Source organism: Marmota flaviventris, chromosome 6 (genome assembly GCF_047511675.1).
Source record: "Marmota flaviventris isolate mMarFla1 chromosome 6, mMarFla1.hap1, whole genome shotgun sequence".
Lineage (NCBI taxonomy): Eukaryota > Metazoa > Chordata > Mammalia > Rodentia > Sciuridae > Marmota > Marmota flaviventris.
Window position 1 is genome coordinate 125883715 of NC_092503.1, and position 72089 is coordinate 125955803.

The 72089-nt window shown below is 37.0% G+C and overlaps 1 protein-coding gene and 5 pseudogenes across 1 annotated transcript; 4 read left to right on the forward strand and 2 right to left on the reverse strand.

The window, feature by feature from the left end:
- Positions 1–18996: 18996 nt before the first annotated feature.
- On the reverse strand, positions 18997–23638 carry LOC139706060 (uncharacterized). The gene is given in 2 exon segments (XM_071613605.1): positions 18997–19376; positions 19379–23638. Coding segments are annotated over 2 exon segments (3987 nt in total). The 5' UTR covers positions 23310–23638; the 3' UTR covers positions 18997–19320.
- Positions 23639–24322: 684 nt separating this feature from the next.
- Positions 24323–26612, forward strand: LOC114082682 (popy Class I histocompatibility antigen, A-1 alpha chain-like; annotated as a pseudogene).
- Positions 26613–29540: 2928 nt separating this feature from the next.
- LOC139706151 (olfactory receptor 2G6-like) lies at positions 29541–35497 on the reverse strand (annotated as a pseudogene).
- An 11038-nt stretch (positions 35498–46535) lies between these two features.
- On the forward strand, positions 46536–47466 carry LOC139706257 (olfactory receptor 2G6-like; annotated as a pseudogene).
- A 7145-nt stretch (positions 47467–54611) lies between these two features.
- LOC139706152 (olfactory receptor 2G3-like) lies at positions 54612–55546 on the forward strand (annotated as a pseudogene).
- A 14102-nt stretch (positions 55547–69648) lies between these two features.
- On the forward strand, positions 69649–70517 carry LOC139706153 (olfactory receptor 11A1-like; annotated as a pseudogene).
- Positions 70518–72089: the final 1572 nt, after the last annotated feature.

Consider the following 72089-nt stretch of genomic DNA (forward strand, 5'->3'; position numbering starts at 1 on the left):
TTTTTTAATCTTTTAAAATTTTGCTATTGAGTTTTTGGAATTCCTTACATATTCTGCATATCAACCCTTTGTCAGGTATATAGTTTCAAACATTTTTCCCATTGTATAGGTTGTCTCTTTACTCTGTTGTTTCCTTTGTCATGAAGAAAATTTTTGGATTTAATAATCCCATTTGCTTATTTTCACTTTTGTTTCCTGTGGTTTGGGGATTTTATCCAAAAGATTTTCAACATCCCTGTTTCCTTCTTGTAGTTTCATGTCTTATATGTAAGTCTTTAATCTACTTTGAGTTGACTGTTGTACCAGGTAAGACAGAGGGATTTAATTTCATTTTCTTCAATTGAAGATACAGTTTTCCCAGAACCATTTATTGAAAAACTACCCTCTAGCACATGTTCTTAACACCTTTATCAAAAACCAGTTGACTAGAGATGAATGGGTTTATTTCCATGCATAGAATTTATTCTCTAGCCCAGTTAAACAGTGGAATGAAGAGGCTGTTTCCTAATGGAACTTTTTATCAATACAAGAATAATCTGAGCCAGGCACAGTGGCATCCACTTGTAATCCCAGCAGCTCAGGAGACTGAGGAAGGAGGATCACAAATTCAAGGCCAGCCTCAACAATTTAGTAACATCCTAAGCACTTCAGCAAGATCTCCTATTAAAATTTAAAAATAATAAAGGGGCAAGGGACTGGAATGTAGCTTAGTGAAAAAGTGCCTCTGGGCTCAATCCCCAGTATGGGGGTGGGGTGGGAATAATCTGACAGGACAGATCAAACTCAATGTATAAATTATAAATAAGTCAATGTGTGCTATAATGATTATCAGCGTGATATGGAGCTTTTATGTTCTGATACATAATATACCCCTAGGAGGGTTTTGAAAACCCTATTTTCCTTTTCAACAGTTAACTTTGTCAATTGTAAAACGTGTGAATCATCTGCAAGTCATGAGCTTGCTTCCCTCTGGGACATCTTATTATGAACAATTCTTTAAAAGCTGCTTGTTATCTAGCCTGCCTTGCAGAGGCAGAGTTTTCTTTATTTGCTAGAGTTTTGTTAATTACATCAGGGAATTCTTAGAAGAGTTATAACTTCTGGGAACTATTTTAATAAGAAATTTGGTGTGGGTTGCAGCATTATTGATCTCTTCAAAGGAAATAATCCCAACAGTGAAAACAATTAAGTATTACAGCCTTGTAGATGTAAATGTGGACCCATTTAACTTGTAGCACATAATTGTCTAATACACAGTTGCCTACTTACTTTCTTAATGAGGTCCCATGCCATGTACCATAATGTACTATAATGTTCCACTTTCCAATAGACAGTTTCCAATGTAACTACTTGCACAGACACTGCTAGGCTCTGGCTCTCCACACAAAATACATAACCATTGTCAGTGCATCACAGTGCACTAATGTTTCAGGAAACAAAAGCTTTTGATGTAATTGGTCCCTGCTGTGGTCTGTGGCTGCTGAGAACAGGTCTTATAAGTACCTTCAGATTTAAACAAATTCGTTTTTCTCCTGTCCCAGAGACAACTTCCAATCTCACAAATTTAAAATTATATTTTTCACTACTGTTAAATAATCTAGGTTAAACTTCTGAATTTTAAAATTACTTGATTTCATACTCAATTTTTCTCTATAATCTTCATATTTAAAGTTAAAGCTTAGAGAGCAGCATTTATAATCAGAATGTTGAGGTTTGTAATCAAAGCCCATCCTCACTGACAAGATAACTTTATGATAGATGCTTCATATCTCCAGTTTCTCATTTTTCACTATGACTCACATCCTGAGTGGTGATGAATCAGGATCACTCTGTGTGGTTTGGGCAGAGAAAATGGTCTAGATAGATAAAGCACTACTATTAATATAATAAGCACAAATAGTATCTATTTATATTATCATAAGCTATGGATTGAATGTATGTTCCCCCACCCCGAAATTCACCTTAGAACCTAAGACTCAGTGTTAAACTATTAAGAGATGTGGTCTTTTGGGGGGTTCATAAAGTAATGAGGGTGGAGTCCTCATGAATGACCTTAGTGGCCACAATCCTAAGACCTTTTGCCTTTCCATCTTTCTGCCATGTGATGACACACATTTGTCTCCTCTGGAGTGACATTTTGCAAGCAGAGGGTAGCCCTCATCCACATCAAACTTTCCAGTGTTTTGATCTTGGACTTCCCATCCTTCAGAAACAGAAGGAGGAAAAAAAAAATGCTTTTGTTTTCAATTACCCAGTCTCAAATATATTATTATAGAATCACAAATGAACTGAAAAGGAAATCAGTGCCAAGAGTGGGGTATTGCTATAGCAGACAGCTAAAATTGTGGAATAGCTTTGAAACAGTGTACAGGGTTAAGGCTGGAAAGGTTTTGAGGTACATGTAGCGAAAGGTGAGATCGACAGTAATAGCATTAAAGGCAATTCCAGTGAGGACTCAGGCTCAGAAGAGAAGAGTTGTAGGGAAATCCTCTCTTCTCAGAAACTACTTAAGTGGTCATGAACAGAATGGTGTTAGAAATATGAACAATAAAGCCCATCCTGATGATGTGTCTGGCAGAAATGAGAAATATATTACCGGAAACTGGAGTAAAGTCAATCCTTGTTAGAATCTAACAAAGAGCTTGACTAAATTTTGTCCTTGTCATAGCCTTTTGTGAAAGAATTAAGAGACACCGATATCATGTAAACCTTAATAGTATTTTAATAAAATATTATTAGGAATTTAACAAAAATATTTATGTGAACAATGCAGAGCACTTTGTGTTTTATAAAATACTTTTATCTTAGTATTTCCAGAAATCTTGTGAGAAAAGATTCTCCCCATTTATTTAAAAAAGAAAAATAAAGTCCAGAAAACAAGGAGCTTATCTGAGATTATGCAGGTAGTTATTAGTAGAATCGGATTACAAACCCAATTAATTTTTTTAAACATTGTATTTATATATTTAAGGTACACAAAATTGTCATGAGTAAATGGGGACAAGAAGCTTCAAGTCTCATCTCTTGTGTTCCAACAAAAGAAAATGTAAAGTAAGGCACAAGAAGCCAAGCAAGAGACTTTTATTTTAAGTGAAGTAATTTTCAGGCAACAAAAACACTCACAAGAGAGAGTGAATTGTATCCAAGTGGAGGAAACATAATGCTTCTTCCAAATTTATGACTGTTTGATGTTTGGCAGGAAAATAGGAGTACACCTTCTGCGTGGGCTGCGTTCTTGGGGACAAAGGAAGCGTGGCGCCGCTGATCAGAGTGGCACGAAGGAGCCCATGGTGGAGAGGCTGGGAGCCCTGTGAGGGCCCAGGCCCTTGAGTGGGGACAAAGGCCCCACCTTTGGGGAACTGTTAACAATGTCCCAGAAGCTTGGAAAACCCGGTTCTGCAGCCTTCGCCTGGAATTCTGGTGCAGGGAGCAAGCATTTTAGTTCAGCACCTGGATAGATCTATTGCACGTTTTGATAAAGTAATAAAATATCACTGAAATGTAAAAAAGACACTGACTTCGCTGAAATTCCTCCCAGGGAGACCGCTGCATTTTGCTGGAAGCCACTTCTTCCAAGCGCTGAGTAGAAGTGGAAACCACCTGCCTCGAGGGAAAATTGGCTCGATTTGGAACGCCTACCTGACCAGAGCCAAACTGCTGATGAAAGAATGATGAAAGGCTGAGCTCTGCCTGCAATAAATGCCCTTCCTCGCCTTAATCCTTGGCTTTTTCTCTAAATGAAGAAATACTTAAGAAATTTCAGATTAGAAGGGCCACACATTAAAGTTGTCTGATTAGAAGCAAAGAAGTCTTCCAACCTCACTGTTTAAACAATATGCAGATGACTCAGTGAAAACTGATTCAAGAATGCTAATATTTTCATCTGTGTTAGTGGAAGAACTGGCAAACCCCTTCCCTTGATCATCATGAATCAGAATAAGGATTAAAATAAAAATAATGAAATGGAGTCTTTCGAAAAGCAAGCAAGCAAAAAAAAAAAAAAAAAAAGCTTGAAAAGATTATACCATTCAAACAATGTTCTTTGACTACGATGGAATTAGAAAATAATAATAAAAAGATATACATTTGATATATATCTTTTTAATATGGATGCTAACAGACAACAAGAGGAGAGAATAGAAGTTTAGTGCATTAGATAAAGCGGAATGAAGGGAAGGCAGTAGAATGAATCTGACATAACATTCCTATATACAAATATGAATACAGTCAGTGAATCTCCCCATTATGTGCATACACAAGAATGGAATCCTAATTAAAATATGATATACTCCGTGTTTGTATAAATATATCAAAATATACTGTATTGTATACTTTGAGCAAATAAAGTTTATAAAAATATCAGATTAAAAAATATATATATTTGAGGTGAATGATATGCTAATTATTCTGATTTGATTATTATACAATGTATACATATATCAAAATATCAGAGTGTACTCCATAAACACACACAATTATCATGCACTAATTAAAAATGAAATAAAATTTAAAAATCTATATTTTATTTCAAGAAGCTAAATAAATGAATGAGTGAATACTAAAAATAAACATAAAAGTGCAATAGAAAAAATTCAACACATCTAAAACAGTTATTTGAAAGTGATAAACTCAGTAAGATGAACATTGCCAAATTAAAAAGTAATATTATACACACTATCAGTGTCAAAAATTAAAAGGTGTAATTACAAGAAATTTTTACCAATGAATTTAACAGTTTAGGTGAAATTTGTGCAAAATAATTTACAAAAAAAACTCTAGGTAAAAGAAAAATTTGAATATTTTGATAACGTGTATGGAAAGCTGAAGTTGTTATTTAAAATCTTTCCAAAAAGGAAACACCAAGTCCAGATTTTGCTGGTGAATTCTAATAAATAAGGAAGAAACTATCACAATCTATACAAATTCCTGCAAAGAAAGAAAAAGGGAGCCTTTCTCCATTTCCTCTATAAGGAAAGAATAAGTTTGACTTATACTTGAGAAAGAATGTACTAGGAAGGAAAATTCCAGACTATTCTGATTCATGAATATAAATGCAAAAATCTTGAAATACATATATAATATGCAAATGAACAAATCCAATTCTGAAATATATATACATATGAACATTTATATAAATGTATGTATGAATATATACACAATATACATATTAATAAAACAGAAACTATATCACAACCAAATAAAATATATTTCAGGATGCAAGACTAAATTAATATTCAAATATTAATAAATACAATATCCATATTAGAGAAAAAAAAGAACATCATAATTGCTACTACACTTCATAGGTTCAATTCCCAATCATGATTTAAAAAAAAAAATAATTCCTTGCAAACTAGTAATACAAGAGGAATTACTTTACTTAATAAAGAGGAACTATAAAGCCACTAAAATAAAAGATCATATTCAATGTGTAAATATGAAAAGTTTTATATCAGGAATGAGACAAAAATTTATGTTACCATCACTTCAAATACTGTACCAGAAGTTCCAGCCAATGCTAAAAAAGCAAGAACAAAATAATAATAAAAGACCTTAAATTATAAAAGAAGAAATAAAACTATCATTTTTACTCATGATATTCCCATATAATTGGAATTTTGCTATAATATGAACATATTAAGCACCAATCAGTAATGTTTTATATGCTAGCAACAAAATAAAAATAAAATTTAAATGATATTTTAATAGCATTAAAAACAACACATGCATGGGATTTAATCTACTGAAAGCTGTATAAGACCATTATATAGAAAACCATAAAACATCACTATGAAAAAATAAAGAGTATTTAAAAAATAAGGATTATGTAAAAGCAAGGAATGGGCTGGGGATGTGGCTCAAGCGGTAGCGCGCTCGCCTGGCATGCGTGCGGCCCGGGTTCGATCCTCAGCACCACATACAAACAAAGATGTTGTGTCTGCCGAAAACTAAAAAATAAATATTAAAAAACTCTCTGTCTCTCTCTCTCTCTGTCTCTCTCTCTCTCTTTAAAAAAAAAAGATCCCTATTTAAAAAAAAAAGCAAGGAATAATTTTATATATTCATGAACAGATTGAAAGACACAATATAATGACAACTTCAACTCTTCTAAAACTAATTTAGCCAGTCAATGTAATTTCAATAAAAATTCCAGAACATTTAAAAAAATTTTAAATGTTGATGGGCCTCTATTTTATTCATTTATTTATATGCAGTGCTAACCATCAAACCAAGTGCTTCACACATGCTAGGCAAGCGGTCGGTCCATCAGCTTTCCATACAGGTTTTCAAAATATTCAAATGTTTCTTTTACCTAGAGTTTTTTTGTTGTTGTTGTTTATTATTTTTGGATTGAGAGCATAATACCAGCCCCTGGAATATTATTTAAAAAAAAAAACAAAATTGGCAAGTAAATTCTAAAATTTACATGGAAATTTAAAGGATAGAGAAGATCCAAAACAACCTTGTAGTAACAAAATAAAGCTGGGGACTCACACAGATATCAATATCAACATCTAAAATAGAGTTATATTAAGTAGGACATTGTGGACCTTGTGCAATGATTGACAAAAAACAAATGACAATTAATAGGAAGTCCAAAAGCAAACACACACACACACACAAATATTCATACAATTTGTTACAAAAACACTGCAGTGACAAAAAGATGTTCTTTTTCATAAACAGTGCTGGGTCAATCAGAGAGTCTTATTGAAACAATAGCTCTAATGAATATAATAAAAAATGATCAGTGAAATATTAGTAAACAATGCAATGTATAAAATGAATAGCTGGGCACATTGACACATACCTGTAATCACAGAATTTAAGATACTGAAGCAGAAGAATTGGTTGGGCCCAGCAGTTTTCAGATCAACCTATGCAGCAAAGCGAAACCCTGTCTCAAAAGTGTAAAAAGAAACACACACACACACACACACACACACACACCCCCCAACTGGAATTTATTTCATGTACACAGTGCTGGTTAAACATCAGAAAGTCAGTCATTGAAAACCATTATATTAGAAGAGAGTTAAAATTATATCAGTTGAGACAGAAAATCTTTTGACAAAATCCAATACCCACTCATGATACAAAAATTAAAAAAATAACCTCTCAGCAAACTAGAAATAGAAGAAAATTATGTGAACTTGGCAAAAATCATCTATTAAAAATCCTCCAACTAAATGCCTTCTTCTAACATCAGGAATGAGGACAGAATATGTTCTCTCACCATTCATTTTTAACATAGATCTCAAAGTTTTAGCCAATGTAGCAAGGCAAGAAAATATATATACTGAAAATGAAGAAATAAAAAGGCACTTATTTTCAGATTAGATGTTTCTCTATATAGAAAACCTGAAGGAATTTACATTGAAATTCTTTTAACTAGTAAGTGTGTTCAGAAACATAACAGGATCTGAGAGAAATACACAAAACTCAATCTCATTTTATATACTATGAACATGAAGAAATTGACTTTTTAAATACAACTTAATTTAAAATCACTCAAAAAATTGAAATATTGGTATAAATCTAATGACACAAGTACACAAGTTGTACACTAAAACTTCAAAGCATCAATGAAAGAATTCAAAGATTTATGTCAAAAAAGAAAATGCTGTGTTCATGGATTGAAAGATTCAACATGGATTGAAGATGTCAATTCTTTCCAAACTGGGGTCCAGGTTTAATATAATTTCTATCAAAATTCCAGAAATATTTTTGTAAAGCTAGATAAGATTATGCTAAAATTCATGTGAAAAGAGAAAAGAACTAAAGTAATTCTGAAAAAGAATAAATTGAAAGAAATATTTTTACTCATTGTCAAAGCTTATTATTTAGCTACAGTTATCAAGATTCTATGGTATTGACAAAGGGATGATCAATGGAGCAAACCAAAGTACCCATAAGTAGGTACACACAAATACACTCAGGTTTTGAAAAACCTACAAAATAATTCAACATTTGTCTTTTGAACAAATGGTGCCAAGGCAATTGGATATCAATAGAAAAAGAAAAAATTAAACACAACTTAAATTTTACTTCATAAATAAAATGAATAAACGTTAATCTTGGAATTATATTTAAATGTAAAAAAATAAATTTCTTAAATAAGACAGAAGAAAATATTCAGGATCTAGAGCTTGGTGAAGAATTCTTAAACTTTAAGCCAAAAGCATGACCCATAAAGAGGAAATTTTAAACAATGATCTTACCAACCCCCTAAAATAATATTGCTTTGTAAAACACTCCACTAAAAGATTGGAAAGAGATAAGTTACAGACTGGGAGAAAATATTTCCAAACCACATACTCAATAGAATTCTCACAATTCAACAGTATAAAAACAAAAAAGTCCAATAAACAATCAGTAAAACACAAAAATAGATATGAACAGAAAATGATATGCATATAGCAAACTATCACATGTAAAGATGTTCAACATCATTTTTCATTAGCACAGTGCAAATTAAAATAATGGAAAGATATCACCACACATTTGTCAGAAAGACTAGAATAAAAAAATAGTGACAACACCAAATGCTAGTAAGGATACAGAGAAAGTGGATCAAAAATTTAACATTAGCCAAGATGTAACATGGTTCAGCCATTTTGAAAAGTGTGTCACTTTCTTACTAAATTAAATATGAACCTATCATGTAAACGAACAGATGCACATCTGGGCATTTTTCCCAGAAAAAAAATGAAATCACATATTCCCACAAAAACCTGTGTTTATAGAAACTTTATTCATAATATTCAAAAGTTGGAATTTGTCCAAATGTTATAACATAACATCTCTATTTGGAACACTTTAATATCTTCTAATTGCATATGTTTACAAACCCTCCAGGATCTATCTGTGGCTTAGTTCTGCAGTCTGAACTTTACTATTCCTCAGATCTGATCATCCTGGGTAGTTCTCAATTCCACAAATGTGCCACAGTGTTTTCCAACAGGCACTATGCTTGCCCCTTTTTTTGAACATCTTTTACTTCCCCTACCCTCTTCCATAAGATTCATTTGTCTGGTAATCATTTCATTCCTACCTGAGCCACTTTCTCCTACTGTAACACTAGATTTTGTCATTATTAATAATTCCAACCCTCCATCATCTCAATGTCAAGCATCCTACACTCTAACTGCCATTGACTGATTTCATTGATTACTCTTTCTAATATCTTAAGTTCTACAGTCTTCAGCCCCTAAAATCCAGTAATCTCTTTTTTTCTCCTGCAGTCACATTCCTCCTTTCTCACCTTACATTCCATGAATCATCTTTGTAGTCACTCCCTTGAATACATCCTTACATTCCTTGACCAACCTGTTTCATGTCCTCATCTGGAAAGTTCTAAACTACTCTCAACATATTGTGCATCTATACCTTGCAGATGAGCATATTGGAGGAAAACACACGTATGTTCTTTTGGCCCAGATCCAAATTCATTAAAAGTCAACTGCACAGAAATCTTGGAGATACTATGAATTCAGGGGCCAGGCCTATCCCATGCTACCCCTGGCACCTAGCCATCCTGTCCTTGCACCTACAACAGTGTCCAGGACATTTCAGGTGCTTTGTATATATTTAATGAATTAACTAATGTTTTGTTACCCTTTTAATGTTTGTCAATTTTATGAGGTCAGATTAGCATTTGTTAAGCATTCCAATGTGTAATCTACACATAACATTGTCTTGAATGTGATGCATAACTCAAAAAAAGGTTTCCCCACTTTACCAGAGCACATGACTATGTTAAACTGAACTATATACATTGATTTTAGCCATATAGGGATAGCATTTCAAAATTCATTTTTGGTATGTCCTCCTCTTGATGACGTGAAAGATTATTTTTAAAAAATATTTATTTTACTTATAGGTGGACACAATATCTTTTATTTTATGTTTATGTGGAGCTGAGGATTGAACCCAGTGCCTCATGCATGGTAGGCCAGCACTCTACCTCTGAGCCACAACCCCAGCCCCATGAAAGGTTATTAATAATTCATCAGCACTGGAAATAGTATTTAAAATTTAATTATATGATGGTGAATCAACACAAAAGGCAAGAAGCTACATTCCATGGACATGGATATAGGAAAATATTCTAAATGGAACTGGGGTTTTTCAATATTTTTTTATCAGTGCATTTTAGTTACACATAATAATGGGGTTCATTCTGACATAATCATACCAGATTATAACTTGCTCCATTTCAGTCTTCAGTACATATTTTTTCCTTCCCTTCCTCCTTTTCCCTGTTACCCTTCTTCTATTCTACTGGTCTTCCTTTTATTTGTTTATGTTTTTTTTAGTTGGTGCTTTACAGATATGCAGAAAGTCAGAATTTGGTCAATTTCATTTCACAATTTCTCCCTTTTCCCATTCCTCATCCTTCCACTAAATCTTCCTTCTACTAAATGAAATGGTTTTAGAGGAAGTAAGAGGTTTAATTTCAGGAAACATATACATAGTGGAAAGACATTCTAACTGATACATATAATCAGGGATTTGGAATGTATGCATGCGAAACTACATAACCAAATTAATTACACTTCAGTTTACAAATCTTTTTTCCTGGATAATAACACAATCCCCGCTCCACTAAAAATAATACTACAAAGTTATGTAATTATTTAAAACTAACTGCAATCTGGCTTATTATTAACACTGGTAATCTGCTACTTTGATGAGTATTGGTCTTGACATGTACTTAAAGATTACTCACCTAATTATTTTCTCTCTCCCTTGGTTCCTTCTTCTCTTTATCTCCTGTCTTTGTAATATATGAGCCCACCTATCATACCACTCTGTAATTTTTCACCACTTAAAATCAAAGAGGCTCACCAGTTACTCTCACTCACCCATTCCTGTGACCTCAACTCCCTTCTGTAAAAAAAATTTTAACTAACATCATTCTTTCTCTTTAGTCTACACCATTTTGGCCTGCACTTCCCTCTGTATGTGTCTTAGAATGAATATAACTTTCTGTTCAGAGGAGATATCCAAAACTCAGAGATAAGATGTTTCCTTGCATAAAATGATCAGAAAGAGATCTGGATACTCAAAGCCTCTTATATTCATCTTTATTGCTAACAGCTGTATCTAAGTGTAATATTGAATCTCAATAAATCTCATCTTATTCTGAACAGAAGAAAAATAAGCTGAATCCTGTTAAACCTCCCTGCTGGCATCTTGGGCATTAACATCTGGGGATTTTCTCCCAAAGGATTTATTCTTTCCATATTCCTCTTCTCATAAATATCTCATTCTTCCCTTCTGTTTATTCATGTGAAACCACTACAATGATGATGATGATGATGATGATGATGATAAAAAATAAAATTCTTGCTCAGAGCCCTTTGTCAGTGAAAACAGCCCCTATCCTTGATACATCAAATATCTAGTGAATTAAGAAAATTAATATTTATTTTGTATTTATTTATTTATTTATTTATTTGCAGTGCTTGGGATTGAACCCAGGGCCTTGTGCATGTGAGGCAAGCACTCTACCAACTGAACTGTATCCCCAGCCCCACAAAAAGAAATATAACTTCAAAAACTGAAAACTGAATGTGATAAATTATAAACTGAATTTTACAGACATAGAAATGAGAAAGTTTTGGGAAGTTTATAATCAAACAGAAGAATAAACATGAGATTAATTTGGTGAACTTATATGTAGGGATTGGTGTTTATAAACTCTGCTAAGTTTATCATAGACTCTTAGAAGAAGCAACCTTACATATGAAGTCTATTGAAGTAATACAAAGCCTCAAACTAAAGTCATTATTTGTATTATTATGATTATTTGTGCAGAGAAAGTGATGCATTTCTGAGAACTATGTCAATTCATCAATCCCCAATAAAACCCATTCACTGTCAAAGTTTTCATTTTAATATTATCCTTGTTTTCTAGCTCCAAAAGATATTTTTTCTTGCCTTTTGAAGTTTTCAAGTTGTCTTCTTTTCCAGCCAGTTTCTAAAACTGTGACATATCTTTGTATGAGTGTTTTCACCTATAATAAGACTTGGTTGAAGCACCATGTAAAGTATAAATTTTTGGTAGTAAATTCAGAAATTTTGTTGTGATTAAGGAATTACATTTTACTCTCAGTTCTTTCAGAACTTGTATGAAGTTATTGGAAATCCTCAACTCATAGCCTAGTGTTCTTCTATCTAGCTTGCCATTATTTTTTTTTCATTTGTACAACTTTGTGGTAGTATGACTTTAATCTTCTAATTGATATATTGAATCATTTACTTACACAGTTATTTTTAATTTCCAAAAGCTCTTTTTTGTTTTCTGTGTATAATTTTATATAATTTTGTTCCTGTTTCATAAATGCCATGTCTTTCTTACACATTTTAGATATTATTGAGAATATTGGTAGTGGATATCTTAGGTCTTCTGATTCTCTGCTTTCATGATCCCCTGAATTTGTCCTCAAAGTCCTTAGCTCAGTACTAATTTTATACTTGTATGTGTAATTTCTTCTAAATGTGCAGCTCCCTCAGTATTGAGCATTTACCAGGATCTTACTTTTTTTCTTCATTGTATCTTGAGTGATCACATAATTCACCATAAATCTTAAAACATATGCTGCATGATGAACTATAAGTTTGGTTTGGGAAGTGAAGTTACACTGCCCCATATCCTCCTGAGCTCTGATGCTAGCAACATTCTGGGTTATGGAAACAAGTCATTTTCCTGGGGTTCAGAGTCACACCAACCATCTGAGGAACAGAAAATCAGCAGAATATTAGTCAACAAGACCCTGGGAGAAAATCCCTGGTTCCATCACAACTTCACTCCCTCCTTAACTTCTTTTAGTCTTCCTTTCCCTGTCTGCACAAAGGAATAAACAATCTAATCTGTTCTTGATGGGTTTGCTTGAGGATTACATTTTACCCTCTCAGTACAATATATTGCATCATTACTGGAGACATACTAAGTGTTTGCTATTCATAGCTACCACCATACTGATTGTAGCACTTTAGATTGTCCCTATTCTTCTGCTTGTTTAGTCACAATTCATAAAAACATCCTTGAATATACTATATGTATGATTATCTTCCTAGGATAAATTCCTAAAAGAAATTTCTACATCAAAAATGGAAACACATTTAAATTGTTGAGATGTTTTGCAAAAATTTCTTGTTTGTATGTCTACCCATCTATCAATATAGTTCTGACTTCTTTTAAGTGAAGTACTATGTGAGCTTCTATTTGTTAAGAGCTTTGAGTTGGATGAATATCTAGATAATGATATTTTAATTCAATGTCTGACCTCTGCTAATCCCAATACCAGCTACATTTTAAGAGATACCAGAGCCACCTTAACTGTAATCACTTCTGTACTTTACAACCTTGTAAGGATAAAAACTTGTTGCAATTCTTCTTTGCAGTTTCTCAAATTTAAGTATAAACCAATAATAAAGTCCTGGAACAGCTTAAAAAACTAATCTAGTAGTTAAATTTAGTAAACTAATATAGTAAATAAAAATATATTCGTTATATAAAAATTAATCTAGGGCCGGGGTTGTGGCTCAGTGGTAGTGCTCTCGCTTTGCATGTGCGAGACCCTGGGTTCGATCCTCAGCACCACATGAAAATATATGAATAAAATAAAGGTATTGTGTTCAACTACAACTAAAAAAATAAATATTAAAGAAATTAATCTAGCAGTTAAATTTAGTAAACTTGCCTTAAGTTCTAAAAGGAGGGAGGAAGAAAGCGTGGGCAAATGGGGGAAGGAAAAAAAGAGTGAAGGGGGGAGATAAACACTATAAAAGGGTACTTTTCACAAAAATAAAGGATGGGGGGAGTTGAGCACTACTCAGAGCAGTAGTTCTCAAAGTGTGGTATATGGAACCCTTATAGTTGCTGAGATCTTTTCACAGGATCCACAAGGTCAAAACTAGTTTTATAATATTACTAAGACTGAAATAAAATTCAGCAAAAATGGAGGCTACAGTACCAAACTTTAGTAGTGGTTATTGTATTATTTTTTTACCACCTCTTAATTACAGAAAAAGAAAAAGTGACTTTCATGCAAACTTGTCTAGGCTGAAAGATTAAAAACTATTAACTATATTAAACCTCTAGTCTAGGGTTCACATTTTTTTAAGATAACTTATATAATTAAATGGGAAATACACAGAAAACCTTCTACATTCCAAGCTGAGATGTTTACATCAATGAAAACTTTTGTAAACAGTATCAGTTCATTTTGTGAAATATCAGTTTTACTTCAAAGAATGAATGACAGAGAAACTATGATTATTTAGACTTGTATATTTGGCTGACAGATGTGCAAGACACATCTATGGATTTTAATTCAACAGAATATCAAAAGTTCAGTGACAGTTGCAAATAACCTTTAAGAAGCTAAGGTGTCATTTTAGTGTAGTATCAAAGATGAATACCCACAATTATCCAAAAACATTTTTAAAAGTACTTCCTCTTACATACCAGTGTGAAGCTAATTTTTTTTTTATATATTTCAATCAAAATTACAGGTTAAATGCAGAAATAGATACAAAAATCCACAGGTCTTTTAACAAAACAGACAAGTAAAAGGACTTACTGTTGGGAGTCGCCCATGCTCCAAAGATGGCAGCTACCGCCTTCTCTTCTGTACTAACTTCCCCATGCCCCAAGACAGAGAGACTGCTCTGGAAGAGCCACCCAATGGTGAGTCCAGCTGACCCTCATGATCCTTACCCACCAATCAGAAAGCTTCTTGTGCCAATACCCTGCTCTGTTGAACCACCCCAGCTCTATAAATGTGCAAAGCTATTCCTCAATAAATGGGTATTTTTCCAACATCGTCTGATGGTTCTTTCACTTACAAAAATGTGAAGTGTAAAGAAGGTCCAGCCTTCTTACTTTACTGCTTTATTTTGGAAAATCGTTATTTCTCTGAAATAATATTTTTCTGTTAACAATAAGTTATTAATTGACTAGGTAGATTATTTTAAAACGGTTTAATTTATGATGTGATAAATATTGATAACTGTAATACACATAAAGAAAATTACCTTGGGGAGCCTATTTAATTCCTAAGAGCATACAGAGATTCTGAAATCAAAATGTTTGAGAACTGCTGACTTAGCACCTGAGGCAGGACTCTGAAACACTCTGTGCCCAAAGAGCGCTCATGGAAAGAGGAGAGAGCTTAGGCTAGACAAAAATCTCAGGTTCTGGACCTGGCTCTCAGGGTCGCAGGACGGGATGGTGTGTAAAGAAGCCTCGCGTTGAGGAATACTCTAGGGGATTTCCCAGGGTTTCACTTCTCCCTGTCCCAAACTGGGTCAGTTTCCTCCTTCCTCAAGACAGGGACCCAGTACTTCTACTGGGTGTAGGATTCCTAGAGAAGCCAATCAGCGTCGCTGCAGTTCCTGGTTATGAAATCCAAAGGGACAGACCGGACTCACCCTACTCAAACACGAAGGATCAGGGCCAGGCGCTGTTGAGAACCCTGACCCTGACTTATACCTGGGCGGGTGAGCGCGAGATCAGGAGGAAAATGGCCTCAGCTGGGACACAGGACCCTGGGAAGCCTTGTCTCCTTCACCGCTGACCCAGACCCCTCCCCGAGTCCCTACTTCCCGAGTCGTGCCCCCTTCCCTCACCCACTCTCTTTTCTCGCCCCTCCCTTTCTGTCTCACAAGCCCTAGAGCCAGGCCACTCCACTCCAGGCTTTCTCAACCTGGGACCCAAGGTACCTCTCCGCGGGAAGCCTCACACTGTCGAAATGGGCTACGTAGAGGACACACTGGGTCAGTTCCCTCTGCCTGAAACTCAAGATGGGGATGAGTTCGCCGCAAGTCTAAAGATGGAGCTAAAGACGCAGTGCATGAAACAGGAAGGGCTGGAGTACTGGGACCTGGAGATGCGGTAAGCCAAAGAGCTGGAGCAGATTTACCAATACAACCTGCAAATTGCGCACTGCTTCTACAACCACAGCGAGGACGGTGAGTGACCCAGGCCGGTTGCAGGTAACAACCCTTCCTCCTCAATGTTGGTGCCAGAGCCTCCGGAATCTCCAGGTCAAATATTGACAGTGATAGTGGGAGACCTGCTCATTTTTTTTTTGTTTTGTTTTGTTTTAATTAGTTACTCATGGCAGTACAATGATCTTGACATGAAAGATCCACAGATCCCAAACCCGAAACGAACCACACGAGACACTGGCTGCAAAAAGCAGGAGGCGTTTATTGTCACACAGGCGCCTGCGGGTGCTCAGCGAAACCTCAGCCGGAGCTTCGGTGAACTGGCACACCGGGCTTTGGGATACAGATCTTTTATAGGGTACAAGTGGGTTAGTTCTTAGCTTAGCACAGCAACAGCCCTTCTATTGGTTCCTCTGAATCCAGCAGGGGGGTCACCTAGGGGGTATACTTGTTTTTCGACTTTTTGTTCTTGGAAAAACCCTAAAGTTACACCTTGCCCTTCTTGGTTCCTGTTTTTAAACTTAGTTCTCAAGTTTAGCTGGTAGGGCTGTCTGAAAGGAACATTTTGTGGTAGGGGGCCTGTTAGGGTTATCTACATGGAACATCTTGTGGTAACTTTGTGCAACACTTGAAATGCTATGGGCAGCTGGTGGGGCTTTGACATGGGGTTTGGGTAAGAAAGCATCCTGCAGCTTCAAGGTATAGGGGCTGGATTCCCTAATGTTGGGCCTGGGGCTTTAAGGTCTTTTCATTCCCCCCTTTTTCTTTATCCGGGATATAATCTTATATCCATTGATCTACCTGCTCAGAGTTCTGCCTTTGCTCAGCTGATGGGAGTGCTTGATATTGCTGCGTGAGGACCATAGTTTGGATTACAGATAATTTTTCCTTTAAGAATTGCATTATTTTATTGAGTATGCAGGGTCCAAACGTCAGGATTACCAGCAAAATAATTAGAGGTCCTGCTATGGTGGATAGCAAAGTAGTTAACCATGGGGATTTGTTAAACCAATGTTCAAACCATCCTTGTTGTGCCTCAAATTCTTTTTGTCTTTTTGCCAACCTTTCAGTGACTTTTTCCATAGTCTCCCGGACAACACCTGTATGGTCTGCGTAGAAGCAGCATTGTTCCTTCAAAGCTACGCAGAGGCCACCTTCTTTTAGGAACAGTAAATCTAATCCCCTTCTATTTTGTAATACAACCTCTGAGAGGGAAGTAAGAGATTTTTCTAAAGCAGAAATAGATTTTGCCATTGCGGTCAGGTCCTCATTCATAGCTGCTTGTAGGTGTACGAATTGGTTTCCCTGTACTAAGGCTGCAGTCCCAGTCCCTATACCGGCAGCTATTCCTCCAGCACCCAGCAGTAGAGCAATAGTTAGGCTTATGGGCTCTCTGGGGTACCGCTTTTGTCCTTCCAGGTGTGCTATAACAGTGTCCGATGTTAGGTAAGAGATCCTGGGCCACAACTGTATTAGCACACAGAAATCAGTAGACAGATTGAGAACAGCCGTGGAGACGCAGGGAGTCAGCCCAGTATTACAGGCCCAATAGGTTCCTGGGGGGCCCCAAAGATACTTAGGGGATGAGTCCCTATGAGTAAGGGTGGTATTACAGAGGGTCTTATGGGAAGGGGGTACGTTCCCCATACAGGTCCCTTGTCCGAATACTTCAGTAATAGTGAGCTTGGTGCTGGGCAGGGATGTGCACTTAGGGTCTGGGTTGGGGCTGCTAGTCCAGTTAGCCGGAAAGGCTATTCCCTCGTAATAGGGTGGGCCAGAAGTGAGACATAGCCAACAGTCTTGGGTACGGCTTGGGTCAGTATTGTTGAGGGCATAGAATGCCCCTTGGACTAGATCAAATAATCGGTTCCCAGTCCCGGAAGAATTTGAGGGTGGGTGGTTTTGGGTCATATCCGAGTCACTGTTCTTAGGGGGTTTCTTTTTTTGTTTTCCCTTGACATTTCCTGCCTTTTTAGCTGAAGCTTTTTGTTTTTCCTGCTTTTTATTTCTTTGGGGTGGTTTAGGTGGGGAAAGGACTTTCATTTTTTGGTCTCCTAATACCTGGTTAGGCCCAATTTGGTTGGTTGGAAGTGGGGCTTGAGTTAATTTGATTTTGAATATTATCCCAGGATCATATCCAGCCTGGTACCATCGAAGACCCCATGTCCTACCGGTGAGCCAGGGATCTATGGATGTTTTACCTTTTTCAGAAAAGGTAATTTTTAGGTAGCAAACCCCAGTTTTTCCTGTGCTTGTAGGCTTTTCCTTGCCTGTATAGTTTTTGGCCATTTGTATCAGGTCCCATTTGGAGGTGGGTTTCCAGTAAGTATCTCCTGTGGTCTCGCAAGACCAGGAGGAACAAAAGAATGAGTCTTTCCCTCCACATGTGCGTGCCTGAGCTGCACTTCTACCATCTTGGGGACAAACATAAAAGCTATCTTTGGGACAGGGGCAGACATCCCAAATTTTATGATTAAGAATTCTTGTCCCGGTGAGACCAAATGATATTCCTAGTCTAGTTTCACAGGGGTCGAGGTAAAGAGGGGGCCACCATGTTCCAGGAGAATGGACAGCTGAAATGGACCAAACAGTTTCTCCAGCTACATTGAGTACCTGCCAGGTTTGAGTTCTTGGGATGTGGGGGCTAACACTCAATGTGGGGTTGATAAAGAGCAAGGCAGAAAGAATCAACAGCGAGTAAGTCTTATCTTTAGCGGATTTTGAGTGCGTTGCAACTTCCATCTTGGGTCCGGAGAGGCGTTTGTGGATTCCTGCGGATGTGCGGCTTTCACGTGGGAAGCGTGGATCCAAGCGGTGATGCCGTCTACTTTGATTGCAGTGGGAGTGGTCAGCAGGATGGTGTAAGGTCCCTTCCACCGCGGTTCGAGGTTCTTACTCTGGTGCCTGCGTACCCAGACGGTGTCTCCGACTTTGAAGGGATGTGGCAGCGAGGGGGTTTTGAGTTCCTCCTTGTATGCGGCGGCTAGAGGCCTCCAAACCTCATTCTGGACCAACTGCAAGGCACGCAAATGAGTCTGCATAGATGGGGTGAGGGAGGCATAAGTTTCAGTTTCATAAAAGTTAACAGCAGGTGGCGGTGCACCGTACAGAATCTCAAATGGGGTTAGTCCCTGTGGGCCTGGGGTGTTTCGGGCCCGGTACAAAGCTAAAGGTAGGAGTTGTACCCAGTCTCTAGTGCCAGTTTCAAGCGTTAATTTAGTTAAAGTCTCCTTGATGGTTCTATTCATCCTTTCTACCTGTCCTGAACTTTGGGGTCGGTAAGCACAATGTAATTTCCAATTAATCCCCAATATATTGGCCACCATCTGACTTACCTGGGAGACGAAGGCAGGCCCGTTATCTGACCCAATGGTCCCAGGTACCCCATACCTGGGAAAGATTTCTTCCAGTAATTTCTTAGCAACCACTTTAGTAGTCTCATGCCGGGTGGGGAATGCTTCTGGCCATCCAGAGAAAGTGTCAACGAAAACCAAAAGATATTTGTAGCCATACATACCAGGTTTGATTTCAGTGAAGTCTACTTCCCAATGGGTTCCGGGCTTATGGCCTTTTACCCGGATCCCCGTTCCAATTTTGACCTTACCAGCATTTACCTGGGCACATGCTTGACAGTTTTCTGTTTCCTGGCGCAGAAGTTGATCCCTGTTTGGAAGATATAAAGTACCTTCCCCACGCTCTAAGAGTTCCTTCATCTTTTTAGCTCCAAGATGTGTCAGCCTGTGTAGGGACTTTACCAATTGTTTTGAATTTTTGAGGGGCATGATAATCTTCCCTTGGTATTTCCAGACGTTTTCCTCGGGGTTATAAGTGGCCCCCAATCTCTGTATGACACTTAAGTCCTTGTCTTCATAGACCCAGTGTTCCTCATGGTCATCATGTTGTGGGTCTGCTTGTTGGGGCAATAGAGTTACTATCAAAAGTTGTGGCCCTAGGGCTGCCTTTTTGGCTGTTTCATCTGCTAATCTGTTCCCTTTGGCCTCTGGAGTATTTCCTTTCTGATGACCGGGACAATGCATGATGCTTAACTTTTTAGGCAAAAATAAAGCTTTAAGCAAAGCTAATATTTCAGCCTTATTTTTGATCTCTTTTCCTTCTGAGGTTAGTAGCCCCCGGCGTCTATAAATCTCTCCGTGTATATGAGCAGTAGCAAAAGCATATCTACTGTCAGTGTACACGTTTAGTTTCTTTCCCTCAGCCAATTTTAGAGCTTGAGTCAGAGCTATCAGTTCTGCCCGTTGAGCTGATGTTCCGCCCGGAAGTGCACTCGCCCAAATTACCTCAGATTCGGTGGTGATGGCTGCTCCTGCTTGGCGTTCTCCATTGAGCAGATAACTGCTTCCATCTGTGTACCAGACTAGTTCTGCATCCTTCATCGGTTGGTCGGTGAGGTCTGGCCGGGTTCCTTGCGTCTCTGCAAGAATCTGCTGGCAGTTGTGAGGATCTGCTCCTCCTGGGAGTGGCAGGAGGGTCGCTGGATTCAGCGTCACCATGGGACCGAACTGAATTCGGTCGGTGTCCAATAATAAAGACTGGTAATGGGTGAGTCGGGCATTTGATATCCAGCGATCAGGTGGCTGGCGAATTACAGTCTCAATGGCATGAGGGGTTAATAGGGTTAATGGCTGTCCCAGAGTCAATTTAGTGGCATCCTTAATCAGAAGGGCCACGGCTGCAATCATTCGGAGGCATGGTGGCCATCCTGCTGCCACTGGATCTAATTTTTTTGACAGGTAGGCTATAGGTCGCCTCCAGGGTCCCAGCTTTTGGGTTAAGACCCCCTTTGCATAACCTTGTTTTTCATCTACAAATAGATCAAAAGGCTTAGTAACGTCCGGCAGGCCCAAGGCGGGGGCTGACAGAAGAGCCAATTTAATGTGATCAAATGCCAATTGATGCTCCTCGGTCCAGGTAAAGGAGTCACCTTGTTTAGTCAGTAGATACAAGGGGGCTGCTATCTCCGCAAACCCAGGAATCCAGAGTCTACAGAAGCCTGCGGTCCCCAGGAATTCTCGCAGTTGCTTGGGACTCTGGGGGGTTGGTATACTTGAGATAGTCTCTTTTCTGGCAGTTGTCAACCATCGTTGACCATCATGGAGCTCATAGCCCAGATAGGTAACTTTTGTCTGACAGATTTGGGCCTTCTTTGCTGACGCCCTATACCCTAATAGTCCCAGAGTTTGCAATAATTTTTCTGTACCTGCCTGGCAATCTTCCTCGGAGGTCGCAGCCAGCAGGATGTCATCTACATATTGGAGCATGATTAGGGAAGGGTGTCTTACACGAAAGTCTGCCAAATCCTGATGTAAAGCCTCATCGAAGAGGGTTGGGCTGTTTTTGAATCCTTGTGGTAGTCTCGTCCAGGTCAGTTGTCCAGAGACTCCTCCTTCGGGATCCTTCCATTCAAATGCGAAGAGAGCCTGACTTTGGGGAGACAATCTTAAGCAGAAAAAAGCATCTTTCAGGTCCAAAACAGTATACCAAGTATGAGTAGGAGGTAAAGTGCTAAGGAGATTGTAAGGATTTGGCACTGTGGGGTGAATATCTTCTACTCTCTTGTTTACTTCTCTTAAGTCTTGGACTGGTCTGTAGTCATTAGTTCCTGGCTTCTTGATTGGCAGTAATGGGGTGTTCCAGGGCGATTGGCAAGGTGTTAGGATACCTTGGTCTAGGAGGCGTTTGATGTGCGGCTTAATGCCCTGATAGGCCTCCCTTGACATAGGATATTGTTTGATATTGATGGGAGTAGCAGCGGCCTTTAGATGAATGACTATTGGAGGCCGTTGCTTTGCCATTCCCATTCCTCCGGTTTCAGCCCAGGACTCTGGATAGGAACTAAGCCAATAGTCCATGTCTCTCATAGATACCGAGGGTTTGTCAAAAAGTTTATATTCGTCTTCCAATTTGAAAGTCAATACATGTAAGGGAGTCTGATTTGGCCCCGTGATGGAAGCCCCTTCATCTTTAAAATAAATTTGGGCTCTTAATTTGGTCAATAAGTCTCTTCCCAAAAGTGGATACGGACAGTCAGGTACGTGTAGAAACGAATGGGAAACCTTACCTGTGGCAAGATGTACTTCTCTTTTGGTGGTCCATCGGTAAGGTTTGCTCCCAGTGGCGCCTTGGACCCACGTCGTCTTGTGACTCATGGGCCCTGGTGTCTGTGTTAGCACCGAGTGTTGGGCTCCGGTATCCACTAGGAAGGTCACAGGTTGCTCCCCTACTTGTAGAGTTACCCGGGGCTCAGGGGGGAGCTCCTGGCCCTGACTCCCCTAATCTTCATCTAATGCCAATAGTTGGGGAGCCCGGTTGGTGTTTCTCCTGGGGTTGAGGGGTCTCTTTGGGCAGTCTTTTACCCAGTGTCCTTTTTCCTTGCAGTAGGCACATTGGTCTCGGTCTACACGGGGTCTGCTTCGCTCCTTATCCCTGTTTACTTTGTCTCCCTGATGTCCTGCCTGAACTACAGTGGCCAATATTTTAGTTAGTTCCCTGTTGCGCCGCTTTTCTCTTTCTCTTTCTCTCTTATCTGATTCCTCTCTGAGTTTAAGTTCTCGTTCTTCCTGCATCTTTCTGATCCTGTCCTCTCGCTCTTCTGGAGTTTCTCTTTTGTTATATATCTTTTCAGCTTCCCTCAGTAAGTCTGCTAGGGAAAAATCCTGTAAGTTATCTAATCTTTGCAGTTTAGTCCTGATATCTGGGGCGGACTGCCAAATGAAAGCCATAGATACGTTCCCTCTTTGGTCTTCACTATCAGGATCAAAGGGGGTAAACCTCCGATAAGCTTCCTTTAATCTCTCTAGGAAAGCTGTTGGAGTTTCTTCTGCCCCCTGGGTAGTCTGTCTTACCTGAGCCAAATTGGTGGGCCGTCGCCCTGCTGCATGGAGACCCGCTATGAGTAACTGGCGATAGAGACGTAGGTGATCCCTACCTGCTTCAGTTGCATAGTCCCAGTTGGGCCGGGTTAAAGGAAAAGCCTCGTTAATCAGATTTGGGAGTTGGGTGGGGCGCCCGTCGTCCCCTGGCACATTTTTGCGAGCTTCCAAAAGAACTTTTTGTTTCTCCTCTGAAGTGAGGAGAATTTGCAGGAGCTGTTGGCAATCATCCCATGTTGGTTGATGAGTTACTAGAATAGACTCAATCAGAGAGGTTAAAGCCATAGGGTCCTTAGAAAAGGAAGGGTTATGGGTTTTCCAGTTGTAAAGGTCAGAGGCAGAAAAAGGCCAGTACTGATATTGGCCATTGGGGCCCCCCGTCTGTCGCAGGGGGAGAACTTTAGAGGTGTCTCCTGAGGCGGTGTGATCCCGGCGCCCCCGGAGTCGTCCCACCATGGGAGATGGATCCGGGGGAGCATTGGCGGTTGGGCTTTCCTGGTTTTCGTCCTCGGAGGATGGCTGATCAGGTCCAGGGGCTTGTAAGGGTTGGGGCTGATAGGGAGGAGGCTCATCAGTCAGCAAGTCAATGAGAGGTGAGTCCTCCGGTGGCAGGACTTTCTTTGGTGTTGTTCCTGGTTTAAGCAAAATCTCAGATTTGTTAAGGATAGGGTAAAGGTGAGAGGTTTGGGGAGGGGGAACTGGAATGAGGGGAGCAGAGGGTTCAAGAGGAGAATGGAGAGGGGACTTGGGTGGAGAGAAAGGAGCAACCCAAGGGGGTGGGTTGGAGGCTAAATCTTCCCAGGTAACAATGTAGGGTATCTGGTCGGGGTGTCCATAAGGACCTTGGGTAAAGATTTGGGTTTTCACCTGTAAAATAAGACCAATGTTAAAAGTCCCTTCTGTTGGCCAGCCGGTGTTAAAGGTTGGCCATTCTGAAGTACAGAGAGTTTGCCATTTCTTTTTCTTGATTGTCACAGACAAGTTGTCTGCTCGAACTTGGACGTCTTGCCAATGATCTAGAGTAAGGCTCAAAGGGGTTGTTAGTGATTGTCCCATATTACTTTCAGAGAGGAAATACAAAGACAGACACAATGACACAAAAATGAAACCAAGTAGGGAGAACGCTGCGCGGCTTCGGTGGAAACCGAAAAAGTCAGATGGCTTGGGAGAAGTTTGCACCTCTCCGTCGCCTACAAAAACAGTGTATCCCTCGGAAACACTGGGGGCCCCAAAGAAATGGACCCCTCTGATCCCTGGGACGTCTCCCAGGGTGGCAGGGGTGAAGTCTGAGTTCGTCAACTCCTTCCCCGCCTGCCTCAGAAAGCTGAGTGATCACAGAATTATTTCAGAATCGGAATACCGATGACTATGCCTAGTCTTTCAGACGCTGCGCGAAACAGAGAACAGATAGCCAATAGGACAACAGGTTAGACATAGACAGCTCGAGCTGGCCAGCTTACCTCCCAGTGATGTCGAGTGTTCTCCGGATAGGGATCGGGATCGGAACCGGGATCGGGAATCTCGGTGGAACCTCCAAAATGAAAGATCCACAGATCCCAAACCCGAAACGAACCACACGAGACACTGGCTGCAAAAAGCAGGAGGCGTTTATTGTCACACAGGCGCCTGCGGGTGCTCAGCGAAACCTCAGCCGGAGCTTCGGTGAACTGGCACACCGGGCTTTGGGATACAGATCTTTTATAGGGTACAAGTGGGTTAGTTCTTAGCTTAGCACAGCAACAGCCCTTCTATTGGTTCCTCTGAATCCAGCAGGGGGGTCACCTAGGGGGTATACTTGTTTTTCGACTTTTTGTTCTTGGAAAAACCCTAAAGTTACACCTTGCCCTTCTTGGTTCCTGTTTTTAAACTTAGTTCTCAAGTTTAGCTGGTAGGGCTGTCTGAAAGGAACATTTTGTGGTAGGGGGCCTGTTAGGGTTATCTACATGGAACATCTTGTGGTAACTTTGTGCAACACTTGAAATGCTATGGGCAGCTGGTGGGGCTTTGACATGGGGTTTGGGTAAGAAAGCATCCTGCAGCTTCAAGGTATAGGGGCTGGATTCCCTAATGTTGGGCCTGGGGCTTTAAGGTCTTTTCAGACATATCATACATTTGAATCAGGTGGGATATAATTTCGCATTTTTCTGAGTGTACAGGTTGCAGAATTACATTGGTCATGCAGTCACATATATACCCACAGCAATAATAATGTCTGTTTTATTCTGCTGTCCTTCCATTCCCCCCCCCCTTCCTCGCCCCTCCCCTCTCATCACTTCTCTCTACCCAATCTAATGTGACCCACTTCTTTCCTTTTCATTTTTAACCTAAGAAAAGCATGGGGCTCAGGTTTCGTTTTCTGTTTCAGGAACGAAAAGATCTGACACCAGTTGGCTGAAGCGAGAGCCGGAGTAGGTGGGGGGACCTAATCCTGGGAGGAGATCAAGGTTTCACACCATCCAAAGTATGGCTGCGAGGTGGGACCAGACTAGCACCGCCTCTGTGGGTTCTGGTTTAAGCCTACAATGGCGCGGATTACATTGCCCTGGAGGAAGACCTGGACTCTTGGACCATCGCTGACACTGCAGCTCAGATCACCCAGCGCAAGTGGGAGGCTGAAGGTGTGGCGGAGGCAAACAGGGTCTACCTGGAAGGGAAGTGCTTAAAGACACTCCGCAAGCACTGGGGAACAGGAAGGGGACTCTGCAGTGCGCAGGTATCATTGGCTACAATGCAAATTCCAGATCTCCTGTACATTCCCCCATGCGCCAATAAGGAGGGAGAATAATGGAATCCACATGAGAATACCGTCCTCCCTCTGATCCAAAAGGGTATGAGTGCAACTTGGTTTCCAGAAGCTGTACCAGAGAGTGATTCTAAGAACTAGCTTTCTCTTAATTACAACTAAGGGGTCCTAGGGCTGGAAGGAAAATGATCCTTAAAATAAGTGATCAGTTTCCTTTGACTCTGGCAGCAACCTTGGGCATCCCACAGCGACTTTTGGCTTTGTTCTTTATCCCAACCCAATGACTTTGGAATTCGTTTCCTTAGCTGTCAGCCTCCATTCAGGTCACAATCTTTCTCAGAGGCTTGGAGCCTCTTCCTCTGGGCTGTCTCACCCTGATTCAGAACATAACAAAAAATAGGAATATTTCTGCAGATCCTGGTTAGTGTATGGGTTTTGTGCTCCCACCCCACACCTATTTTCCTGTCCTTTCTTCAGTGGCTGATGGGAAGTAATGCAAAATGTCCGAATTAGCTGAATCTTCTCAGCAGATTCCCCATTGACATATGTCACCCACCACCCCATCTCTGACCATGAGGTCACTCTGAGGTGCTGAACTCTAGGATTCTACCCAGCAGAGATCACCCTGACTTGGCACAGCTTAGGGAGGACCAGACCCAGGAAATGGAGCTTGTGGAGTCCAGGCCTGCAGGGAATAGAAACTTCCAGAAATGGGCAGCTGTGGTAGTGCCTGCTGGAGAGGAGCAGAGGTACACACGTGCCATGAGCATCATGAAGGTTTTCCTGAACCACTCACCCTGAGATGGTGTAAGGAGGGGATGAGGGCTCAAGACCTGTGATCAGGAGAGCAGGAGCCATTCTGGAGACCCTCAGCAGGGTCAGGACTGAAAATTGAGAGCCAGGGTCACTTATCCTCCCTTCCTTTCCCAGAGAGGTCTCCCCAGATCTCTATCCCCTTTGTGGTAATGGTTGCTGGCCTGGTTCTCCTGGGAGCTTTTGCTGCTATTATGATGTGAGGCAGAACTCAGGTAGAGTAAGGGTGAGGCCAGAGTTTTCTTTCCCAAGCCCCAGATAGCTTTTCTTGACTCTTATTTTTATTCTATTTAGAATTTATAATAATAGTGGCTACATTACTTTTACTACTGATAATGATTCCTTGGGCTTTCTTTCTTTTTTTCCTTGAATCATCTTGCCTGCAATTTACCAATTTTATTAATTTTTTTCAAAATTGTACTTTTTGCCTTATTGATTTTCTCAGTTATAAATTCTTTTCTATTTACTTTCTATCTTATATTTGTGGCCTGAAAACAGGTGACAATGAGGATACTTTACTGGAAAAGTCACCTCTCCTACCATCTGAAAATGACCAGAAAAATCAGTGTCATTCTAAAGCTGCTCTCCGGGAGCATGGAAAGAGCCATGCCCCTGGTATGGGCAATAGACATAAAAGAATAATGTTTCTTCTGATTTAATAGTGCTCCTTGAGGAAAATCACCAGTAATAGACCAATAAGTGTTGAGCTTTGCTACATGCCAGACACTTGTCAGGCCTGTTATGGGTGTTGTCCTCACTTACTCCTCACACTGGGATCATGAAATTGGCACTGTTACTCCACTCTATAGATATGGAAATTAAGGAACTCACTTCAGGAGTTAGAACTAGGTTGGTATGACTCTGGTGCCCAAGACCTCATGCAAAACAAGATATTCTTCTAGAACTTGTAGTAATTTCCAGCCTCCTTCACATAACATACAAATCCCTAAGCAATTTGGTTCATTTCACTCTTCCAAGCATATCCTCTATGATTTCTGATTATATTCTTTTCCCCTAACTATAACAAAGTATTTAAATTTGAGTTTAAATAGAATGATTCTCTTTTCTCATAGATTTATGAATTAATACTACATGGCATGGCAAGTCAGAGGAGAAAGAAGTTATTATTGAATGAGGACATGTTTGTGGAATAGGTGAGATTTAATTTTGGCTTTGAGAAGTTGTCATGGTATAAAGTGCTAAGGTTAATAAAAATGTTCAGAAATTGCTGCTTAAATAATAGGATAAATGAGAGCATAATGAGGAGATAAAAGACAAATTCAATCAAGATGGTGGAAAACCTGAGTTATTGTGCTACTTTAGAATTCATTGTGTAATGATTTAAGAGGAATTTAATATTAGAATACCATAGCCATAAATAGAGTTTAATTTTTCTAGAACAATCAAAGTGTTCATTGAAAAAAATATGTCATCAAGAGAATAGTTTGGAAATTTAAAAATACAGTCACAAATACCAACATTTTAAGTGCCTTGGAAGTTAGAAATAGACCCACAAGGAGTCCATGGGCCAGGTATGAAAGGCTGTAAGGCAGAAAATATACTGCACATCTAAGGGCATTCACAATCATTAAATTATAGTTTTCCCTCCAAACCAAAGACGCACTAACACCCATTCTTGCCCAGAGCTATATATTTTCAATCTTTGTTAGGGGCAAGATAGAGGATCTTATCTTGGGCAGTGCCAATGTGAATGTGATGGATGAAATGGATTAAGATAACACTAGAGATAGCTTGGAGAAGAGTTTCCTATGTCTGCAAGGGTAAGAGAAATCAAGTAAATTAGGAACTATCGTTACCACTCTTATACAGTGGAGGAAACTGTGAATTGGCATAGTAGAGGTATGTACTTAAACACTATCCTAGTTAATTAGATTCATAGGACTGGGCTTTGAACCCAAGCACTGTGACTCAAAATGTCAACAATATTTTTTAGAGCACAGATTCCAAAGTCAAAATTGGCACTGAAGCGCAAATTGGTGCTGATACAAAAAAGTGTAAAGAAAGATTTTGATTGGCTTTAGTGTTTCTAGTAAACAACAAATTAAATACCATGCAATATAAAGTACAAAACAACGAACACAACTAATGAAGCACATGTTGAGAAATATGGAAGTTGTGTGTGAAGACTATGGAGATAGCTGAACACAATTATGTTTTTGAAGAGTATTTTTTAAAATTGTTAAGACTCACTCAGCAATTACCAGTGCCATGAATCACTTTCAGACATTTTGCATGAGTTAATTTATTTAATCCGTACTGGGTATGTAAGAGCTGATTGAACTGAGGAAAATAGGTAAAGAACATAGAGAATCATGAATGGCAAGAGTGTAAAACAAAGCTTTAAAACAAGGCAGTGTGGCTCCACAGTCCACATATTCAAAAACCACAAAGACACTGGGAAAAGCAAGTGACTGTTAAGTAGAATTTAATGCAAACTTTTGCCAAGAAGAGCCTGAATCAAGCCAAAACTACATTACATTAATGTTTAGTATTTCATTAAATTATTTAGTAATTATTTATAACAATTATTTTAAATATTACTTGTTAAATAATAATGCATTCTCAGTAGAAGTTTAAGGAGATTCATAGATCTTGTGCTTTATGCCAAAAAATCCCTACTTTTAGAAGTTTGGTTTTGTTATTTTTTTTCCTTGAAAGAACTGAAATAATATGTACAAAATGTTTGCAATAATGTTATAAGAGGATTCTTCTTAAAAGGAAATACTACAATAATTTCTTCATACTAATATATACTTTTCAACTTTTCAAACATTAAATATTATTTTAATTCCCTAATCATGTTTGCAAGCAAATATGTATTTTGTGGGGGGACAGTTTACCACTCTTTCTCTATACTGTATCATTGAATGGATTGTTAGTAATTTATGTTCATAGTAACCTTTTAAATATACTTAATGAGAGAGTTTGTGAAAATATTTGTGACACATATGTGAGTTTTCATGTGCTACAGAAGTTGAATCTAAATGTTGTTTTTTGAGACAATGTGGGCCACACTGTATTTAGTAAATGCAGCCACACATGCACTGCACATTAGGGAATGGTTATTTAATATTATGTCTCTTCAATAAGTTTTGAGCACAAAACATCCATTAGAAATGTTGCTCTCTCCTTAGCAGTCTCCTCAGGGCTCCTTTCACATCCTTGTTCCTCAAGGTGTATATGAGGGGGTTGAGGGTGGGAGTCACAACAGTATAAAAGAGTGTAAGGAACATGCCCTGGCTGTGGCCAAAGGATCTCTGTGGTTGGATGTATATGACTGAGCTGGTCCCAAAATAAAGGGACACCACTAGTAAGTAGGTGAGAGCCACAGGTCCCTAGAGCCTTGCACCAAGCTTGGGATGACTTAATTTTTATCACAGAATGTGCAATGAATCCACAGGAGACAGATATCGATGCCATGGGAAGGAGGAGGAGAACTAATGTAGCTACAAAAAGCTGGACTTGGTTTGCATGGATGTCAACACATGCCAACTTGATCATGGCAGTCACTTCACACAAGAAGTGGTGGAGGCGACGGTGCCCACATCGAGGAAGCCGCAGGGTGATGGTGCTTTGGATCAGAGTGTTTCCCACTCCACTTAGCCAGGCTATTCCTGCCAGGTTCATGATGGGTGCATGACAGTCGTGTAGTTGAGAGGTCTGCAGACAGCCACATAGTGGTCAGATGCCATGATATTAAGGAGAACACACTCAGTGGAACCTAAGGAGAGGGACACGTGGATGTTATGGTCTTGGCTGTTCCCCAACAGCTGGGGCATGATGCTGGTGGTGAAGGCAAGGTCAAGAAAGGAGAGATTAGTGAGGAAGAAGTACATAGGTGTGTGGAGTTTGGAATCCAGGTGGGAGACCACAATGATGGCTGTGTTGCCCACAAGGGTCAGAAGACAGGATATCAAAACTACCACGAAAAGGATGATTTCCAACTCGGGCTGGTCTGAGAATCCAAGCAAAATAAAACCTCCCTCAGAGGTTTCATTGTTTTCTTCTGTCTTTCAAAGGTAAAAGAGAAAAATAGAAATTCAATCCAGAGAAGTATCATTATTACTATTTATCTACAACATTTGAGATAACATCTTAGGTAAGATTTTTAACCAGTGAAATTACACAAATAAGAAAAGATATAATTATTAAAAGACATTTAGGAATGTCTTTTAATACAAAGGCATTTTTGTGTCATTTTTTGATCACATTAACTATTTGACACCTCCTCTTTTTTTTCATGAACTGTCTCTTCCCCCTAATTGTCAAAAGTTAGTATTAAAGACAGTCTACTTAAGAAAAGCTTCCATGTAGTTGCAGTGACAAAAATCTGACTAACATACCACTCAAACCTGATAATAACAACTTAGAGGAGGAAAAGTTTATTTTGAGCTTATGGCTTCAGAAATTCAGTCCACAGTCAGCCAACTCCATGGTTCTAGGCTTGAGGTGATGTGGAACATCACGGAAGAAAGGCGTGGTGGAGGAAACTTGCTACTTCATGGTGTCTGGGAGAGAGAGAGAGAGAGAGAGAGAGAGAGAGAGAGAGAGAGAGAGAAGGCCAGGGGGACAAGATATAATCCTCAAGAGCACATCAACAGTGACCCACTTCCAGCCATACCCATGTACCTACAGTTACCACCCAGTACAGTGGATCATTCAGTGATTCATTCATAAAATAGATTAGGCTATGTTTCTAATAATCTAATCATTTCACCTCTAAATGTTCCTGCATTACCACAGGAGCTTTTGGAAAACTCCTCATATCCAAACCACAACAGTGGCTATTTAAGTGGGAGGGGAGTAACAGGTGCATGCTGAGACTAATTTTAAGCTATCATTGAATAGATTGTTAGTAATCGTTTTTCATAGTAATAGAAATTGCAATACAAAAAAAAGTGGTGGATAACAGTGAAGAATATGGTTAGGAAAATAACTAGAATGCATTTTGTGTCTTTTTTTGTCTCACAGACAAGGTGAATGATGATGATGTTTTTTACATTTAATTAAGTGATCTGAGTGATATGGGGTTAGACTCAGGTGTCAATATAGAATTAAACTAAATAAGGATACATTTTCTTTAATAACATACATAGGAGTGCTTACATAAAATCTTTTGCCTCTTAAAAATGATGAAGAAATAGGTCATATATACATATGAAAAACTTTAGACTCATCTTAAATTTGAACTCTTTCAGAATGTAATGTTCTCTTAAATATGCGTTTATTCATAAGCATAAATCCAGGCATTACCAGTTTTCTAGTATTTTAAAATCACATAATTTGATAGAAGCAACTTTAGAGATAAAATTTTAGTTTATTTCCTTTTTAAGATTTTTTTAGAGAGAGAGAGAGAGGAGAGAGAGAGAGAGAGAGAGAGAGAGAGAGAGAGTTTTTTAATATTTATTTTTCAGTTTTTGGTGGACACAACATCTTTATTTTATGTGGTGCTGGGGCTCGAACCCAGTGCCCCGCGCATGCCAGGCAAGCGCGCTACCACTTGAGCCAGATCCCAGTCCTCTTCAGTGGATTTTATCCTCCACGTATTCCTAACAATGCAGTCATAGGATAAGCTCCAAAGGTGTGAGCACATAGAGGACAGTAGCTATGGAGAGCTCATATTTCAAGAAGGTTGTTTCCAAACAAGCAATTTTAATCAGTGCAGGCTCCTCGCACATAAAATCATCCACCCTGTGGTGGCTGCAGAGAAGCTGTTGGAAAAAAAAGGTGGTCTGAACTGTGGACTCCACAAAAGCACTTGTCCAAGACACAACTACTAGTTACTGGAGAAGCTTTGGGTACATGATAATATCATAACTGAGAGATCTACAGATAGCATTGAAATGGTCATAGGCCATAGCAGTCAGGAGGACACACTCTGGGGAACCCAATCCCAGAGCAATGTGTAACTGATGGTTTTCTCAGGGCTTTTGAGATTCCAAAGCATTTGTGGTACAATACTGGTCATAAAACAGAGGTTCAGGAAGGAGAGATTGGAGAGAAAGTAATACATGGGTGTGTGGAGTTTGAGGTTCAAGTGTGAAACAAGTATTATTGCTGTGTTCCCCAGCAGTGTCAAAATGTAGATAACAGAGGTGACAAGAAGAAGAACCATCTCCAGTTGGGGTTGGTCAGAAAATCCCAGTAAGATAAAATATGCAGGGTTGCTAAAATTGATTCCTTTCATTGTTCCCAATTGTGAGTTATCTTTCTCAATAATTTCTATTTTATTCCTGTGGGAATAAAAGCCCTATACTGTAATCAATAAAAAAAAATAATGAACAAAAACTTGAGCATTTCATTACTGGAATTATATACAAAGAAACAATATACACATATAAAATAATGTAATAATAAACTGTTTTGTTACATAGAATAGGAGACAAATGCATATCATGAACATCCCAAATACAAACATAAAATAGACATTAGAGTCATATAGCAAAACAGGGTTAAGATATATACTGAACTACCTAAAAATGAAATGCATATGCCATCAATGAGCAAACTGCAAAAAACAGAGCAAGTTGAAAATAAAATGATTTCTATATGCATAGATACATAATAGTTACACAACAGATATAATAGATACATAAACTAAAAAAAATACATAGAGTAATTAGAGTTTGCGATACAGTAAGAATAATTATAATATGAAATAGGAGCTATTAGATACGTCTATCATTAATATTCATTACTTTTCTAAGAAGCAATCAATTACTGAAGGTACAATCAACAATTCAAATTAAGAAAAGTCTTCTGTGATCTCTCTATTGGAGGTATTGTTCTGCTTTATAAATATTTCTCTCTAGAAAAATCTAATTCATTTTAAAATCTAACTCAAGGCCACACACTTTAAGATGTTTTAATTGTAAGATACACAAAGTAGAGAGAACTAATATAATCCATTGGCCTTTTATAAAATAAATTATATATCCTGTATAAGTATAGTTCAAACTACTAACTTGCAAAGTTAAGAGGTATAGTTATGAAAATTCAAACTTCTGATTGGTCAATTTTGGGGTTCCCAAAGAACACCCTGCAGCATATTGATTAACTATGATATTATAAATATTCCTTTATAAAAGCCTTTCTAATGAAAATTTCTGATTAGGTCTCAAACAGCCTAACTAGAAAACAAATAAATCTATAAATCTTAGATTGTTATGTTCAGATTCAGATAATTATATAGCCCATTAGGAAAATATGAGCCTAATTTTCTTTGGCATCTGCATGAGCTCTCTCTCTCGTCCAGCAAGTAGGACCATGGAACAGGGTAGAGGAGAGTGTGGCTGTGGAGTTGCTAAATCAAGACCTCTGGAGACCAAGCAGAAATCAGGTCTGATTTTATTGTTCAGTTACCATGTATATATACTCAGGCAGTAGCTAAGCAGATTACAAGAAGCCACCAATACAATTTCTGGCCAACTGTTCCAGCAGTGACTAATCAAGGAACGGGCCATGGAGCAAGCACAGGGACTACAACATGTGACCCCATGCCCAGGGCTGTGCCTACAGGGTAAGTAGTTTGACACTCACACACCTAGCACAGGGGAGTCATTTGCCACTCACATGCCCTTAACCTATGCCACTGCCATGTATGCAGTATTCCATGCACTTGTCCCCACATCTCACTGTGCTGCAAGGATTTCTGCCAGGATTGCTGTTTTTCATTCGGTGGCCTTTACATGGTTGCATAAGTGTCTCACAACATAAGAAAAAATCATTGCTATTATAAACAGTAAGGCCAGGGTAATAGCATTATAAGGATTAGGTAATTTGGCTATCATGTTTTTCCAATGTTCAGTCCATCCCAGGAAAAAAATAAGAGGTTGTCAATACAGACACCTTTATCTCATTGATTTTGAAAATTGCCTTAGTAAGGTTATGCATAATCATAACATAGTAAGAATCCCAAGTTCCCTTAAAATACTGAGAAAAATTAGAAAAGTGTAAGGTTACATTTTCAGATACAGCATATTGGGTGATACAAATACTATGAAATTCAGGGTCTCAAGTGAGCCTGTGCAACATAAACAGAATATCTAGTTGTTCCTGGTGGAGGTCTAGTTCTTGCTGAATGACTTAAATAGCAGCTAAGGACAGTTTATTAAGTCATTTTGAATGACAAAGGCTTCTGTCATGGCAGTAGACAACAGTCTGAGTAGTCTGGATACTCTGAGTGAGCAAAGCAGCTGCAGTGGCTATGGAGGTGATGGCGGCTACCAAGGCAATGATTACAGTTAGAACAAAATAAGGAGGGTGAGGGGTGGTTGAAGTGAGGATACCATGAAAATAGAAGGAAGATCTGTGGAGTAGGGAAGGGCAAAATTAATATTATCAAATGGTTATACTACTGCTATCGTTACACAGAATCAATGCAATCCCCATCAAAATACCAAAGACATTTGTCTGAGTAGTTTGAAAACAGTAATTGGATGAGAATTCTGAAAAGTATATTTACATATATGTTAAAAGTCATGTGAAATTAAATCATAATGCCAGGTGTGGTGGTACATGCCTGTAATCCCAGCTGCTCAGAAGGTAGAGGCAGGAGGATCACAAGTTCAAAGCCAGCCTCAGTAATTTAGCAAGGCCCTAAAAACTCAGCAAGACTCTGTCTCTATATAAAATATAAACAAGTGGTGGACTTGAAGATTGCAGGCCAGAGGGAGGCAGCATTCTGTGTTTCTCTGTGATCCAGATCTCACCTAATCGGAATACTGCATCTTGGAAAGTGTTAGAGGATCCCTATACAACTGCTTTCTGCAGAAATCACCAGCACTGAGACCACATGCAGGGCTCTGAGCCTTAGCATTGATCAGGACTCTGGAATCCTGGCCCACAACACCCAAAGTCTGAAGTTGTATCCAAGCAGAGCTCGAGAGCATCTTACCAGAATCATCTATCAGCACCTCTGCAGAACTCCCAGACTTAACTCCACTCCTACTCAAGTCACTCAGCTACTACCTACCCATAGCACAACGTCATCACCCAGTTCCCCTCATGTCACCAGACACACTGGTGCTGGAAGCAGACTGCCTGCATCATGACTCACCTTCCTCATCATACTTGGTGGGGGCAGCTTCCAGATTGGATCTCCAGCTGGCCAGGTACCAGGTTTTCAACTCCACCCTCTTCACAGCAGCGGTAACCCAACACAGCAACTGCCCAACACAAAACAACTCTCACTTGGACAGGTATGCAGTGTGACCAGGGGAACACCCAAGGGAACCCCAGTGTAAGAGGTTCCTCAATTGAGAACTGCTAAGGGAGAGGGGCTAAAGTTTGGAGCCTAACAGAGAGACAAGGAACTGGGAAATCTCCAGACAAGATAGGGAGATATTACTGGGTGCTCAACTCATACGAGCAGTCCCAGAAAGAGAACCATGAGTTACATTCTCCCTGTAGGGACTGGTGGGTACCACTCCCTGCTTCCAGGTGTCCTGCACCAGGACTAGCCTTCCCTCCCTGGATACCTCCACCATAAATAGGGCAAAGACACCAGCTTACAACACACAACCCCACCTGTTAGATGAGAAGAGAAGCAGAAAAGATACTGTTCTCTAAAACTAGCAACAATCTTGGTTTCTAACTTCTAGTATTTTTTTTTTCTCTTTCTCTTCTAGTGTTCTATCCTCCAGCCCTCACAACCCCAACATATGTGAAACCAAAAACTTTGCATGAAATAGGATTTTGAAGACTGAGTCATCTAAATCATTATAATATAGAGGTTTTGTATATGCCCCCTTTTCACTTTTTTTCTTTCATTTTTCTTTCCACGTCCAAATTTACTATTTTAACATCCTATATTTTTCTAAATACATATGTGTGTTTGTTTTATGTACTCTACTATCTTCCCATGTACTTGTCTACCCTAAATTACATCTTGTCTATTCTCTTGCTATTAACCCTCTTCATTAGATTTCTCTTTCACACTTCCTCAGATATTTTAACTCTATATCCTCACATCCTACCTCCTCAGCATATCATCCTACACCCCAACCTGTTCATTTTCCACCATCAGAAACCTTTTTGTAAACCATTTTACAAAACTACTGATTATATTTTAGAAAATAATTGAATACAACATTTCTGTACATTGAGGCTAAGCTGTAATCATCTTAATAACAACAAATTGTTCATAAGGTGGTATATTGTTTATATTGGGATCTGTTAACATTGTTCTTCCCACAAAGGAGAGGTCTTGGAACTCTACAAGAGCACTACAAACCTATAAGGTAAAAACAATAACATCCAAGACCCACAGAGCTGAAAAGGAAGACACATGAGCAACATGAAAAGACAAGGAAAGAAAGTGCCCCCAAACAAATCAAGACACCACAGTATTAGAATCATTGCCAGCCACAACAGAAGAAATTACAGAGAAGATGTTTAGGATGTACATGCTTAAAATGTTCTGTGAACTGAAGGAACATATAAGAGAGCAAATAAAGGCAATGAAAGCTCACTTCAACAAGGAGCTACATAAACAAATACAGGAAGCAAAAGAGCACCTCAATGGGAACATAGAAGTTATAAAACAAACAAACAAATACACACACCAAACAGAAATCCTTGAAATGAAAGAAACAATAAATCAAATTAAAACTGAAATGAAAGCATCACCAACAGAGTAGACCACTTGGAATATAGGACATCAGACAATAAAGACAAAATGCATAATCTTGAAAAGAAAATAGGTCACACATGATAATGGTAAGAAACCATGAGAAGAACATTCAAGAAATACAGAATAGCATAAAAAGATAAAATTTAAGAGTTATTGGGATAGAGGAAGGCATAAAAGACCAAAGGAATGAACAATATATTCAATGAAATAATATCAGAAAACTTTTCAATCATGTAGAATGAATTGTAAATACAAATTCAAGAAACCTACAGGATGCTGGATGTACAAAATCACAACAGATCCACACCAAGTTACATTATAATAAAAATGCCCAACATATAGAATAAAAAGAGAATTTTAAAAGCCATGAGAAAATGAATCAAATGACATATAGGGAAAAACCAACTAGGATAACAGCAGATTTTTCATCACAGACTCTAAAAGCTGGAAGATCCTGGAAAAACATATATGAAGCTGTGAACGAAAATAAGTGCCAACCAAGAATCTTGTATTCAGCAAAATTAGGCTTTAGATTTGAAGATGAAATAAAAAAACTTCCATTAAAAACAAAAGATAAAAGAATTTATAGCTAGAAAACTAGCACTACAAAACATCCTTGGACAAATATTCTATGAAGAGAAAACAAAAAACAACAATGAAAATCAGCAGAAGGAGGTAGTTCCCTAAAGGAAAAACTAATCAAAGAAGAAAACCAATCATGTTAAATAACAAAAATAGACAATTAGGGCTGGGAATACAAACCATGCCTCAATAGTAACCCTGAATGCTAATGGCTTAAACTCACCAATCAAAATACATAGGCTATCAGATTGGATTTTTTAAAAAAAGATCCAACAATATGCTGCCTATGGGAGACTCATCTGATAGGAAAAGACATACACAGATTGAATGTGAAAGGTTGGGAAAAATCATACAAATCTGAGGTACTGAGGAAGCAAGCAGAGGTTTTCATCCTTGTATTAAATAAAGAAGACTTCAATCCAAAGTTATTCAAAAGGGATAAAGATGGACATTATATACTGCTCAAGGGAACCATACACCAACAAGACATAACAATCATAAATATATATTCCCCAAACAATGGTGCAGCTATGTTCATCAAACAAACTCCTCTCAAGTTCAAGAGTAAAATTGATCACAACACAATCATCTTGGGTGAGTTTATAACACCTCACTCACCAATGGATAGATCTTTGAAACAAAAGTTGAATAAAGAAATTATAGAACAAAATAATACAATCAATAATTTAGACTTTAACTGACATATATAAAATATTTCAACCTGCATTAAGCAGTTACAATTTCTTCTCAGCAACACATGGATCCTTCTCTAAAATAGATCATATACTATTCCACAAAGCAACTCATAACAAATACAAAATAGTAGAAATACTACCATGCATTTTATCAGGTCATAATGGAATGAAATTGGAAATCAATGACAAAATAAAAAATAAAAATTACTCCAACACCTTGAGACTAAACAATATTCTACTGAATAATGGGTTGCAGAAGACATCAAAGAGGAAATTAAGAAATTCTTAGAGGTAAATGAGAACATAGACACAACATATCAAAAACTCTGTAACACTATAAAAGCAGTTCTAAGAGCAAAGTTCATTGCATGGATATCATTTCTTAAAAGAAGAAAAAGTTAACAAATAAATTACCTCACTTTACATCTCAAAGCCCTAGAAAAAGAAGAAAAAATCAGCAGCATAAGCAGTAGAAGGCAAGAAATATTTAAAATAGAATTGAAATCAATGAAATAAAAAATCAAAACAAAGAAACCATTGAAAAAATTGACAGAACAAAAAGTTGGTTCTTTTTAAAAAATAAATAAAACTGATAGACTCTTAACTATGCTAACAAAGAGAAAGACAGAACTCAAATTACCAGCATAAGTGATGAAAAAGGTAACATCACAATAGACACTACAGAAATATAAAGGATAATTATAAATTATTTTGAAAACTTACACTCCATTAAAGTAGAAAATATTGAAGCCCCCAGCAAATTTCTTAAGTCATACAACTTCCGCAGATTGAATCAGGATGATAGACACAATTTAAACAGACCAATATCAAGTGATGAAATACTGATGCTATCAGAAGGCTATCAACCAAGAAAAGCCAAGGAAAGGACAGATACACAGCCGAGTTCTACAAGATCATTAAAGAAGAACTAATACCAATACTTTTCAATTTATTTCAGGAAATAGAAAAAAGAGGCAGCCCTATCTCTCTTCATGCACAAACTCACCTTGGAATTAAACCAGAGACTCTGCATTAATACAAGAAAAAGTAGGCCCTAATCTTCATCATGTGGGATTAGGCCCCAACTTCCTTAATAAGACTCCTATAGTGCAATATTTAAAACCAAGAATCAATAAATGTAATGGAGTCAAACTAAAAAGTTTCTTCTCAGCAAAAGAAACACTCTTTGAGGTAAGTAGAGAGCCTACATCTTGGGAGCAAATTTTTACCCCTCATACATCAGATAGAGCACTAATCTTTAGGGTATATAAAGAACTCAAAAATCTAAGCACCAAAAAAAAAAAAAAATAACCCAATCAATAAATGGATCAAGAGCATGATCAGAAACTTTTCAGAAGAGAATATACATTCAATCAACAAATATATGAAAAAATGTTCATCATCTCTAGCAATTAGAGAAATGCAAATCAAAACTACTCTAAGATACCATCTCCCTCCATTCATAATGGCAGCTATTATGTAGACAAACAACAATACGTGTTGGCGAGGATGTGGGGAAAATGGCACACTCATACATTGCTGGTGGAACTTCAAATTGGCGCAGCCAACATGGAAAGCAATATGAAGATTCCTTGGAAAACTGGGAATGGAACCACTATTTAACTCAGCTATCCATCTCTTTGGTGTGTACCCAAAGGACTTAAAAACAGCATACTACAGGGACACAGCCACATTCATATTTATAGCAGCACAATTCACAATAGCTAAACTGTGGAGCCAACCTAGATGCTCTTTAGTAGATGAATGTATTAAAAAAGTGTGGCATATATACACAATGGAATATTACTCAGCAATAAAAGAGAATAAAATCATGGCATTTGCTGGTAAATGGATGGTGTTGGAGAAGATAATGCTAATTGAAGTTAGCCAATCCCAAAAAAACAAATGCCGAATGTTTTCTCTGATATAATGTGAGTGACTCATAGTGGGGTAGGGAGAGGGAATATGGGAGGAAGAGATGAACTCTACATAGGGCAGAAGGGTGGGAGGGGAAGGGAGGAGGCAGGGGTTTGGCAATGATGGTGGAATATGATGGACATCATTATCCAAAGTACATGAATAAAGACATGAATTGTTGTGAACATACTTTATATACAGAGATATGAAAAATTGTGTTCTATATGTGTAATAAGAATTGTGATGCATTCTGCTGCCATGTATTTAAAAATTAAAAGCAATCAAAAATACATAAATAAATAAATAGATTTAAATAAATAAATAAATAAACAGCAGCAAAAACAAACAAACAAACAAACAAAACAATATCCTTAAAAAATACTTGGGAAAACTGAACGAAAGAGATGAAACATCTATACATTGAAAACTACAGAACCCTAAAGACAGAAATCAAAGCAGGTCTCAGAAGATGAAAAAAAAATATACCTTGCTCTTGGATAGGCAGTATTAATATTATCAAAAAGACAATACTACCAAAAGCACTATATAGATTTAAGGCAATTCTGATCAGAATCCCTATGGCATTCCTCATAGAAATAGAAAAAGCAATCATAAAATTCATCTGCAAAAATAAGAGACCCAGAATAACTAAAGCAATTCTTAGCAGGAAGAGTGAAGCAGGTGGCATCAGTATACCAGACATTAAACTATACTACAGAGCAATAGTAACAAAAACAGCATGGTATTGGCACCAAAACATACTAGTAGACTAACAGTACATAATAGAGGACATTGAGACTAACCCATGAACCTACAATTACCATATATTAGACAAAGGAGCCAAAAACATGTATTGGAGTAAAGATAGCCTCTTCAACAAATCATACTGGGAAAACTGGAAATCCATATGCAACAAAATGAAATTAAACCCCTATCTCTCTCCATGAGCAAAACTCAACTCAGAGTGGATGAAGGCCCTAGGAATTAAACCATAGACACTGCATCTAATACAAGAAAAAGTAGGCCCTAATCTTCATCATGTGGGATTAGGCACCAACTTCCTTAATAAGACTCCTATAGCATAAGAATTAAAACCAAGAATCAATAAATGGGATGGATTCAAACTAAAAAGCTTCTTCTCAGCAATAGAAACAATATGTGAGGTGCATAGAGAACCTACATCTTGGAAACAAATGTGTATCCCTCACACATCAGATAGAGCACTAATCTGTAGGGTATATAAAGAACTCAAAAAGCTAAACAACAACAAAAAAAGAAATAATCCAATCAATAAATGGGCCAAGGACATGATCAGAAACTTCTCAGAAGAGGATATACAATCAATCAACAAATATATTAAAAAATGTTCATCATCTTGAGCAAGTAGAGAAATGCAAATCAAAACTATTCTAAGAAACCATCTCCCTCCATTCAGAATGGCAGCTATTATGTAGACAAACAACAATAAGTGTTGGCGAGGATTTGGGGAAAATGGCACACTCATACATTGCTGGTAGAACTTCAAATTGGTACAGCCAATATGGAAAACAGTATGAAGATTCCTTGGAAAACTGGGAATGGAACCACCATTTGACCCAGCTATTCCTCTCCTTGGTGTGTACCAAAAGGACTTAAAAACAGCATACTGCAGGGACACAGCCACATTCCATGTTTATAGCAGCACAATTCACAATAGCTAAATTGTGCAACCAAACTAGATGTCCTTCAATAGATGAATGGATTAAAAAAAGTGACATATATGTGCAATTGAATATTCCTCAGCAATAAGAGAGAATATAATCATGGCATTTGCTGGTAAATAGATGGCATTGGAGAAGATAATGCCAAGTGAAGTTAGCCAATCCCAAGAAAACAAATGGTGATTGTTTTCTCTAATATAAGGAGGCTGACTCATAGTAGGGTAGGGAGGGGGAACATTGGAGGAATAGATAAACTCTAAATAGGGCAGAGGGGTGAGAGAGGAAGAGAGAGGGCAGGGGGTTAGCAATGATAATGGAGAGTGATGGACACCATTATCCAAAGTGCATGTATGAAGATACGATTTTGTGTGAACATAATTTTATACAAACAAAAAATATGAAAAATTGTGGTCTTTATGTTCAAGAAGAATTGTAATGCATTCTGTTATCATTTATTTTTTTAAACAATAAAAGTAAATAAATAAAAATATATAAAAAGTGGCTGTGATTAAGCATCCTTAGGTTTAATCCCTAGTACTCCCCCAAAAAAACTAAATCATAAAATGGCAACAGTAACAAAAATAATATGAAATTTGTATGAATAGATGTAATCATTGGGTATATCTCTGGAAATATATAATGAAAAATTCATAAACTTTGTAAAAAGGTACAGATATCTGAAATAGCAACATGCCATACAAATAGTATTTCAAGTTAGTGAAGAAATATATTGTTTAGTGGATCAAGTAATGATCCACCAAAATAAAGACAATATTAGATATCTGATTTTCCAGAATAACAAATATATATGAAAGAATGAAATAGATAAAGAACTTACTTTAAACTTAGAATATCAATAAATAGGGATAAAATTAAGACAAATAATATTTGCATAAATATTCACATAGAATTGGGATTTGAAAAGTTTCTTGAGGCAGATAACACTTAAGTTGCCTTATTAAATATACAATAAAATGCATATACTTAATTATAAGAAATATTTATTTCAATAATTTATATTGTACAGTAACATTTTATGCAAATCTAATGACTATAAATGTGGAATTTATACAAATAATTTGGTAAACCCTTATAATGGAATGTTAATGAGGCAATGATCTATGGTTAATATTTTCTGACACTGAAAAATATTTATACTTGTTAGTGAAAGTAACTGGCCTACAAAGGAGACATGGCTAATTTACTCAATTATGTAGTTAACTTCTAATAGCAATGATACAGACTTCATTCATAGCACCCATAGCACCCATAGCAATGAACTAAAGAACATATGTATGTAAGAGGTCTGAATATGGATAAGAGAATTTTCCTTTGATATTGTCAGGAAAAACAAAAAAAAATGTTCTGTTGAGAAATACCTTCCTTTATGTGTCTCTCTTGAGAGAGAAAAGTTCTGGACACTAATCAACTCCATGATAATTAGAAATTTAGAAATATAGATCCAGATGGTCTTGAGAGAATCCGTATCCTGTGTATTTTTCATTTATTCTAATCTGAGTTTCTCCAGGGAAAATTACTCAAGCCATATTTACTTTCACCTGGGTATAGGGCAGTTATATTCACTCCAAGAGAGAAACCTTATTATGCTAAGGTCATATCACCAGCAATATTCTCTACATGCCAATAATTGTGAAAGGGAAAGAGAGAGATGACCTAGAGGATGTAAGTAATCCTCTGAATGTCTTGCATTGCCATGTCTTCCCACTCTGAGCTGCCTCCAATCACACTAGTCAGCACCAACTTAGCTACTTCCCTGATTGAGTCACTGTGTCTCTCCCTCTGCATGTTCATTAAAAATAACTGTATTCACACAATAAGAACTATCATAAAAAACCTTGGGGAGAATAAATTTCTTGATCTTTTTGCCAAAAGAAAAAATGGATTTTTCTCTGGACAATTATTTTCCAAATAGTACTTCAGTCCGTTGTTCATATATAAGATTTGAAAAGAGGTTTTTACAATTCTATTTTGGTTTCAACACACAGACACACACACACAAACAAACAAACATTTTTGACCACTCTCCTTTCTAGGTCTTGTTCAGTGACTCCATTCAAGCCTCAAGTCAGACTTGAACTGTGGAGAAAGCAAATTCCTACACATCCCATTTCAGAGTTAGGAGCTGGTTCTCAGGAGATTGGATAGAATAGTTATTCTTCAACATAATCATCTAATCAGAATAAAAAAATAGAATAATTCATGGGTAGAAGTGGAAAGCTCTTCTTGAAAAATTACTTACAATTCCAATGTTTTAACAATATTTTGAGTATTGTAATAGTAAAATGTGAGAGGAATAATTAGATTATTCCTACATATTTAAGATTCTTGTAGACTCATAAGCACATACACAAATGTTATTTACCTAAATAAACTTAAAATTAAATTGCTGTTTTGTGGTAAACATATTACAATGACTACATGTATCAAACATCATGTATATTATGAATATGTTCAATTTATATTTATCAATAGTACTTCAGTATAGCTGTAAAAAAATTCACAGTAAATAGTGTGGGATATGAATTGCACAAACAAAAATGATCTTAATATTATATAATCAGGTTATTAATTCAATTGGTTTTAACAGCACTTTTGAATTCTATTAATTTTAACAGATATGTTACATACTAGATTCTGCATTTAAAATCTTAAAAAAGAAAACAAACTAAAATTTTATCTATAAAGTTGCTTCTAAACCTAATATCCTATCAAATTATGTAATTTTCAAATATAGAAAAGTGGAAATTTCTGATTTATGCTTATGAATAAACATATTTAAGAAAACATTACATTCTGAAAGAATTCAAATTTAAAATGATTCTAAAGTTTTTAAAAGTATATACTTTGTGTTATTTTCTTAAGGAAATGGGAAAAACTTATACTTCTATTAGATCTGAGCATTTGTTTAAACTACTGAATTAGTTACTTTAGTAACTCAAACTAAAAACATACCAGTCTGAGACAAATTACCATTTTATGTTAAGCAGAATTAGGAATATGCAGAATGTGGAACTCTCTATAGCATATTATTCAGGCTTTCTGAGTTGAATTATTATTAGCTATGCATATCTATAATTTAGGTCCAGAATTTAAAGCATTAAGACATTATTCCCCCCGCATTCCAGACACAACTTTACTGTTTGAATACAAATACATCTAAATAAAACAAAAAAATATGATCCTTCATTATTCATAAAAGTAAATGAATCAAGAAGATGCTATCATGAGACAGAAAATTTGGGAGCACAAATGATAACATCATAAAAATAGTAAGTAAAGAGGCAGGGAGGATTGTACTATGATCCAATCTCCTTTTATTTATTAAGCAGAGCAATGCAAAGTGAGTTGAACAAGATATGATTTGCCTTCTCATGATTTAAAAAAAAAACTGCAAGCACCTTGTCTTTAAAGGAATTTGTTATAGATTTCCCCCTTATTTATATCAAAAACATCTCATACCTATCTGTCTCAAAATATGTGTGCACATCTGAGATTTTCTGCTTGTGTGTTTTCATATGTATATATGACCTATTTCTTCATCACTTTTAAGAGGTAAAAGATTTTATGTAAACACTCCTAAGTTTGTTATTAAAGATAATGTAGCTTTATTTAGTTTCCTTCTATATTGACACCTGAATCTAACCCCATATCTCTCACATCAGTTAATTAAATGTAAGAAACATCATCAGAATTCACCTTGTCTGTGAGACAAAAAAAGACACAAAATAGATTCTAGTTATTTCCCCGACCAAATTCTTCACTGTTATCCACTATTTATTTTTTTTTATTGCAATTTCTGTAATTATGAGCAACAATCACCGACAATCCATTCAATGATAGCTTAAAATTAGTCTCAGCATGCACCTGTTACTCCCCTCCCATTTAAATAGCCACTGTTATGGTTTGGATATGAGGAGTTTTCCAAAAGCTCCTGTGGGATTTTATGAATGAATCACTGAATGATCCATTGTACTGGGTGGTAACTGTAGGTATGAGGGGTATGGCTGGAGGTGGGTCACTGTTAATGTGCTCTTGTCCCCCTGGCTCCTCTCTATGTCTCTGCATCCCAGACACCATGAAGTAGCAAGTTTCCTCCACCATGCCATTCTTCCATGATGTTCCACCTCACCTCAAGCCTAGAACCATGGAGTTGGCTGACTGTGGACTGAATTTCTGAAAACATAAGCTCAAAATAAACTTTTTCTCCTCTAAGTTGATATTATCAGGTTTGAGCAGTATGTTCGTCAGATTTTTGTCATTGCAACCAAGTGGAAGCTTTTCTTAAATAGATTGTCTTTAATAATAACTTTTGACAATAAGGGGGAAGAGACGGCTCATGAAAAAAATAGGAGGTATCAAATAGTTAATGTGACCAAAAAATGACACAAAAATGCCTTTGCATTCATGAATATATTTTAATAATTATATCTATTCTTCTTTGTGTAATTTCATGGTTAAAAACCTTACCTAAATTTTATCTCAAATGTTGTAGGTAAATAGTAATAATGATACTTCTCTAAATGGAATTCTATTTTTCGCTTTTACCTTTGAAGACTGATGGAAGAAAACAATGAAACCTCTGAGGGAGGTTTTATTTTGCTTGGATTCTCAGACCAGCCCCAGTTGGAAATCATACTTTTTGTTGTAGTTTTGATATCCTATCTTCTGACCCTTGTGGGCAACACAGCCATCATCCTGGTCTCCTGCCTGGATTCCAAACTCCACACACCTATGTACTTCTTCCTCACTAATCTCTCCTTTCTTGACCTTGCCTTCACCACCAGCATCGTGCCCCAGCTGTTGTGGAACCTGAGGGGACCAGCCAAGACCATCACATCCACCCGCTGTGTCCTACAACTCTATGTGTCCCTCTCCTTAGGTTCCACTGAGTGTGTTCTCCTTACTATCATGGCATTTGACCGCTATGTGGCTGTCTGCAGACCTCTCAACTACACGACTGTCATGCAACCATCATTCTGCAAGGCCCTGGCAGGAATTGCCTGGCTCAGTGGAGTGGGAAACACTCTGATCCAAAGCACCATCACCCTGCGACTTCCTAGATGTGGGCACCGTTGCCTCCACCACTTCTTGTGTGAAGTGACTGCCATGATCAAGTTGGCATGTGTTGACATCCATGCAAAACATGTCCAGCTTTTTGTAGCTACATTAGTTCTCCTCCTCCTTCCCATGGCATTGATAGCTGTCTCCTATGGATTTATCGCACATTCTGTGATAAAAATTAAGTCATCCCAAGCTTGGTGCAAGGCTCTAGGGACCTGTGGCTCTCACCTACTTACTAGTGGTGTCCCTTTATTTTGGGACCAGCTCAGTCATATACATCCAACCACAGAGATCCTTTGGCCACAGCCAGGGCATGTTCCTCACACTCTTTTATACTGTTGTGACTCCCACCCTCAACCCCCTCATATACACCTTGAGGAACAAGGATGTGAAAGGAGCCCTGAAGAGACTGCTGAGGAGAGAATAAAATTTCTAATGGAAAATATAAAGGGCAGTGACTTTCTGTGCTGGAAACTTATTAAAGAGACACGATATTAAATGACTACTCCCTAAAGTGACTGACTGCCTGCCTCTCTAACTGCATTAACATACAGTGTGGCCCACATTGTCTCAAAAAAAAAAAAACATTGAGATTCAATTTCTGTAGCTCATGGAACCTGTGTTTTAAAAATATTTTCACAAACTTCCTTATTAAATGTATTTGAAAGGCTACACATATAGTAAGAATGGAAGATTTTGTAGATTTTCACTGCACATATATACATATATACCTGCATACATAATTAGGGAATTAAAATTATATTTATTGTTTGAAAAATTGAAAAATATATATTAGCATGAAGAAATTATTGTAGTATTTCCTTTGTAGAACAATTCTCTTGTTATATTGTTGCAAGCATTTTGTATATATTATCTCAGCTCTTTCAAGAAAAAAATACAACATCACCAAACTTCAAAAAGTGGATTTTTTTTTTGGCATACTGCACAAAATCTGTGAATCTACTTAAACTACTACTGAGAAAAAATATTTACTTTTAACAAATAATAATTCAAATAATTATAAATAATTACTAAATAAATTAATGAATACTAAACATTCACATAATGGAGTCTCAGCTTGATCCAGGCTCTTGGCAAAATCTTGCATTCAATTCTATGTAACAGTCTCCTGCCTTCCCAGTGTCTTTGTGGGAACCTGTGGGTCTCTGGGGCCACACTTACTTTGTTTGAAGGTTTGTTTTACTCACTTGCTGTTCATGACCCTCTGCTCTTTACCTTACCTGTACATTTCTCAATCACTTCTGACATGGTCAGTGACGATTAAATAAACTTAACTCATGCAAAGTGTCAAAAAGTCATGGCAGTGGTAAATACTGAGTGAATTTAATAATTATTTAAAATATTTTCAAAAATAGAATGATATGGGCTGGGGTTGTGGGTCAGAGGTAGGGTGCTCTCCTAGCACATGTGAGGCATTGGGTTTGATCCTCAGCATCACATAAAAATAAATAAATAAAATAAATGTGTTGTGTCTAACTACAACTAAAAAATAAATATTAAAAAATATGGTGCTCGGAATTCTCCATAGTCTTTCCACACAACCTCTGTCATTCTCAACATGTGCTTCATTGTGTGCTTGTGTTTGTTTTACATTTTATATTGAATAATACTTAGATTTTTTATTTGTTTGTTTATTTGTTTATTTGATTTTATTTATTCATTTGATTTTTATTTATTTATTCATTTGATTTTTCCTGGAAACACTAAAACCAATCAAAATCTCTCTTCACACCTCTTTGTATCAACAATAAATTGCAATCAAGTATCAATTTTGACTTTGGAATCTTTGCTCTAAAGAATATTGTTGAAACTTTGAGTCAGAATGCTTGGGTTCAAAGCCCAGTCCTATGAAACAAATCAACTAGAATAATGTTTAAATACATATCATATTACACCAATTCATAGTATCCTCAACAATACAAGAGTGGGAACAATAGTTCCTAACTTGACTACTGTGATAAGTAAATTTGATTGGAATACAGTTAAACTCAGAGCTAGCTATTATGTATTAATAACAACCATCTAATAATTGTTAGTTACTTCTACGCCAGTTATACTATTCCAAACTTCATAACTTGATTGACCTTACTGATTTAATGATTTCTCTACGTCTTCAATCACTTCCTTGTATTTAACTATGCCCAACTATTCCCTATATTTTTTGTAGCTCCTCTAACTTAGTGTAAAGTTGGAATGTGGATCCTGCTTTATATTTAGACTTCCCTTATCATCACAGCCATAGGAAACTCTTCTCCAAACTATTCCTAGTTTTGTCTTAACCCATTTCATCCATCACATTCACGTTGCCACTGCCCCAGTTCAAATCTTCTATCCTGCTCCTTAAAAAGATAGAAAATATATAGCTCTGAGCAGAAACAGGTTTACGGTCATGTTTGGTTTGGAGGGAAGATTTGGTTTAATGACTGAAACCCAGGAGAGTGTGCAAACTGAGAGAGAGAAAGAAAGAAAAAGGTGGGGGGGAGAGAGAGAGAGAGCGAGAGAGAGAGAGAGAGAGAGAGAGAGAAAGAGAGAGAGAGATATTAGGGAAAGAAGCTAGAGGGAAGGGAAAGGATATACAAACTAGTATGGGCACTGATATGCATACAGTAGGAAGACTTTCTAAGAAGTATACAGTGCCAGGAAACAGCAGGGTCTTTCCTAAGAATTCAACCCAAGGGCAATGACAAAGCTTTTCAGTAATTTCAACACATTCAAATCAATCAAGCTTTTCCTTCATGGTTTGATATTTCAATAATTTACTGATTTGGTAAGAAAGCATTCTCATGATGATGTCATGAATGTATACTTTTTTTCTTTCATTACTGGTTGAATAATAATCTGGTGAGAATATTTATTGATGGTGTGATAGCGGTCACATGTCTCCTTTTCCATATGAATGATTAGTTATTACAGTAGCATGTAATAAAAAAATTACTTTTTCTAGTGACCTGAAAAGCCACATTTGTTTAAAAGTTTAGAATGTCTTATTCTACTCATAGTTTACAAAAAAAATTATTTTTGTGAACCTTGAATTTTATGAATAGCTGATTCGGGATCTAATGGTATAATTATGTATTTTTTCCTTCCTTAACTCTGTTATTTTGGTGAATTTTCATTATTCATGTTTTGGCTCTGGAATAAATTCAATTTGGGCAATGAGTATGATTTATTTCATAATGGACTTGATAATATTTCAAACCCGTGTTAGTTTGTCAGACTATCCTTTAGTTTTGACTGAAACAAGTATTTGAATTTTCCCTTTTATTTTTCAAACTTCTGACATATGTAAAAAATTTGTAGAAGTCAACTTGGAAAAAAACCTAGAGACTTCAACAAGCATGATACATATGATCTCTCAATGAATTTTAAACAAAATAATCTGGTCAATTTTATTAGTCATCAGGGGAGTACAAAATTTAAGTAGTAACGAAATATCCATTACTTACTTCCAGATGGATAAAATTAAAAGAACACAAAACACTGAGTGTAAGCATAGATGTGGAGCAATTGGACTCCCAAACCCTGAGAAGTATAGGTGTTTACATCAATTTTCAGGGTTAATGGTATCTACTAAATCTGAATATAATCTATGTCCAACCAATTCATCAGAAGATAACTTACATTTTGGTTTACCCAGAGATAAGTGCAAAAATATTCATAGTGGCATTGCTCATAAAAGATGAACCTGAAAATGCTTAAATACCTATCAATACTACAATGGCTAAATATGGAGTGGCATATTCACCAAATGTAATACAATGCAGGAATAAAAATTGTAATTTTCTGTTACCATCACCATAATGATTAAATTTCAAAAAGTCAATGTTGAATGAATGAAGGCAGAGACAAAAGTAATAATGATGCATTATTTTGTTTATATACCATTCAAAAATCATAATAAATGTTACATGTGATAAGTAAAAGTATTATATGGAAATGAATTGAGGGTTGTTCTGGAGTGTTGCTTGTTTTATTTCTCCATCAAGATGTGTTCATAATGTAAGAATTTATCAACCTGCATCTTTATGAATTGTTTGTTTGTTTTGAAGAGTACCTGGGATTAAATTGAGGGACATCTAACCACTGAGCAACATTCCCCAGCCCTATTTTGTATTTTATTTAGAGACAGGGTCTCACTGAGTTGCTTAACATCTCCCTTTTTCTGGGGCTGTTTTTGAACTCGAAATCCTCTTGCCTCATCCTCCAGAGCTACTGGGATTACAGGTGTGTACCAACATATCCAGCTGAAATATTTATTTAGATATGAAATAAATTTATATAAAGAATCAATAGACTTTCATAAAATCCAGATTCTATTGAGGATTATGAATATTTTTAGTACTGGGACTCAATGCACAGAAAATGATCAAGTTAGGTGAACTGTTGTTTCCTTCAGATTCTGTATATGCTGTGAAGTTTGTCCAATTTTCTGCTACTCTTTTAGTACTGGGTACACGCCTTAGCTAAATGTGGTTGCCATCCATGGTTACATCACTGCAATTGTTTTCTTAGACCTGTCATTGGTATCATCTGGCTAGAACATGAGGGTGCATGAGTTTTTACTCATACTCTGAAATATTGGAAAAGGAGTCAGTAGCCTTAGACAAATTGAAGTTCACCTCCTCTATTGAGCAAAAGAATGCTTGAAGAAAAGCATAAAGTATGGGATGAATATGGTGTACTTATAGGCAGCAGGCAGGAAAATAATGGGATTTCCATCTGGGGATATTGTTTGTTCTTAGAGTAAGATAACCTGTGCAGGGATGAGTGGGAGGATTTAATAATTTGTCCCAGTTTTCTATGACAGAAGAGAAGAACAACAGGACACACATAGAATGATTTCTGGGCAGACCTAAGAGGCCATTGGAAGAGAGGCTTGTATTTTTAAAGGTGTGATTCCACAAAGTCATATGTTTATCTCCATCAAACCCAGTGCTTGTAAGAAATGAGGAGAAAAGCCCTGTAAAAATGTTCCAGGTCTGAGTTTTCAGGGTAGATGTAAAGAAAGGATAAGAGAAATTTTTAAGGTTCCAATGAAATTATCTGCCAATAAGATGTATTTACTGTGTGTGTGTGTGTGTGTGTGTGTGTGATATTAGATTATTGATAGAAATTTAATATTAATATATTTAAAACAGAGTGACTCAATATTGGGAGGTTATTAAAGTAAAAGTTAAAATCTTTGTGGTTTTGTCTAGTTTAAACAGTACTGAAAGGTAAGACTCTCTTTCAGAATGATCTCCTGGGACCATTGACTTTGGATACTATAGAGCCTGAGATTAATTGCCATATTGGGAGAGCTATGTCCCTGGGAACTTTTTTGATTCAATAGCCTGTGTCCTCTCCCAACCTCTCTTTATTTTCTGGTCTTCAGGGATCTCCAATCTCAAATAATAGTCCCTAAAACCAATTCATGGGCCTCAGACATTGATTTATCACTTCAAGGTAAAACTTGTTATTGCTTTGTGGCTTAAATTTCGTCTTTTTTAAAAATGTGGTTATTGGGATGAAAAAAATAAAAAGCTTCTTCTCTTTTAATATATTCACTATTATTTATGCCTTGATTTTATTTCTGACTTATTCTCATGATTCTTAACTTTTAATAATAAATTGAGATTTTGGATTCAAGTGATGTCCATCTGGGTAAAGGGAGATAATATGGAACACATGTAATTTCAGATTTTGCAGCAGAGTTAAATACAATTCTTCTATGGGCCTAAAATGAACACAATCTTACAAGTAAGGAACTTTCTCATGACCAGAATTAATCTCTCATTTTATTCTTTTGAGATTGTATATGTGTGAGAATGTGTGTTAAAATCTCTATTAAAAGTATCATTTGGCCAAGATGGGTAGATGCTATAAGCAGGATTAGAATGAGAGTGACATGTCCTAATTTATTTTATTGCATTGATAGAAGTAAAGTGAGAAAACTGAAAATTATGCATATATGTATTTTGGGGGTTTGTATGGATATGGATATGTATAAACATCTAGGCAATACCTTTTATGTATTTTACATATACATAAAATTATGCATATGTGTGTGTGTATATATATATATATATATATATATATATAGCCTCCTTCATATTCTTTTTCATATAGTGCTCCCCTTTCCCTATCTCTCGAGTGATCCCTCAAGGACTTGATGTTGTTATTTGATGTCTCTCCCCCACCACTCCTTTGATTTTATTTTTACTGATTTTTGCTAAATATCATTTTATATGATAAGTGAAATTACTGTAAGGTATTATTTTTGACAATTATTTCACATATATTATTTCCATCATTATTTTTTACAATAAAAAATCACATGATATGAAATTATTAGGGAAAAATTTCAAGGCCTGAAAGATTTTTCACATCCATGTAGAAAGTGTCTATTTGTCCTAAACAACAGGTATGGTTGTGGTATTTAGGTATATTAACTGAATGGGTGAATATATTTTAAACTTTTGCATTCGTAAATGTTTGGAGTTTTTTTAAAAGCTGCCCTTTAGCCTTTTGAAAGGTAAAAATTCTATGTAGGTTTTATGTACATTGAAGCATCTCTTTCATTCTTTAGATGTGCCCTCGTACTAATAATCCCCACTCCCTCCTTTCAGATTTAACCATGTTTTCATTGAACATTCCCTTTCCTAGTACCACACACCAAAAAAAAAAAAAAGTGAGGGATTTGTTGAATGTGCTGCATGAACCTACATCCTCAATAAGCTTATGGAATAAATAAATTGACTAATCCCTAAAGGAAACATGCTTCTGATATTATGTGTCCACATTATTGAACAGTTAGATATAAATAATAATAATAATAATAATATGACTTTATTAACCAAATATTTACCATTTTAAAATAAAAAAGAATCTTTATAGTCTCTGCAACCCAACAGTCATTCATATAAACAAAATCATCAAAGAAGAATGCCTAACTCAAAATTTATGCTTGAAGACTGGAAATTATATATATATATATATAATTAGTGGAAATTATATATATATATATATATATATATATATATATATATATATATATATATATATAATTAGTGGAAATTATATATATATAATCTCTCTCTCTCTCGCTCTATATATATATATATATATATATATATATATATATATATATATATATATATATAATTTGCTTATATTAAACATTTATTTTACTGAATTTTTCCATTTGATTTGAATGATTCTTCATAAGCTATTAATGAATTTAATGTATTTTTTCCTTTGGCATTTTCTTCTTTCTGTGTATTTTTTGTCCTTCTGTGGAAGATTTTATCTCAGCTTCTAATAGTTCTTTCTCAAGGAAAGCCTTTGTTTCCAGATTAAGCTCCAGGTGCCTCTCTGTAGAAAGTCTTTAACAACATCTTCTGCAACTTTTGAAGGACACTGTACTGAAATTTATTCTGTGAGCCACTGTAATTTGTCTGAGTAAGGATTTCAAAGAGTTATTTTATAAAGTTTGATGTTGTCACTAGTGACCAACACATTATACTCTCTTTTTAATTCTTGTAATGTTTTTCTTCTTGTCTGAACAAGGTAATGGGCATGACCAATAGCAGTGCCAAAGAAGACTTCGTTCTGGTGGGCTTCTCAGACCAGCCCCAGCTGGAAAAGATACTCTTCGTGGCTGTTTTGATATCCTACCTTCTTACCTTGGTGAGAAATACACTAATTATTCTGGTTTCTCCCATAGACCCTAAACTCAAAATACCCATGTACTTTTTCCTTACTCACCTCTCCCTAGTGGACATCTGTTTTACCACCAGTATTGTCCCTCAGCTGCTGTGGAACCTCAAAGGACCAGCCAAGAGCATCACATCCCTGGGTTGTGCCATCCAGCTCTATGTCTCCCTGTCATTGGGATCCACTGAATGTGTTCTCCTGGCTGTGATGGCTTTTGACCACTATGCTGCAGTGTGCAGACCTCTCCACTATACAGCTGTAATGAACACATGCTTGTGCCAGGATATGGCAGGGGTCACATGGCTGAATGGAGCAGGAAATGATCTCATCCAGGGCACTGTCACCCTCTGGCTACCTCTCTGTGGACACCAGTGGCTTCATCATTTCTTCTGTGAAGTCCCCTCCATGATTAAGCTTGCGTGTGTGGATATCCATGCCAATGAGATCCAGCTCTTCGTTGCTTCATTGGTCTTGCTCCTTTTGCCCTTGCCGCTGATATTCATATCCTACGGACATATAGCCAAGGCAGTTATAAGCATCAAGTCAGTGCAGCCTGGCACAAAGCCCTGGGGACATGTGGATCCCACTTGACAGTAGTATCCCTCTTCTATGGGAGTATCACAGCCATCTACATCCAGCCTAACAGTTCCTATGCCCACACGTATGGGAAGTTCATCTCCCTCTTCTACACAGTCATCACCCCGACCCTCAATCCTCTCATTTATACCCTGAGGAACAAAGAAGTCAAAGATGCACTAGGAAGAATATGCCACAGAGACTTACGTGCATAAAAAATGAAGCAATGTACATCACAAGTCTCTTAAATATCATCTTGTACAATCTAGGACAATTCATAATAGCTAAACTGTGGATCCAAACTAGATGCCCTTCAATAGATGAATAAATAAAAAAATGTGGCAGATGTGCACAATGTATTTTACTCAGCAATAAGGGAGAATAAAATCATGGCATTTGCAGGTAAATGGATGGTGTTTGAGATGATAATGCTAAGTGAGGTTAGCCAACCCCCACACAAAAGAAATTCCGAATGTTTTCTCTAATATAAGGAGGCTGACTCATGGTGGGGTAGTGAGGGGGAGCATGGGAGGAATAGAAGAATTCTAGATAGGGAAGAGGGGTGGGAGGGTAAGGAAGGGGGTAGGGGATTAGCAAGGATGGTGGAATGTGATGGACATCATTATACAAAGTACATGTATGAAGACACAAATTGGGTGTCAAAATACTTTACATACAAACAGAGATATGAAAAACTGTGGTATGTATGTGTAATAAGAATTGTAATGTATTTTGCTGTCATTTATTTATTTATTTTTAAAAATCAATAATAAAAAACGTCCAAATCATAAACCTTTATAAATATTCTATAATATTCTATAATATATTCTATAATTCTATATTCAGTATTTACAAAAATATGAATCAGAATTTATTATTTCCCTAGCACTTGCTGATTAAAATTAAAAAAAAAAAAAAAGACTCTCCTGAATGAAACATTGAATAAGCCCCCAAATCTAACAGGTTAGAAGGAGTTTAAACACCAAGACTATAAGTTCCTGGCAAAGACATTCTTTGGATACAGTTGACCATTTTCACTCTTCTTTAACTCAGGGGAAATGAATGCAGGGAATCAGACGGCCTGGACTAAATACTGATAGATCTTGTACTTGGCGTGGGGATGAGATGGTCCAGACTTCTATTCCTTGCTTTCCACAGGTATAGGATGAGGAAAGTAGCAGCACAGGGAAAGTTTTCAAGGTCAGATTAAACAATACATTTAATAAGCATGAAATGTCACTTTTGTATTGTCCAAATTAAGTAAATGGTAGTGATTTTTGTTGTTGTTTTGTTGTTGTTGTTATAGCTAGTGCTAAGAAAATGCACTAAATGTTCTTGAAACCAGACATCACAGAGTCTGACATTCAAAGTTAGTAAGAAATTTCTAACTATTTAGAAATATTTAATAAATTATTGAGCATAAATTAATTAATTATAATATAGATATTTAAGACATTTAACCTCAAAATGTCCTAAATATGAATTTCTGATGCTTTTCAGAATTAATTGCTGTCAGAGCATTATGTTTTGAAAATATATCATGGAATTGATTGGTATATAAACAGTATATAAACATTGGTATATAAACATTGGTATATAAACGTGATTAACAAATAAAAATAAACAAAAAGACTAAAATAAATTAAATATTTGCATTGATTATTGCTGGATTGCAAAATATACTGAAAAAATTAGAACTTTAACTTTTTTATACTTTATAAATTGTTATGGAAAACATGCATTTTTATATTTGTTTTAACAAAAAAGTCTGCAATGAAATGTTTTACTATTTTTAATATACATGAGCTACATGTTTATTGAAGAAACCTTCAAAACAAAAGAAAAAATCACCAATTACATGACTGACTACAGAAACTACTGTTAACATTTCACTTTTTTTTTTGATTAGTACTATGTAGATTTTTCTTTTTTTTTGGCAACAGAGCTTCTTTTTTTTTCTCTCTCTTTTTTTTATTGGTTGTTCAAAACATTACAAAGCTCATGACATATCATATTTCATACATTTGATTCAAGTGGGTTATGAACTCCCTTTTTTACCCCAAATGCAAATTGCAGAATCACATCGGTTACACATTCACATTTTTATATAATGCCATATTAGTGACGTTGTATTCTGTTACCTTTCCTATCCCCTACTATCCCCCCTCCCCTCCCCTCTCATCTTCCCTCTCTACCTCATCTGCTGTTGTTCAATTCTCTCCCTTGTCCCCCCCCTTCCCCACACAACCTCTTATATGTAATTTTGTGTAACATTGAGGGTCTCCTTCCATTTCCATACAATTTCCCTTCTCTCTCCCTTTCCCTCCCACCACTCCTCTCTGTTTAAGTTAATCTTTTCCTCATGCTCTTCCTCCCTGCTCTGTTCTTAGTTGCTCTCCTTATATCAAAGAAGACATTTGGCATTTGTTTTTTAAGGATTGGCTAGCTTCACTTAGCATAATCTGCTCTAATGCCATCCATTTCCCTGCAAATGCCATGATTTTGTCATTTTTTAGTGCTACGTAATACTCCATTGTGTATAAATGCCACATTTATTTTTAATCCATTCATCTATTGAAGGGCATCTAGGTTGGTTCCACAGTCTAGCTATTGTTGAATTGTGCTGCTATGATCATTGATGTGGTGGTATCCCTATAGTACGCTCTTTTAAGGTCCTCAGGGAATAGTCCGAGAAGTGTGATAGCTGGGTCAAATGTTGGTTCCATTCCCAGCTTTCCCAGGAATCTCCATATTGCTTTCCAAATTGCCCGCACCAATTTGTAGTCCCACCAGCAATGTACAAGTGTACCCTTTTCCCCACATCCTCGCCAGCACTTGTTGTTGTTTGACTTCATAATGGCTGCCAATCTTACTGGAGTGAGATGGTATCTTGGAGTGGTTTTAATTTGCATTTCTCTGACTTCTAGAGATGGTGAGCATTTTTTCATGTATTTGTTGATTAATTGCATATCCTTCTCTGAGAATTGTCTGTTTAGGTCCTTGTCCCATTTGATGATTGGGTTATTTGTTTTCTTATTGTTTAATTTTTTGAGTTTTTTGTATACTCTGGATATTAGGGCTCTATCTGAAGTGTGAGGAGTAAAAATTTGTTCCCAGGATGTAGGCTCCCTATTTACCTCCCTTATGGTTTCTCTTGCTGAGAAAGAAATTTTTAGTTTGAGTATGTCCCATTTTTTGATTCTTGTTTTTAACTCTTGTGCTATAGATGTCCTATTAAGGAATTTGGAGCCCGACCCCACGAGATGTAGATTTGAGCCAACTTTTTCTTCTATCTGACACAGAGTTTCTGGTTTGATATCAAGCTCCTTGATCCATTTTGAGTTAAATTTTGTGCATGGCGATAGAAAGGGATTTAGTTTCATTTTGTTGCATATGAATTTCCAGTTTTCCCAGCACCATTTGTTGAAGATGCTATCATTTCTCCATTGCATGCTTTTAGCACCTTTCTGAAATATAAGGTAGTTGTAATTTTGTGGATCGGTCTCTGTGTCCTCTATTCTGTACTACTGGTCCACCTGCCTGTTTTGATACCAGTATCATGCTGTTTTTGTTACTATTGCTCTGTAGTATAGTTTGAAGTCTGGTATCATTGTACCATCTGTTTCACTCTTCCTGCTTAGAATTGCTGGCAAAAAGACATTTCAACAAGAAAATCTCTACTGCTTTGTAAGGATATCTATGATGTGTTGACATATATATATATACATTGTTTAGCGCAAGAAGTAAACTTTATTATACCATATATATTGTGAATCTACTTTGTTGAAAAGAAACATGTGAACACTGAAGTCAACAACTAATTCACCAGGTAGGAGAACTAATGCCTGTGTGTGTGTGTGCACTATTAGACTATAAGTTTGATGAAATATTTATAAAAAAGAATGAGGTAATATTGTTTACTTTAGGACTATTTTATTCAAAATGTCTCTCTGTACCTACCTACCTACCTACCTATCTACCACTATCTATCTTTTTTTAATTGGTTGCTCAAAACATTACAATGATCTTGACATATCATATATCATACATTTGATTCAAATGGGGTATGAATTATTATTTTTACCATGTGTACAGATTGTAGGATCACATTGGCTATATAGCCACGTTTATACATACTGCCATACTAGTGTCTGCTGTATTCTGCTGCCTTTCCTATCCCCTTCCTATCCCCCCTCCTCTCCCCTCCCATCATCTCTCTCTACTCCATCAATCTTTCTTTGTTTAAAGTAAAAATATGCAAAGAGTCACACTAGACTTTTCCATTGGCTGGAGGGGAGAGAATTAGAAGTGTAATGTACTTATTACTTTTTTAATTTTAAAAAAAAGTAAACAGCTAGTTTACTTTTAGTTAACAAGTAAAAAATAAATGTAGAAAATTTTTACGTGGTAAAAAGTTAAGAATACATACATTCAATAGTAGTTTTATCTTTTTAACACTCCAGATCAAATGGGAACACATCAAAACATGATGTTTTTCACCTTTTTTATTTAAAAAATCATTGAACTCTTTGCTACTTATAGAAATAAAAATAAAGGGAAAAATATGAAAGACAGTCATCAATATCTTGATAGGTTTCATCAATCAGTTGAAATGTTCAGGGGAGGAGAAAGAGTAAATCTAATTTTTCTTAGAAAATAGTATTTTAAAATGTATGATATGTCAAGATCATTGTATTGTCATGAGCAACTAATAAAAAATAAAAATAAAATAAAAAAAGAAAATAATATTTTAGGGGGAAGTACTGAGAATTAATATTGGCCAAATTATGTTGTTATATTGTGTGTGTATGAATATGTAACATCAAATCCCACCATTTACGTACAACTGTAATGGACCAATAAAATATGGAAAAAAGAAAATAGTATTTTATTTCAATTGTTACAATAAGGATGCTTCACATTTATGATTTAAACTACTGAATTAAAAAACGTAGGGTGATTCATGGGCTAACGTTCATGATGAGAACAGATGCAAAAATTCTCAAAAAACACTAGCAACTGAATTCAATAACATGTTGAAGTGATCTTTGGAATTTAAGAATGGTTTAACTTATACAGATCAATAAGTCTGATACTTACCATAAGCAGAGTGATCAAAATTAAATAATTACTTCAATGGAGTACACAATAGAGAAAGGATAGTCACTTTGGTGATGGGAAAATTTGATTCCATGTCCACATATTGAAGAATGACCTTATACCCTTATTACACACCTTATACAAAAATCAACTTTAAATGGATTAAAGACTTAAATGTGAGACTGAAACTGTAAAATTACTAGACAAAAAGATAAAATTCCATGACATTGGTCTGGATGAGATTTCTTGAATATGATCCCCAAAACACAGGAATGAAAGCAAAAATAAACAAATAGAATTGTATCAAGCAAAATCTTCTACACAGCAAAGGAAATAATTCATAGAGTGAAGAGACAACTCATGGGTTGAGAGAAAATACTTGCAAACCTGTATTTATAATAAGGGGCTAATATCCAAAATATATAAGGAACTTAAAAAAATCAATAGCAAGGAAAAAAAATAACTCAATTAGAAAATGGACACAAGACCTGAATAGACATTTATTAAAAGAAAACATAGAAATGACCATCAGGTATATGAAAAAATGATCAACACCATTAATCATCAGAGAAATGCAAATTGAAGCCACAATGAGATATCACCTCATACTTGCTAGGATGATTATTATCAAAAAGAGTAAAGATAACAAGTGCTGGTGGGGATGTGGGGAAAAGGAAACTCTTGTATACTGTTGGTATGAATGTAAATTAGCACAGTTATTATGGAAAACAGTATAGCAATCCCTGAAAAAAAATTAAAATAGAACTATGATTCAGAAATCCCTTGTCAGTTGGGGATATAGCTAGTTGGTAGAGTGCTTGCCTTGCATGCACAAGGCCCTGGGTTCAATCCCCAGCACCACAGAAATCCCTTGTCTGTGTATGTATTCAAAGAAAATGAAATCAATATCTTGAATCAATATCTTGAATGCCCATGTTCATTGCAGCACTATTTATAATAGCCAAGATATGGGATCAATTAATTGCCCATGAAAGATGAATGAACAAAGAAAATGTGGTATGCATACACAATGAAATATTACTTAGCCTTGAAGATCTTGTCATTCGTGGCAACATGGATGAATCTGGAGGAAATCATGTCTATTGAAATAAGACAGGCACAGAAAGACAAACACGACATGATCTCACTTATGTGTAGAAACAAAAAGTTTTAAATTCAAAGAAGCTGAGAGCAGAATAATGGTTACCAGGGGCTAGGAACAGTAAAGGGGAGAAGTTGGAGATACTGTAAGAGAGTATAAAGTTTTAGTTAGGATGAATAAGTGAAAAAAATCTAATGCACAATAAAGCATCTATAATTAATAGCAATGTGTTATATATTTGAAAATTGCTAAAAGATATTTTAAGTGTCCTCAAAATGATAAGTATGTGAATTAATATATATATATTAGTTAGCTTGATTTAGCTATTTCACATTAAGTACATATTTCAAAAAGTCATGCTTAACACCATAGATGTATACCTTTTTATTTGTCAATTAAATTATAGTAACTTAGTATGACTAAAAGAAATCCATTTCCTATCCACAAGTTTAGTTTTCAGGACACATGGATTTCATGCTTCCATTTATCATATGTTACAATTTAATGAACCAATGATTAAGAGGAGGCCCCAAATGAAGTTGGGTGGCATTTACTGTGAGCCACAGAGAGTAGACTTAGGAGTTTCAAGAAGTAAATTTTCTCTTTTGGTTTGCTGGCCAAGAAAAGCAGGTCTCAGTAAGAGTCTGGGTTTTATAAGTATCCCAGAAATGCCTGGAAAACACTCCTGCTGATGCGAGTGAAAAGATTAGCCGACTTCTGTGGAAGGTCCAAAGAGGGAGCAGGGGAAGATGAGCTATCAGACAAACATGAGGGCTTGGAGGATATTAAAACATCACATAACTATTGAACTGGACTTTGAAACATCTGGCTGGCTTCCTTCTCCTTAAAATGGGCATTGGTGGGGTTTTGATGATCTGTATAGAACACCCCGACCAAAGGTGATATCTATTGAAATAGTAGCCTGAGGTGCTGAGAGGGCCTGGGCTGGAATGAGAGTTGAAATCAGGCCTCTGGAAGGACTGCTACTGGTGGTGAGCATTTAGGGATGCTGCAGGGAAATTAGAGATATTCAGAGGGAGGATGGGGAAGAGTTTGGGAATCAGGGGATGAGATGCCTGAAGAAATTGATAGCATTTGTCCCCAAGGGGATTGAAAGGGACATTGCCACATGGCTCTTTTGGTTTCTGCTCCATTTTTGGTCAAGTCAAGAGTTTAGGAACCTCTCCCAAAACAAAACAAGTACCTTAGGAGCTGTTACATCTTTATTTAAGGCTACTGTCTAGTAAAGCCATTATTGGTTCTCAGGGGCCTCTCCTTTCTCAGCAATTGCCAGCCCTCCCTGGTGATAAAAGCAAGGGCTTCCAAAGGACAAAGTAGTTTAGGAGCTAGAAAAGGGGATGGAGGCTGGAGAAGAGAATGGCTCAGGGGTGGAGGGTCAAAAGGCTAATATTTATCCTGAATTATTTCAGTTTGAACTCAAAAAGGGAGGGAGCTGAAAGTATGTAACTCCACCATTCTGAAGTCTTAGCCAATCTCAGCAGGTCGTCTCCTCTGCACAGTCTTGTCTTTAGAGAGCAGGGATGCTATTTCAGGTGAGCATCCTATTTTTGAATACATAGATCCTTTAAAAAAGTTAAATGGTTGGTCTTTATAGCCATTTCTCTTCTAAATAGTAACAAATTTCAATTAATTTAGAGTCCAAATATCTCTATTTAAAGAAGCATTTTATGAAATCCCACAGTCTTTCTTCAGAATCCTAATGTTGGTATTTCCTTCATTGGAGTTCAGAAGTTGATGTGTAATCCTTCTGGCTGTACTAGCTTACTCCCTCCCCCTTCTTTCTCCTGGAGAGGGAAATTATAGCTATGCATGTTCTCCAACCCCTAGTTCATGTGCTGTGGTATAGAAAGAGTAGAAAGAGGCAGGGCCCTCTCAAAAAAATTTTTTTTTTTCGTGGTGGAAATTTGTCCTTCTTCACAGCATGAAAAAAATTGGGTTGTGCTTAAAATGATAAAGTTTTCTTTTAAAGCCATTAACATGTATTTTTGCTATATTATTCAGTAATTGCCAAAGAGAACTAAAGAATCAAAAGATTAAAAAAATCAAACTAAATTAAAGTTTATTTAACGATTGTTTCTGTTTATAAAAGCATGTTCAACAGACATTGAAAAAATACATGAGAATAAGTTTTTTTTTTTTTTTTTTAATTTCCTGAAGATAAATTGAAATGTATAGTTTGGTATATATTTCTTTAAATATGTTTTTCTGGAATATTATTTAAATTTTTCTTCCAGAAATAGTGATAGTTTTAAATGAAGGCTCTTGAAATCTGGGTTGGATGAGGGCTGTGGATTTATCTAGGCTTGTTTACAATTGGAATAGACAGATATTTTGCACTATTCTCATTTTCTTACCAGTTATTGTGATGAAATTCGTTTTTTTTTTTTTTTTTGGGGGGGGGGCAGTTTACTGGGATTGAACCCAAATCACATCCCCAGCCCTTTTTATCTTGAGACAGGTTCTTGCTAAATTGCTTAGGGTCTTGCTAAATCATTGAGGCTGGCCTCAAATTTGTGGTCCTCCTGCCTCAGCCTCCCAAGTTCCTGGGATTACAGGTGTGTGCCACCATTTCACCAATTAAAATTCATCTTGATTTCAAACTTTTCCTACATGTTTTGGATTTTTCAAGTTCAGCTACATTCCTTGATATTTCACAACTCTGCAGCTTCTGCTATTGCTTGATCACATTCTGTTATTAAGGCCGTTCATCCACCCCGCTGTTGCTATGTGTTTCCTGTTTCTTTATAGTCCTCACATCTCACTACCTTCTACTTTGTCCTCTCTTCACTCCCAACACTTTGAACAGTAGGGCTGTGTTGAGAGCCACAGCTGAGTGGGAATGGCCCCTGGCATTTTGCCAGGAGTAATGGTTGAAAGGTGAGCCATTAAGATGATACTGGATTGATTCAATTGTATATAGACCCCTTCTGTTCGCCTTAGGTGCCCGCTACTTTGGAGTTCTCAGTTCTTGCGGGGATTCCTGGGGAGTTTGTGTTGGTTGGTGAAGTTCAGGTGGAGGGAGTTCCAGTTGGTGTGGTATGCCAGAGAGGGGCCGTGTGTGTGGCGTTTGGGAGAGTTCCCGGGGAGTGTGCATGGAGTGCTCTTGGAGTTCAGGCAATAAAGTTTCCTGTTGTAAATTTTTTCCTGATGGTCCTTCCTCCTTTAAATTTTCTTCCTCTGTCTGACTAGCTCGAGAGACCTTCTCTTTTGCTTGATCTAACATGTTTTCTACCATAGTCTGAACCTCTAACAATTTACTTAACACTCTTTCAGTTTGTTTTTTACTAATTTCTAATCTACTATAAAGATAATGCAACCCAACAAGATAACACAAAACAAAACCGAAACAGAATGAAACCAAAACGGAACAAAAATGCATTTTCTGTTTTCTTGAAATGTATATTCGTGGTCTATTTCTATCTCTATCTCAGGGGCAAACAACTTCAAACATTGAGCCAACCATTTTCCCCAGTTTGCCTGAGAAAGTTCTAGGGACAGGCAGCTTGAAACAAAAACAAAAGAAATCAAAACAAGAACACATTGTTTTTTGAAATGGTCACCCATTCTCTCACTCTTCCTCAGGGGTGAGCAATTTTACTTACCCCCAAGCTTCAGGCGTCCCCCACACAGGCCACCAAATGCTGCAGTCTGACTGGGCACAAATCACCGAGCGGCTACAAAGCACTTGTATGTTCAAACAGGAAACTTTATTGCCTGAACTCCAACAGCACTCCATGCACACTCCCCGGGAACTCTCCGGAACGCCACCCACGTGGCCCCTCTCTGGCACACCACACCAACCAGAACTCCCTCCACCAGAACTTCACCAACCAACTCTACTCCCCAGGAATCCCTGCAAGAACTCCAAAGTAGCAGGAGACCTGAGGCAGACAGCAGGGGTCTATATACAATTGAATCAATCCAACATCATCTTAATGGCTCACCTCTCAACCATTACTTCTGGCAAAATGCCAGGGGCCATTCCGACTCCCCTGTACAGGCTCTCAACAGGGCTGGAAATATGGTGTTCTAAAAATTCAGAATGATGCTTGTTTCTTACATGAGAATAATATACATATGGAGGAACTTTTACACCTTCAAAGAACAATATGGCTATGAAGATGAATACAGCCATATATCCATTTACATTGTTCACAGACTATGAACACACACACACACACACACACACACACACATTTGAATTAGGAGTCCAATTTGGAGATAGAAAGTATAAGTTTTTGTTGTTTGTTTGAGGGTGACTAGCTCTTGTGCATATGGGTTATGCTAATTTGGCCTTATTTGAAAAATTGCTTCATACCCTAAGTTGTCTATAATAGTTTGGATGTGAGGTGTCCTCTGAAAGCTTATGTGTGGAATGTACTAATGTTCAGAGGTGAAATTATTAGATTATGAAGCTTATAACCTAATTCAGTGGATTGATCGGTTTGTAAAGACTACTTTACTGGGTGGTAACTGTAGGCAAGTGGAGTGTGGCTAGAGAAAGAAGGTCACTGGGGCATGCCTTTGAGGTTTTTATTTTTTTCTTCATTTTTTAAAATTTGTTTTAATTAGTTACACATGACAGTACAATGATCTTGACATATCATACATTTGAATCAGATGGGATATAATTTCTCATTTTTCTGAGTGTACAGGTTGCAGAATTACACTGGTCATGCAGTCATGTATATACCCACAGCAACAGGGGAAAAAAAAAGAAGTGAGGTTTTTATTTTGTTCCTGTGCACTCACGCTTGCTCACTGCCCCCAGCCCCCCTGGTTTCCTTCAGCTGGGAAACTTTCCTGTGCTACACCCTTCTGCCAAGGTATTCTGCCCAGAACAATGGAACTAGCAATTGTTCTGCAATCATGAGCCCCAAATAAACTTTTCATCCTCTAAATTGTTCTTTTAAGGTATTTTGATCAAAGCCAGGACTAACACACTGTCCATAAAATTTACATTTCAAGTTTTTTTCTTTACTTTTATTCCTATAAGCTGTTGTTTTTCAACAACAAATCATTATTGTTTAGCCTTGTTCAATGGCTTATGAAGGTAAGTGGTGCCTGGAGATATTGCAATTTTTTTTTCTTTCCATATTGGTTGAAGGGTGAAATCCTCAAGATTGCAGTCTTTGTGGTGTCTTATGGATTGTCACCCTGGATAGATGACTTCAATTTCCAACTCTCTTTACTTTTGCATTTAGAAGTTAATGAAATGTATTCTTTTTATTTTCTGACTTGATTTTGTCCTAATTTTGCATATCTTGAAAAAGACTGTCCAGAATGTTTGGAATGGGAGTGATGATAAAGGTTTCTTTTGAGCAAAGTCATCAAGTAGATTGGAATAGGCACAGGTCAGATTTACAAAAAATAATTGTGAAATTTTCATTTATCCCTACTACCATTTATTCTATCTCACCTCTTACAAATTTCATAGAACTAAAGGGCTTTCACAAAAAAAGAAATTTTCTTTATGAACTGGAGCATAAATGAGAGGAAACTCTAGGAAAGCAAAACCTGGCTCACTTTAGATACAGATTGCCAAACATTAGTGTGATCCATGATGACATTGGGGGAATGGTGGTGGTGAGCTTTTTATTGCTGAAAGTGTTCTAGCCTGATTTGTATACTCACTTCTCTTCTGTGAAGGATAATGCATAAATAATCCAAATGGCAGATTGGATGTGGACCAGATAAAATAATCTAGGAGTCAAAGGAAATCCCAGAGGAGTGCTAAATTCATATCACAAGGAAACACAGATGGGAACAGAGGGTAAGGGAATAGCTTCTAGAGGTAGGAGTTGGAGAATGGTAACAGAATCTGTGGATTTTTTGGTCTATAAAGTAATGAACTTTCTATTTGTTGCATACTGTAGTAGATATAAAATTCTAGTTCCTATCCTAAGTAAATTTGTAATCTTTTGGGAAACAAAAAGTGCATACAATAAAATAATGAATGAAGAATTTAAGGCAGCATGTATTTGCACACCAAGTAGCAGTTGGGTGGGGATAGCCTTTCTTTCCTTCTTGCTACCTGGGATTTAGCCTCTGATCTAAATATAGGCTGAAACATTCCACTCTACTGTTTAAAAGCCTTCAGCTGTACCTTGTTGCCTCTAGGATACAGCTGCTGCTGCTGGCCCTCCTCTCTCATTATTTACCTGCATCCCAATGCTCCCTCAGAGATGAGTTTAAGTAGCACTGGATACTTAACCCCCACCTCTTTTCCTCTTCACTTTCTGCTAGTTTTGGCCTCAGTGTCTACTCATGATTTTCTTTTTACCTGGAATGCTCTCATCTCCATTATTTCCATTTTCCAGAGTAATGGGGAGTTAGTCTAGCCTCACTTCCTCCTGGAAGATTTCTTTCAGGTTGAATTCCCTAACTTTCTTTCAGTGTATTGCCATTATCTGATGATGTTACGTAAGATTATAAACTTCTTAAGATCATGGACTCAATTTATTTGACCTGGTATCCTTGGAAAGTAGTGTACCATCTTCTACAGACCAGATACTTAGTACTTGATTACTCAAGAAATAAAGGGCTCCATTAGTGAAGGAGGCTTCTTGGGGAGATGAAACTTAAGCTGGTCTTTGAGATTTAACAGTGAGCAGAGGAGTGGAAAATGGGATTCCTTGCCAAAGGCAGAACTGGTCTTAAAATAACATGCAGTGAGAAGTCTCCCAGGGCCTTTGGCCCTGAGTCATTCATTTTCCCACCTCTTAGGTAATTGCCATTCTATGCTGTTTGCATTAAAGAACTTACATTTTATGTGATGATAAATATGTTTATGAATCTCATAATATAGAAATCAACACTTAAATTTTATATATGTGAACATAAATGATTAACCCTATTTTTTCCTCTATTATTCTCCTCTGCTCTGAATTATACAACATATTCTCACTGTCTTTAGTAAAAATCACACATCATCTTGGATAGTATCCAAAAATCCACCCTAATGGTACACAAATTCATTTTTAATATCTTTAAAAAATGCCATGCTCAATTATGCCTCCTGATTTTCATATATGCTCTCCTGTTAGGGGTACCTTACCCAATTCCCTACCTTTTGCCTGGTCCTCTCTTACCTGGCCTTCAAAACAGCCTATAAGTTGCATTCTTCAGGAAGATATCCCTGACCTTGATTCCTATACCCTTTGCCCCACAGCCTTGATCATGTTTTTTTTCTCTCTGCACCCATAATTCCCGCTCATAATTATTCATCACATTTTAACTATTAACTCTTGCACAGTATTGAAAGAATGAAGCTAGTAGTTCAAGAAAGTTATTTTGGTAAGAGAGAGTCATAAACAGAGACTAGATGACTACACAGTAGATCATCAGCCTCTCATAAGAGTAGGAAGAGAGGGAAAAATATATATAAATTTCCCAGGGAATAGTTGATGAAATTTCACTGATAGCAGAAGGAGAAGAAAAAAGGGTGTTGAACTAAAGATGACTCTGAGGCAGTGACCACGGGATTCACGTAGAACTTTAAAGCCACTCATAAAAATGCTGGCTATCGCTGTGGAGGATAAAAGGGTCTGTTGTTTTGGAATATGTCTACCAGACATTTGGAGGAAATTACACTGGTGCAGATGAAACCATGACTGATTATACAGATTTGGCTGCTAGAATTCACTGTATAGTAGCAGGTGGAATTAGTAGGTCAAAGGGTTTTGAGAGACTAAAATTGTGTTTAATTCTCTTGAACCTTGAACATGCACAACTAAGGAAGGCAGAGAAGAAAGAGAGCTGGAGAATGAGTAACAAATGAAGAGGGGATAGACAAAGACTTTTTAAAAGTAATCCTCATTTGAAGACACATTTTCATCCTTTTTGTTTTAGTCCTATGAATCTTACGTTTGCTATAGAAGAAATACAGATGCACAACAATTTCTCCTAGAGATGCACTAAAATTTCTCCAATTACTGCCAAATAGAAACCTGGATGATTCACATGGAAATTGCCTTCTTAGAAAACCAAACTGTTGCTGAATTTTTCCTCCTTGGCTTCTATGACATCCCTGAGCTGCATTTCCTTTTCTTTATTGTGTTCACTGTTGTCTAGGCCTTCATTGTCATAGGGAATATGCTGATCATTGTGGTGGTGATTAGCTCCCAGAGGCTGCACACACCCATGTACTTCTTTCTGGCTAATCTGTCCTTCCTGGAGATCCTCTATACATCCACAGTGGTGCCGAAAATGCTGGAGGGCTTCCTGCAGGAGCAGCCATCTCTGTGACTGGTTGCTTGACCCAGTTCTTCATCTTTGGTTCTCTAGCCACAGCAGAATGCTTCCTACTGGCTGTTATGGCATATGATTGCTTCTTGGCAATCTGCTACCCACTTCGCCATCCATTCCTGATGGGGCCTAGATGGTGCATGGGGCTGGTGGTCACAGCCTGGCTGTCTGGCTTCATGGTAGGTGGATTGGTTGTGGTCCTGATGGCCCATCTGAGGTTCTGTGGCTCCAACTGCATAGATCACTTTTACTGTGACTTCATGCCTTTGGTGGTCCTGGCTTGCTCACATCCCAGAGTAGCCCAGGTGACAACATTTGTTCTCTCTGTAGTCTTCCTCACTGTTCCATTTGGACTGATTCTGACATCCTATGCTCGCATCATGGTGACTGTGCTGAGAGTTCCTGCTGGGGCCAGCAGGAGAAAGGCTTTTTCCACATGCTCCTCCCACCTTGCTGTAGTGTCCACCTTCTATGGAACTCTCATGGTCTTGTACATTGCGCCCTCACCTGTCCACTCCCAGCTCCTCTCCAAGGTCTTTGGCTTGCTCTATACTGTGGTTCCTCCCATCTTCAATCCTGTCATCTACACCCTCAGGAACAAGGAGGTTCATCAGGCACTACAAAGGCTTCTTCAAATTAAAAAAAAAAATGGAAACATTTGGTTGAAGAAAGAGGGTAGTGAAGATTTTATTTTGGACTTTGGACGTCTCCACTGAGAAGTCTCCAGAATTGGCTGGAAAGGAATAACTGTTCTATTCCAACCTTCCCCTTTGGCTCTCCTGTAGTTTAACCAAAATACAACAAAAAAGAAGATGCAGAGCAGTACTTTTCAAATGTTAGTTTAAAAACTTATTTAAACTTCTTTTAGTTTTTTATTAAATATGCCATAAATATTACCCTGATTTGATCATTACCCATAGTATATGCTATATATGTATTGAATGTGAATATATGAATTGAATTATCACATTGTACCCCATAAATATAGATAGGTAAAATAATAATAAGAAAAATGAAAATACAGAAGCAAAACAGTAATATCAAAACAAATTTAGAAATATTAACTATATTATTGCTAGATGATATTTCAAAATTTCTTTCTACTTACTTATGTATCATAGAGCTTGAAATCTGGTTTTCCATTGAGCACTCTGTCATGAACAACTTCCTGTATTAAAAAATATCTACTTCTTTATTCTTTTGGGCTTAATTGTATGGCTAACCATGATTTGCTTAAATAATCTTCTATTGGTAGGAATGTTTTAGTTGTAATTTGTTCTTTTATTATGTGTACATTGTGGACATTCAGGTTTTTCCATATTAAATTTTTTGGACATAAATTGCTAGGTCTAAAGATATGCATATTCAAAAATATTTAAAGATGAATTCATTTTACTTATTTATTTTTAAATTTTTTATCGTAGAAGATTTACAATGTATACAAAAATAGAGAGAATGGCACAGTGAGTCCCAATTTGCCATCTGGCTTCAACATAAACATTTGGCTAATTTTGTTTGAATTCTCTACAGCTCCTTTTTGCTTGTTTGTTTTGCTAGAAAATAGCACCACACAAATAAAAGTAGATGTAAAGTAATGCATTCTGTCTTATCAATAGGAAGGAAAGAAACAAATTCCAGATGCTGGGTAAATATGTTGTGCACATATATATTCCACATGTATTTAGTATATTCCTTTCCTGATACAGACATTAAAAACCATGCCCACCAGGACATTAGAGTACTTAACAAAATTATCAATATTTCCTTAATATCATCTAATACACAAGACATATTCAAATTTCTCCATTGATCTTTAAATAATTTCTTAAAATTAGCCAGAGGATATATCAGCTTGGATTATCCATTCAATCATTATTGGCTTGAAAATAATTTTTGAACACCTGCTCTGGCAAGTCATTAGATTAGAATTGAAAAGAAGGTATTAACTTCTAGATGACCCAGGAAGAAAGTCTAGATTAAGATGTGAACGTGGAAAAGAGAATGCAGTCTGAGAACTTCAGAAATATTCATGTGTACCTGTACATGTGTGTGAGGATTTATTTATAAAAGTATTTTCATATTCATGGAGCAAAGTGTAGAAAGATACACAACTGATTCTGAGCCTGGGTTACATGAGGCGGAGCTGAGTGGAGGTTTTATGTGGGAAATGCATATGAAAGATTAAAGAACAGTAGAAAGACTTGACAAACAGCTCTAAACACCCCCATACATACATTATATGGTACTGTTATACGATACACAAAATCATATGTCGTGTATATTTTTCT